This window comes from Leuresthes tenuis, unplaced genomic scaffold (assembly GCF_036924035.1).
Source record: "Leuresthes tenuis unplaced genomic scaffold, fLeuTen1.0.hap1 SCAF_15, whole genome shotgun sequence".
NCBI classification, from domain to species: Eukaryota; Metazoa; Chordata; class Actinopteri; order Atheriniformes; family Atherinopsidae; genus Leuresthes; species Leuresthes tenuis.
The window spans coordinates 5621455-5692210 of record NW_027325369.1 but is presented as its reverse complement, the minus strand read 5'-3'; the positions used below and the strand labels follow the sequence as shown (position 1 = coordinate 5692210).

Sequence of the window (70756 nt, the reverse complement as noted above, 5' to 3'; positions counted from 1 at the left end):
AATTTAATCAGAAACATATTTTCTGTGTGTACCTAGTCCGCTCTCACTCAAAAAACCTTATACAGTGACATCACTTGTCAGTGGTCTGGATTACTCTATGAGATAGTGTACTTTGAACTCAACCATGAGTACAACCATGAGTTCCTAAATTTAACCAAGTGTTCCTAAACCAAACCAGCAAATGATGTTGTCTAAACCTGACCAAGTTGTGATGCTTAAACCTTACCAAACAGCAAGTGGAACAGTAAATTAAAACAAAAATAGATAGTATATTAATCAAAACAAGGAAATGAAAGAAAAATACTGTCAAGATGGTTATGAGATGGTGAGTTGCCTATTTACAGGTTCTGTGGCTTTCTTCCACATCCTGCTGCTACTTTATGAAGACTTTGTCAATTGTAAGTGAACACTTCAGAGTGACATTTCCTGTTTTGAGCACCCACCCAAAGGACACCTTGTGTATATTTTAGAGAAACAAGGGGCTCTGACTGAACCCTTGTCTTTGTGGCAATGGTAATAACAAAGGTTTGGCATTTAGATGTGTGTGGATGTTTGTGGTTATTGATAGCTTTCTATCTGTCAGCAGCAGAACAGTGACTGTACCTTAACTAAGCAATACAATCCATTGATTATATATGTGCATATTTCCATGGTAGCAGCACTTAGTTTTAATACAGTGGCATGTGTCAGCACAATGTGATGTGTTGCTAAAGAGATTGTGGTTATCTAACATATTTCTGTGAATATGTGATCAGCTGGAACATTTCAGAGCAAGGTTTCCTAACATAAAAAGATTGTTGCTCCATATACATATTTTCCACACCTTATGTACCAAATGAGACTTTTCAATTGAAAGAATGAAATGAAAGGTCTCATGCTAATTAACATATGATTGAACAGAGATTTACTGTATTATCTCATATTCATATTCAAGCACACTACTATCCCACCATAAGCATTCAGTTTACTATTGGTGTACTGACAATTTTTTAAGCTTAGGTGAAAAACCAATGCAACCACCAGGCATGCTACATAAAAACACTACCACAAACTTGCAATGGCACTGGAAATGTTTGCTCTAAACTGCTGTGCCAGTTCAGGTAATGACGGCTATTTTTGGATAGGGATTCGATGTATTCAGCTTATGAGAATAAAAATAAGCATAATATATTTCTTCTTCTTTTCTTCTTCTTTTTATAATGGGAAAATCCTATTTTTGGAGTCGCTCTGCCAAAGGCTCCAAGTAAATGACACGTGCGGTTTGTCACTGCATATCTTGCTTATATCTTGGGTGTCTGTATTTTATCTACACATGACTTTTGTTGTTCTGATGGCCCTCTGCTGTGGCAGCGGATAGTGGTAGAAGAAACCACCACTTTCTTTTTGTGTTATCTCCTTCCCGTTATGCTGTGTGAGTGTGAATGAGCACATTACATTCTTTGATTAAAGATGAGGTTGCAGCATGACTAAACTACCTCACAAGTAAACAGAGACTCTCCTCTCTGTTGAATGTATTCTAGTCATAGTTTACATTTATTAACCAAACTGGGGCTGCAAGAAAAATGAACTACTAATTGACTATTACTGAAAAATATCTGCAGAATGAAGATTCAATTGAACTAATTTCATCTGCACACAAATCTTCCCCACAATAACATGTTGGTCTTTATAGTTTAACCGAAAGTTAAGACTAAGAACTCAGAAAAGGCTGAGAAAATGTGGCTGGAAATGTACATAATGAAGTTTAAGTCTAACTGTTGCAGTTGACATTTCTAAATAATTGACCTTTGCTTTTTAAGTAAAGAACTTAAAAAAAAGTTTAACTTAACTTGAAAAAGGAGGTGTGTCAAGGTGATTTCTCTTCTGTGTGATAGAAAATCTCCAAAACTGAGGATTCTCCCAGACTTGGTCATTTCTATAATATCTCATGCAAAATTATTGCTGTGAACTAAAGCATAAGGATATTTTCATGTCGGACGAACAACTCTTGTAGAGTTTCTGTTCTCACTTTTAACTGCCTGCTCTCATGCAATGACAGAAACACCAACATGCTGGAGTCTAATAAAGTCAGGCTTCCTGACTTGAAGTATGCCATTCAGTCTAAACATGTCAGTTTAAATTTTTTTGCCTCTTTTACAATGACTTTCATTTGGCCTTTATTTAGCTTTGATTTCTTGTTTTCTTTTTTCTTTTTTACCTTACACAACATCCTCAGTGGGAGGTGAGATGGGATGCGGGAGAGGCTTCACTCTCACCACCATCATTGCAGTCACAACCAGGTGCAACAAGTGTGTGCTTGACTGCATATTTGTGGAGGTGGGCATGTTTGTCTTGGCTAACACAAATATTTCTTAAGTACAGTAGGTGATACCCCACACTTGTTGAATTTACAGGAAATGGGCTCCTTTAAAAAAAAGGCTCTTCTGCAATGCAAAGGTTATCATCTGCATTATCTTTGAGATTATCTCTTTTTTACATGTCTTTCTTTTATCAACAGAAAAAGGGAGGGTTTCAGAAAGTTGGCGCCCTGACGGGGAACATGGAAAGTGCCAGTTGCAGTTCACTGTATTGTATTTAGTTGAAGAAAATAAATCAGGGCATCCTCATATCTAAAGATGATTTATTACATTGCCTGTCGACTCAGACTGCATTCAAAAAACAGCATTGGGTAAAAATACATATTGTTTCAGACCAGCATTGCTGTATATGTCTGCATTTACAACATAGTAGTAAATGATTGAGGTGTCCTTTCAAGGCAAAGCACACCATTGTTTCCCTAACAATCCACAATCTGACGCAGGAAGTGATACACAGGACATAAATACAATGACCAGCGCGACTGCGGCGGTGCGACAACAGAACCGCGGCTCCACAGAGCAGTGGGAAAATGTTCCTGTGTCCTCTACGGAGCACTGAGCACAAGCAAATACACAAACACTTACAATACAAATGCAGAAAAGTCATAGAAACAAGCACACATAGTGATTTATTGTAAAGACATAATTTACCATCAAACCTATAGATAAAAACTTCTGCAGGATGTAATTTCACTTTTGAGTTATAGCTTTTCTTGATACTGCTGACAGGTAACAGGTGGTCTTACAAGAAGCAATGATAATTTGAATATGTTGGGAAACTAAGACCTGATGCTGTAGAGCTGCTCAAAGCGATTCTTCACCGTCAAGCCTTCGGCCTCAACTATTTCCCTGCCAGCTATGCAGTCTTTTATCATTCCTTGCTTTTCTTGCTGTCTTATTCACACGAGAAGTGGAGGAAATTGGTTGGTGGTCTAGGACTTGCACTGCGTACCAGTTATCTGATGCACTGCATTAATGCAGGGTAGTTATTGGTTGTTTAAGGCATAAAAATGCCAGAGGAGGTAGGAGTAAGAGACAATATTACAATATTTAGAAAAGTTTAAATGGATCACAATAGTATAGTAGTACACTATAATTGTCTATTCAGAAAACTACATCATAAATATATTACAAAAAATTCAACATTGCTTCCAAGAGTTTTTGTGTTTGCTTGTATTTTTTTAATTTGTGTAGTGCATTGGGATCCAAAGCTACTAGAAACCTATGTATTTTAAACCTGTGTATTTCAACTTGTGCTATTTGTTTGCTAAAATGGGCTGCTAAATGCAAAACTTAAGCTCTTTTTAAAAAAAAGATATGATGGCAGTAAATGGAAGCAGCTGTAAATATACTAAAAATCAGTTCTGTGTGTGTGCCAGCAAGGGCTGGGAGACATTGAAAAGACGTCATGGTATGCGTCCAAACAATGTCTACATTTGGTTGAAAAGTGAAAGGTGAAAAGTTGTCATTTTCAGGCCGTTGAAAAAAAGACGTCTTTTCAATGACTTTTCAATTACTATTTTTGGACTAAATTTGGACAACATCGGACAGACCAAACACAGCCCAATTTTCAAAGACTATTTCTGAACTAAATCAAGACTATGACAGACCGACCAGATTTAGCCCAAAAACCAACGTCCAAATGACGTCTGGTGGGAACTGTTTTGCACTGGAAATTATTTATTGTTAATTTTTTTTGTAAGAGAACTGCTTGGATTGGAAAAATACTGAGCTGAAAAATAAAACTTAAGATTTGTACTGTTATGTGTGGTGTAATTTCCTTTTTGTTAGAATTGAGATTACAAAATTGGTATTGAAAAAAGTATCTCTCAGGAACCGGTATTGAAGTGAAGGTACCGGTATCGAAAAATTTGATTGATACCCACCCCTAGTGCTAGATCACTGAATTGTCAGCATTATGAAAAAACTTATGGGCATCTTACTTGTGCAGGCTTAAATGCATCGAACTGTATAGTTCCACCTTAGGCACATTAAGTGGTATAAAAGGGCAGGTCGTTTAGTTCATAATGCATTCCGTTGAATTCCTCTGAACAGCTGATTAAATGCCAAATCAACACACTGTTACTGTGTATACTAGTACATTGATTTGAATGTAGAAGTTCATACTAGTCTGGTGTTAAAGTGATACATATATGTTTCTAGTTTACATACAGTTGCGTATTAATGAAAATCAGTACATGTCTGAAAAGGGTGATAGTCACTTGATGCTAAAGGTATGTTTGTAAATTCAGCTGCTTAATGCTTAAACCACTATCTAAAACTGGGTTGATAAGTGGATAGTTGATGATCAAAGAGCAGTGACAAATTTGGCTCTGAAGCTCTTCAAGTCAAATCAAGCATCACAAGGTTAAAAACCATGAACTTAACGGCGCTCAAACTGACCTTCCATTGCTGTTCTTCTCTCACCAAACACTCTTTGTTCCCTGTTCCCTGTCAACACAGCTAAGACTCCTTTTTGAACCATGATTTTGTTTGTCTTTTTTTATCTTCTTTCAGTCTCAAGTAGTGAGGCAGCTTTCTCTTTGTTGTCTCTTTATTAGCGGCTTCCTGATCTAATTTCCCTATAACTCAGAGTATCAAGTACTCTCATGTTTTCGAGCATGTCTGACTGACAGACATTTAATCATCTAAGATACATTTTTGATGACACGCAAACCTTTTTATCATATTTGATTCTCAAAAATTCCTTATTGATTTAAAAAAAAATGCAGGTTCTTGTTAATCATACATCTGAAGCATACAGCTGACATAGCCTTGACACCACAGAGCTGCACTGAATATGCTTAAAGAAAAGACTGAGGAAAGCAATCTGATAGGAATGCCACTGGAATTCCCCGGAATACCCCCCCCCCCCCCCCCCCCCCCCTCCACTCCAATCCACTTTCCCCCATCACTGTTCACAAATCCATAAGGAGTTTTAACATGTAGTACAATAGACAAGGAGAGCTATTCTGCTACTATAATGCAAGGAAACGTTACCTCAGTGCAAAAAATGTCAGGACTACAGAGGCCCCCAGTGCTGGAAACAATCAGTGAGGAAACTGAGGCAGGTGCCCACCTCCTGTGAAAATATCCTACTGCGACGTGAGGAGGGAAGGGCTGGGCGTGTCGTTGTCAACAGCAGCAGCAGCAGCAGAGCAATTAAACCATAAAGTCAGAACTGCTCTACACCACAAATCACTGTACTTAATGTTACAAAAGACAGGCACCCACATGCAGAACATAAAGCATGTGCAGAAACAAATTTCATGCTTAAAGATGGTAATCGATACACAATGCACAGTGTCAGGGATAGTACATATAGATATACAGTAGACACCGGCAGCTAAACGTGGCAGTTCCATGTTAGTCCATTGCATGTTCTACATAGGGATTTTCTATCAGCATTTATGCCACGGCCATAACAGTTGAAAAGCTTTTTGATGAAATAATGATGTTATTCATAACATTTTTTATACAGAAAATGTTGTCAATAAATTACTTTAGAGAAATATTATATTTAAATAAGCTTGATTTGAACTTTAGCTGGCCATTCATTCTGCTTCCGCAAAAAACATTATTCAAGTCATGGAAAATTATACCATTGTCAGATGTCAGATGATACAATATTTTCACTGTTGTACTTGTGGATAATCCCTTTCTCTGTGCCATCATGAGATATCATCAGCTACGTTGTTGCCAAGCTACAAAAACAACAACCAGGTCCAGTCATGGCAATCTCTGAAGATTTCAACCATGCCTGTCTCTGCTACAATTCAACTTTCAAAAAGAGTTTCAATTTTATAAATACACATATATATTCATATATACACACCGATCAGCCATAGCAATATAACCCCGACAGGTAAAGTCAGCAACACTTCTCATCTTGATCCAATGCAATGTTCTGCTAGGAAAACCTGTATCCTGGGACTCACAGGATTTCACTTTGACCGCGACCTAAACACTTCTGTACAGCAATCATCCCCCCCACAGTCATACATTATGGCAACACCACTCCTCTAAAAAGCAGCTTTAAGAAGAGGGACAGCACTGAGCCTTCAAAAAACATCTTAGGAAGGGCTAAAAAGCATGTTAAAGAGTAAAGGTGTTCTACTGACCTCTAACTCTCCAGATATCAAACTGATGGGATCTGGTAGCATCCGTGGGAAGCAAGCCCAATGCACAAAGACCCTCCATACAACTCAGAGGGCCCAAAGGATCCTTTGCTAAGGTTCTGGTACAAGACAGTGCAGGACACCACGCCTCAGAGCTATTTTGGCAGGATCTATACTAAACAGGTGGTCATAATAATATGGCTGATCAGTGCTCCTCTGGACAAAGATCTTTGATCTCTTCCAGTTTGAGGGTCACGGCCCCGAGTGCCCCAGTTACCACTGTACCATTGTTGCCTTCACTTCCCGCATCTTTTCAACTTCAAAGTATTTTCGAGCATCTCATGTTTCTTCTCCTTTCATGACTGCCTTCCTTTGCAGTTTGTCGACCTCCGCAATGTCCAGTTGGTTGGTCATCACCAAGTTATCAGTCTGGATCTGGAAGTTTGGAAGGTTTTAAGAATGAGGGATTTGGACGTAGCTACAGACTTGGTGTGCCTGACTTCAGTGAGCAAACTTACATGATGTAAGTGCTCTAATGGAAAAGGTTGTGACAAACGGATTTGTGGATATCAGTGGTCGATAGGGAATATACCAGAACAATAAGTTTGAGATTTAAATTGGGGCAAGGCTATATAAGGCTTTGACGGTGAGCAGAAAGATTTAAAAATTAAGACAAAGTCTAACAGAGCGAATTGGCACACTGACATTTGTTTTGCATATTCCAGGGCACTTCTGGGCCCTGGACCAGAGAAACCGCAGTTCACAGTTTGGTTTCCAAGCAGGCAACTCTCAGGAGAAATTAGTTTTGCTTCATGGTCATAACTATAAAACACTAGATGATACTTTCACCACAACAGACACACAACATGGCATTAATGGCTAAAGGACCCAAGACAACATTATTGGAGGAAGTATTGAATTGAAGAAAGAAAATTGCCTAGCATGAGACAGGAGTACATTGGGCTGACTTTTACTCAATGTAGAGGTCAGATAAAAAAAAACAGCATTCTCTCTTATCTTTCAGTTGTACATTATGCTATGCTCAGCAATACATGACACCTTTCCTCTTATGGGAAACACACAATGTTACAACAGCAGCTTTTACATCCGTGTTAGCTTAACCAGAATTATAACATTATTGCTGTCATCCCTGCCTAACAGATGAAGCCACACTGAGCCACTTCAGTTCTGTGTCAGACTCAAGTGCAAATAATTTTTGCAGTCAGTTTTTGCAAATCTTATATTGAAGTCTTGGACGTTGGGCTTTTTTTCTTACATTAACAAGAGTACAGATGTAAAGGCAGCAAGTGTATGTGTGTGTATGTTACTGTGTCAGTTTGAAAATCATCCCACCACTGCTGGAACCCTCTTTCATCTTTAATCAGTGTGCTTTTCATTCACCATATGTTCACAAGAAACATTTTTGGTAAAAATGGAAATACTCAGCGATTAAGAAAAAAGAAGTTGTAAGTGAAGGTCAAAAAGCCAAGCACTGTGACCTTATGTCTTCGTGGCTATGAGTATGTGTGTTTATCATGAACCAGAATCTCAGGAGGGAGCAGCAGCATTGTTAATAAATGGGCAATTTGTGTTTAACTGAATGACAGACTGGACGTGGAAATGTATGTTCCTGTTCACTAAGGAAGGTGGCACCGGGGTGTGCTCTTGTAGGTTCAGTGTAAGGAAATGACACTTTCTCCTGCAAGATCTCAATCAGGCAGAGCACACTGCCAGCCACAACAAGGCAGTGTTGAAAATGGGAGTAGGCTATATTATCCTCCCCAGGGCGGCCCGGTTTCAAGCCGAAGGAGTAGTCCAACTGGTGGGTCTGATAAGCACCTGCCATGAGACCAACAAGGAGAAGGGAGTACAACAGTATGAACCGTTCTGATTAACACCCTAGTGGCCCTGTATGATGTCATTTACAAATAAATCCTTCAGTGAAAAATAGGGACTTCATAAGTTTAGAAGTCAGAGGTGAGTCATTCAGGGTGTAGTGTGTGTGAGCAGCTCCAAAACTACAGTCCACCTGAGGATTAGAAGTGCATCCACAAGGATAACAGATAGGAACAGGGCACAAGATGTGTAAAAGAAAAAGCTTTTCTGTCATAGAGTTAAACTTTTTCTAATTTACATTTTGGAAACATTTGAATGTGACGTTATGGAAATTCGTCTTGGGCTAAAGTGCTTGGTACAGCGCAATAAGGTTAATAACTTGCATTGCAATCTCTCGTAAATTACATGTCAGGGATAAACACACTGTAATGTCTATTTCCTATTCATAAATTATGAGAGCTAATCACTTATATTGGGCCATTACCAACAAGGCTTATTCTGCATCAGTCTCCTCTGAGCTCTCTCCAGCTGTAAATAGTAGTAATTGTCCCGTCTCTTGCACACACACTTTTTCCTCCCTTCATCAAACAGCATTGTCTTGTCTATTCTAGAATGGTGCTGTACTAATGGAAACCTGCTGTTGTAGTTCTGGACATGTTGCATTTCTTTGCATCTTCTTGCAAAGACATTTTTGTGCTGGTCTGGATGCTGTGCTGCTGAAATGACTTCTGCTGGTAACTCTGGCACTTTTACATCTGTTATGATGCATAACCATGGGAAAGTTGTCTGCATGTAGGAGAAGCTGACTGAGCTTTCTAAAGCCTATGTGATGCCTGGATGAGTTGAAGAGGAAGAACAAAATGGAGGATGTCAGCTGATGATGTCATACACACCAAGTGTTGTTGTTGCCAAGCTACTCCAATCCATTCATTGCAATCTCTGAAGATTTCAACCACACTTTTCTTCTTCTGCAATTAAACTTTCTAGGTATTTGTCAGTTGATTTTTCAAAAATGTATTCAGAAATTTTAACTCCTTAATGTTTTTACGTTGCGCCGGTGGGATGTTGCTTCAGGACAAATCTGGGGTTTTCCTCAGCCCCCCTTAATATGTACCTAAAGATGTACCTATGTTATATATCGTTGGAAAGCTAAGGGTCTTGTGATTCCAATGATGTATGCCAATCCATAAAATCAGAACTGTGGACACAGTAAACACTTGTGTCAAATCAGTCGCAATCACAAAAAAGTGTCAAAGTCTTAAAGCCTATGTCATAAAGACTCACAGTATTCTAAGAAACAAGTCTTACACCCACAAAGACACAAAGTCTAACCCTTTCAAAATTTCCATAAGATGCATATTTTTGTGCATATTCTTGATCATAACTTCAGTTAGCATGCATGTATTAGCCACACTGTGATACCGAACAGCGCTGGTCTTTAAACTTTTGATTGACATCTGACTTGTTCCAATAGATGACTGTTTACCCTGTCTGTTGGGGGACAATAGTCAATTACTCACTGATAGGCCAAAAGTATCTGCACCTATTGTGCTGCTGCGAATTTTACTTTGGAGTGCCACATGTGAATAGCTAATGAAATTCTGAAAACAACAGGCCTGGACAATTTCTTGCCAGTCATTACAAACCTGTGCACATATCAGGACACAGTACAGCTGAGTGCTTGAGGTGCAGACACTGCCAGACCAAGACTCCTGTGAAGTGTGCCACATGTGATGTGCCCCTATGCTTTGTGGCAGGCAGACTGCTACAATGATTGGCATGTTGCCAACAGCAAATAATGTCAATACAAATTGTGAATAGTGTTCAGTGTTGTTTGCTATGTCATTATTTATGTATATAAACTAACTACATTTAGACCATACTATTTGTTTGGACTTTTATCGTATGCACAATGCTCTGGTTAAAGACAAAATGTGTTTGTGCTTCTGTTACTCTTTTTCAGTAATACTGACAGGATCTGGATGTTGGATAAGACAGTCCCAAGTGTAACCTTTCATTAGAACCCAAGATCATGACTGTATGTTGAAGTGTTCAGGAATTACAGGCTTTTTCCCCAAGGCTCTCCAAATGGCACAGTTTTGGCATGCCTGGTCCTATCCTTAGAAAAACCTGTACAAAATGCTCATTCTTTGTTGTATTACAGTCAAATTTGAATTGGGACTAGGTCAGACTTCTGACTGTAGTCCCATTGTGTTTTTCAGTCCACAGCCTTATGCTAAATTCACTTTTAAGACACATATTTGGGAAGAAAAATTAGGCAGACATAAAAATCTCTTTCACTGTATTCAAGCTCAGAATCACAGATTCTGACTGTTGTGGGTGATGTTCTCTTTCAAAAGAGACCTCAACCAGCCCTGTACCCCAAGTGGTTCAAGAACAGCTTTCAATTTACTTTGGGTATACTTTTTTTTAGGAGTTTCAGGCAAGGGGTTAACCTTTGATGTTTTTATTTTTATCATGGCAAAAGAGTGTTGTTATCTAGACAGTTCAGAGTTGTTTCAGGTCTGGGAAAGTATACTTAAGAAATGAGTCAGAAGCACATACTTGTAAGGTTAATACACTTCTCTAGAATTACTTTTATAGGTCACCTTGTATAACCTTACAGACAAAGTTTGCCAGGAAGTACTGTATGCCATATAACCTTGTGTTCACAAGTCCCAATTTGCTATAGGAAAGTAAATTGGATTCAGGCTAGTTGTACTTATACTTTTACAATGACAGCATTTCTCATGGAATATAAAAAAACAAACTTTGGGGTTTAGGTTTGTTGCAAGTTTGAGTTAATTAACTGTTCAGTTCACAGCTACACTGTGTCTACTTTTATTGCTCTCATAGTCAGAGGTCGGAAGTACCGCTGTGCAAATGTCCAGGGATCTGCACTTTACTTGAGAACTAATTTTTTTATTGTCCTTTTACCTGCTTCGTTTTAAGACAAATTATTATAATTTATACTCTTTACAATTTCAAGAGGCTCATTACTTAAATTTTAATTAGAAGTGTAGAGATGAAGATTTCTACATCAAGAACAGCAATATAAGGAGCTGGATAAAACTTAACAACACTGAAGATGGCGCAGATTCAGAGCAGGAAGTTTGAATGTTTCTTAATAAATGGCACTCATAGAGGTTTTACACTGAAATATATATCCATCCATCTGTCCATCCCTCTGTTTAAATAAGCACAGTTGTTGGTTAAAATGTCAGACACAAAAATATCTCCACATGACCGATAATGTTGCTCCATATCTGCATTGATGTGAAAGCATCTATTTCATAAATAAATAAATAAAAATTTAAAATATATATATATGTGTGTGTGAAATGCTACATAAATATCAATGACTTGAACAAATTGAATCTGCTAAAAATAAAAAAAATCATTGGCAAAACCCCAACTGAGTAACTCACGCAATGAGCATGAGACTCATGCAATTTACCCTTTTGTCACGCTTTAACACCACAAATCCATTTTCTCACAGTGTAAAACCAATGACTGATAGCTGAAGACATCATGATGCAAAGAGAGGAGACTGATAGCGCATGTACAGACAGGAAAGAGCAGCACTTGGCAGCATGAGCAAGGTTTAGAGAACAACAAGGAAGGCAGTGAGAAATATCCACTGTAACAGAACTGGTGAATTCTGCACCAGTTATTGGAGCTGTGTGCTCCAAAACTGAGTAACTAACTTATCAGAGCTCTGTCTGTCACTTGTTGCACTGCATTATCTTTTCTCTGCCTGTGCAGAGGTAGGTTGGAATATGTGTGTAAGTTTCTAAGGTAAGGGTACATTGTGTCTCAACTGCACAGAAACTTTATCAGCTTTTCTACTTCATTCAAGAATACATGCCGCTGTTCTGGCATTCGTAAAACTCAGAAGATGACCAATTGAGTATTGATGAAAGATATCCTTGGGTTTAACACTATTCAAACTGATTTAATTGTCCAAATCATATTGTGATATGCTGTCAGGTATCATTAGAACTGGGCATCAGGGCCTGCAGCCCAGAATGTCACCTGAATAAACCTAGTTGTCACTGCAGAAGAAATATTAAAAGCAGATCTACTGGAGCTATGTATTAAACCCCAAGAAATAATAATACGATTATATGACATGTTTGCTCAAAGAGAAGGCTATGTTTGACTTCTCTTGATATCAGACAAGTACTGCTTCACATAATCTGGAACTATAGACAGTATTGGGCATGTGCACACCATGACACAGGGTACGAGCACCTGCTGATAATTGTTTACATGCAGTGACTGCCCTATTGGGATGAAAATATCAGAATTTCTTTTCTAGGAGGTGCAAATGAGGCTGAAGGAGTTAGAGCAGGGGTGGGCAAACTGCGGCCCGCGGGCCACATCCGGCCCGTTGGTCTTTTTAATCCGGCCCGCCGAAGATTGGTACAGAATTAAGGTTTAATGTGAATGATTGCATTTATTTCATTTTGACTTGTAATGACAGGCATTTCAACACCAGGGAGCCTCATGCCCATATAAGTAGAATCCGTGTTCATTTTTTCCCGGTACGCACCTGAAATTTTCAAGATGGCGCTGCCTAGATTCAATACTATTGGCTTCCGAGCAGCAGTCCACAAACCAATGGATGAAGTCACGGATGTTTTATGATTTCCAGTGATCGTTCTTCTACTGGTCAGATCAGAACCCATCTACAGCAATGTCAAAGAAAAGAAAAGTCGACAGTGAGTGCCGAGTTTTTAAGAAAGAATGGACGCCTAAATACTTCTTTACTGAAGTCCGGTCCAAGGCTGTGTGTCTTATTTGCCAAGAAACCGTAGCGGTTTTAAAAGAATACAACATCAGCCGTCACTTTTCCACCAAGCATGCTAATTACGCTAGCAACCTTTCACCACAAGAACGTACAGCTACCGCTGACAGGTTGGTAGCTAGCTTGCAGACTCAGCAAAACACATTTATTCGAGCAACTTCCATCCAAGAAGCAAGCACGAAGACAAGTTACTTACTGGCATTCAAACTAGCAAAGGCCAGCAAGCCTTTCTCCGAAGGGGAGTTTCTTAAAGAGTGCATGGTGGAGACAGCAAGTATTTTATGTCCTGAGAGCAAGAACAAATTTGAAAAAGTGAGCTTATCACGCAGGACAGTGACTCGCCGTATTGAAGTAATTGACGAACACTTAACTAGCAAGCTAAACAAAAAAGCGGAGTCATTTACATCATATTCTTTGGCACTGGACGAAAGCAATGATATAAAGGACACCGCTCAGCTTTTATTTTTTATCAGAGGGATTGATGAGAATTTCAAGATAACGGAGGAGTTTTTGGATATGGAATCCCTGAAAGGAAAAACACGTGGAGAGGATTTATTTAACAGCGTGTCAGCGGTCATACTGAAGCACAAGTTACCTTGGAGTACGCTCGCCAACGTTACCACAGATGGATCACCAAATCTGACAGGAAAAAACGTTGGGATGCTTAAGAGAATCCAGGACAGGGTGAAAGAGGAAAACCCTGAGCAGGAGGTAATTTTCCTACACTGCATAATTCACCAAGAGGCACTGTGTAAATCCGTGTTGCAGCTTGACCACGTAGTGAAGCCCGTTGTGAAACTCGTGAACTTTATTCGAGCAAGGGGACTTCACCATCGTCAGTTTATTCATTTTCTTGAAGAAACTGATGCTGATCACACAGACTTACTTTACCATTCTAATGTCCGCTGGTTAAGTTTGGGGAAAGTATGCCAACGTGTGTGGGAGCTCAAACAGGATATTATTTCATTTTTGGAGCTACTTGACAATATTGACAATTTTCCTGAGCTGAATGACACAGATTGGCTTTGTGATTTAGCTTTTACTGTGGACATACTGACACACATGAACGAGCTGAATGTGAAGCTACAAGGAAAAAACCAGTTTGTTCATGAAATGCAAGCAAACGTCAGAGCCTTCAAAACCAAGCTGGTTTTATTTTCGAAGCAAATGTCAGACAAGTCATTTGCTCATTTCCCCACACTAGCTACGTTAAAAGAGGCCCCGCACCATGTGAAAAAATTTGGGAAATCACTGGATGACCTGCATGAGGAATTCTGCCGTCGGTTTCGTGATTTTGGAAAAATTGACAGGGCACTTCAGCTGGTGTCATGTCCCTTCTCACACGACCCGGAAACGGTGCCTCAGGAGTTGCAGTTGGAACTGATTGATCTCCAATGTGACATGGTGTTAAAGGACAAGTTCAACGCCCTGAAACTGGATGAGTTTTATGCTTCATTAAGTGCAGCCAAATTTTCAAACATTAAGAAGATAGCACAGAGGATGCTGTTGTTTGGCTCTACATATGTGTGTGAACAAACTTTTAGTGTGATGAACACCAATAAAGCACCCCACCGATCCCAGATGAGTGATGAACACCTCAGATCTGTTCTGAGAATTGCCACAACAGAATCACCACCAGACTTCGATGCACTAGCTAAAATGTTTATGTTTGATGCAGTTTTTTTATATGTATTGTATCTTGTGCTGACCTGGCCCGTCTGTCAAATTTTAAAAGTCAATGTGGCCCCCAAGACAAAAAGTTTTCCCATCCCTGAGTTAGAGTATATCTTTTCTTTCTGTTATTGCGGAAGCAGAACTGCTTCATTTACAAGCTCTGATTGAAGTACACTTATTGTGTTCAAAGTCTGAGTACCTGAAAATAGATTAATAAATAACAAATGGGAAACAGCCTAATCATAATAAAAAAAGTCAGAAACAGATTTTGATTCCTCCTGGAGAGAGGAGGGAAAAAAACCATAACAGCATAACAACAGAAATATAAGTTAATGACAACAATAATGTCAAATGTACATAGAGAAAAAAGAGAACAGAGTGAGGAAAGGTGTGAAGTCCCCCAGGAATCTAGGCCTATAGCAGCATAACTATGGGATGTTTTAGGGTCACCTGAGCCACCTAACTATAAGCTTTGTCATAAAGGAAAGATTGAAGCCTAATCTTAAAGGTAGAGAGGGTGTCTGCTTCTCGGATGTAGGTATTAATTAATAAGTAGAGAACTGGATTTTGCAATGTTAAAAAGTTTTTCATTGATTTTCTTTTCAGGATTCTTACAGAATATCTAAAATGTCACTTCCATGATGCAGGGGGATTCTGTATATAATGTGAGAAAAAGGGACCTCACCCTTACAGTGGAACACTATAGATAGGCCTGCTATGATGCATTATCCTTGGACAACAGGTTAATTAGCTTACTGTTTTGCACAGAAATGTCTCGTCCCTGGATGCCAAAATTTGCAGAACTTGGGCTGGCTACTTAAATTACAGAGGAATAATGGGAACAAACTGTATTTATTCATTTTTTTAAACTGAAATGCAGCACTACTGCAGAACTGGCAACACACCAGCTTGGAAGCCAACTTCAGCCTCGTCTAGCACAGAGAACCACATTAGTGCTAGGTAGAGTTACCGGTCAGGTTAACCATCTCATACTGCAGTTGTTATGGACTGTATGTGTATGTAGTGAAGTTAAACACAGTGGATTAAAGAGCCATCACCACACTGGAGGTTTCAGGGCTGTGCACTTACTTGGAGCAAAAAACGAGTAGCAATGGTCAGTGGTTAATTATTTTCAGAGCCACAGTAAGGAGAGCTGATGCGCCTAATCTGGTGCTTTGACTAATTTACCGGAGATAGCTAGAACAGACCGAAACATCAATACATTGCTGAAACTCCTGGGACATAGCAGCCATGAGAATATACGCAAATTTAACTATTTCACAATGTTGACAGCTGAGAGGTGACGAAAATGTTCAGTACTGTTAGAGCCATATTGAATGATATGGTGCTTCATTTGAGTCCTTTTGTAGTTATAATTGATCTATTATTCACTTTTATCTTGTTGCATTTGGTCATATTTTGCATTGTTTTATATTTGTACTATTCATGTTTCTGATTGGAATAGTTATCTAGGCTTCTTTAGTTGTCCTGCTGTGTAAATTGTAGTTAATAGTGTTAAAAAGGCAGTTAAACCACCTTGAGGGCACATGCTCATGTTCTGTTCCTAATTGGATGTGCAGGACGAGGACCAGCAGTTTTCTGAACGTGACTGTAACTGTAATTGTTGGTGGACACGCCAGGAGTTTGTTTATCTTTGCAACTTTTATTTATTATTTCTACACTAGTCTCGACCCTTTTATAATGAGTCAAAAACTTCATGTCCAGCAAGAGTGGCAAGTAAAGTTTTGTTTTAAGTTCAAGGTTTATTTTCCCTGTAGTGTAACTAATTTGAGCTGATCTGAGACATGGCCTCCCGCATCTCTCAGACCATTGCTAATTTTTTTAAGACCTATGGTTTTTAAGCTTTATAAAGCTATATTTAGCTTGGTGGTTAACAGCATATTTATCTGTGATAAACTCAGAACATAGATCTATTTCTGCTTTACTTAGAAAGTTGTACAAAACTGTTTGGGCATTACCTTCCATTTTTGTCTCAATGTCGCCAAGAGCTAAACATAACGAGAAACTGAAGGCTACCACTTGTTAATCCTGAAGTTCTTATCATCACTTAATGGACCCTTGGGTTCAGCCTCTGGAGGCAGCTTTATCCCCATCATTATAGTTTTGGACCATCACCATTTACATAACCCTCCCAGATCCTAATTACAGGAGCAAACCGTGAGATACAGAGACAAGGAAACATGTCTGGACATGAGCTCATCCAACACTTGGACCCTGTGATAGAAACAAATACCTGTAATGAGCCTCAGTCCTCACAGTTAACACTTCACTCTTTCTTTTTATGAAGAAAAAATTTTTATGATTTATTTTCACTTTTTGAATTGATGCAGGGGTATTGTTCTCCTCATCAGAAAATGCTATTGGTGGTGAAGTGCTCAGTCAAAGGGAAATATTGTTTTGGTTTGTTCAGCTTACCTTCCTGTGACCGACAGCTTGCCTGTCAAACACTGAAATTTTAACAGCAGCTGTTAAAATGACCTGCAGTTGCTCTCAGTCTAGTCATTTTGCTGTTAATTGTGCAGATCCAGATGTCATCATGAGCATGGATATGTAAGGACCAAAGGGAAATTGTTTTAATTGTAATTCTAACAGTTGTGGTTGCAGGGTATGTGTACTGTTGGGCTTTGGTCCAAACTGGAATTGATGTGTAGTTGAGGACTCTGAATACAAACATGTTAGTAGGGTTATCTGAATTTTGTGTTCCGCTCAACAGTCACTCTATTCTGCTCTATCCGAACCATGCAAACTCTGCCACTTGATAGTTAGACTAGTCAGTTAGATAGTTTGAATGGTAACTGCAGAGGGGCAGAATAGGATAAGCATACCAAAGTCTGAATTACCAATCATGTAAAAGAAATGTCAAATGAAGTACAAGCTGCTAAAGCTGATTCTGAAACGTGTTTAAGATAATTACTTTGACATCGGTGTCACAGAGCTAGATGAAGGTGGTCTAAACAAATGGGGAGTATGAAGAATGCAGGATTACTGTAGATACATTGGGACTTTAAAAGATACTCAATGGTAAACATGCTGTGGAGTATTGTACCTTTAAGTGAGGCAATACATAATTATGATACATTCATAAACCCCTCAGGTTTTCAACTTGGAGTCCCAGGACTCTTCCTAAGACTTTACTCCAATGGATATTTATGCTTATACTGAGGTATAAGTAAAACTGAGGATCAAGTATAGTCATTGAAAGCCCCCATAAATACATTGCAAAGAAAACAAGTAACACAAGGTATGTGTTATGTCTGTCTGCTATATGCTTGTGTTGTGTGCGTCTCGCATGAGCCATGGAGGCCAGACACAGACGAGTGGCTTCTGACAGGCATTTCAAACCACTTCTGCCCTCTCTACTGTGTGGCCTCGCTGATAATGGGAACCTGATCGCAAGGGAACGCAGAGCAAGTGGTGGAGGTGGTGGTGGAGGTGGTGGTGGTGGTGGGGGGGGGATTTGCGTCTTTTGTGAGAAAGTCTTCAAAGCACGGCCCTCCTATTTGTCCAGTGGAGCTCTTTGTAACGGTATCCTCCACTGTCATTTTGTCCCTTTTATTTTTAGGCAGGGCTATTATTGCTTCCCCTCACATACCCATGGGCTTTGTGTGCAAGGACAGGGTCAGGTTTGAACTTTTTTCTTCACCCTGCTCAGATCTGTCTCCTCTCCCCTTCCTCCACATCATACATAAACATTAATGGAACACAATGGCCAGTGAGTGCTCTCCTAATTCCAAGCCTTACTGGATCTACTTATTGGACCTCGTGCTGAAATCACACATTGGACTGCTAATTGTTGTGATGATAACTGTAGTGTCCTTCTCTAAAATAGTTTGTATCTGTTGTGGGAACACACCTGTTAAATCTGTGTTGGTTTACAGAAAAATTTAACTAACATATTAAATTACATGAAATATAATTTCATGTAATTTTTCCTATGACTTAGAGTGAGGAGCTTCTCTACCGGAAAACATAGGCCCATGTGTTACTCTCATTGTTCGAAATAATGTGGGGAATGCATCCAAAGGCTGATTGTTCATATCTGAAGAGAGATGGGAATCTGACTTTCACTAAAAGAACAACTTTGTTTAAACATTGCATCAATAGTTTAGCCTAATATTAGATAACCTGTTATAAGATAAACTTACTCATTGTGATTATCCCAACTAGCTTTTGGTTGCACCACAAAGAATAAAGGTGTTTTTTAATTTTTTTATGTGGTATTGAGAAAGCTTCCTACTATAATGGAAAAAAAAAAACATTTACAAAAGCCTAGCCTTGTGGCTAGTTTGGTGAGCAGCCCTCTTGAACTATGATATACATATCTATGTATATATATGTATATATATGTATATATATATATATATATATATATATATATATATATATATATATATATATTGTACAATCAACTGACTCCTTAGAGCAGACTGGACCATTCAAGAAGGGGATCTTGAAAATACAGAAACAATAACTGTTTCAGACAGAACTATAAATGAGAGAAATCTATCTTTATTGTGTGTAGTAACCGATAACACAAGTGAATGTTATCCCTCAAGCAAAGTTCCCTACTGGTGATGCTGACGTTATAGTATTCAGTTCGTTATTGGCTGCAATACAAGTTAAGTAGGAAGAAATCTCTCAATACTTTGAATCTGTAGCTTTAGTTCTCACCAGTGTACAGCCAGCCATCAACATTAGAGGCAAGCCAAGCACAAAAGCAAGTCTAAGACTGGCAGCAGCCAAGAACAGCAGCAGCTTCCCTGACAAGACTGTTACTGGAAGTGCCAAGCCTAGCGGCTGTAACTTAGAGCCACTGGCTACTGTCATAACGTGTGACACGAATGGCTATGTTCAGTCAAAAACAACAAAGCATGACTTTTAAGCAAATCAACAGAAGTGTTCCACTTACTTCAACAATTTTTTTTTTAATATTTTCAGAAACTACTGCTTCCAACTTTAATGTATCTTAACTGTAGCTTAAAGCTGATTACTTGTCACCAAATCTGCAGTGACGAGGAGGAAAAGTGATTCAACAGCGTACCTCTGATTCTCATGGGTCCTTATTTCAACTTTTGAGACACTGAACCCAGTTACCAAAATTTAACCTGGACCCATTTAGAGACTTTGTGGCTCATTATGAGTAGTTGAACCACATCTGCTGAGATACATTCCTCAACTCCATCCAACTTCCTAAAACAGCTATGCATCATCATAACATCATCACAGAGATGTATATGCAGGAGGCAATACTCATCCCAGTTTAATTGTAAGATCCAAGCTCTGAATGATGCAGACTGTTCAATATTCCAAGGCCTTTTGCCAGGAGCAAAGAAAGATTGTGAATCAAGGCCAATATAAGGGTATATTGTGGTCTCACGTGTCCCAAAAGTAGCAACATTTTATACAGTGCTGACTTTGTCTAAAAATGTAAAATTCTGATTCTGTATCATTGACATGGCAACTTTTCCTTAAAAGAAAAAACAACTTAAGCAAAACAACAACTGTTTGACCCAATGTTTTACCTAATAATTTACTTTAACCTAAAATAAACCTTTCAAAGATTTTGTCATAGGTCTATAAAAAAAAATCCATCCATCCATATTCTATAGTTAATTCTATTATCAATCCAATTTAGTGGTCGGGGGTTTCCAGTTGACATTAGTTATAGATATAGCAATTATAAGTAACAACAACATAAAGAAAAAGGAATACAAAAAATACCAAGGGCTGAGAGAGCAAGTTGAAAAGATGTGGAAAGTAAAGTCAGCAGTGGTGTCAGTGGTAATGGGAGCAGTTGATCCCAAGCACAACATCAGAGATCTTTGTCCAGAAGAGTGCAGTAGTAGAAACAGCTAAGATACTGCATAGAACTCTTAAGCTCTTAAGCTCCCAGGCCTCTAGTAGAAGCCCTAAGTGACCATCTACATAGGGGCAAGTTTTGAGTTTTCAGATAGACAGATTTATTTTGACTTTATGAACTAACTCTTCATGTGTCCTCTTTAAACATGGAGACTCCTGAAGTCTGGCTTGAAGGCAACTGCGTGACAACAGGTGGAACATTTGTAGAAGAGTGGAAACACTTTGACAGGATAGTGTAGTGGTATGATTGCCACGTGTGTGTGGGAGACCTGTGTTCAAATCCCCTGCATGAAAGGTACTACCTCCAGTAGGGGTCCTTAGGTAAGACCCCCTTCCCCTACCTGTAAGTTGCTTTTGATAAAAGTGTCTGCCAAATGCATAAACATAACAGATCCATCCTAATGGACAGATCACTACAGTAACTGCCTGCTGGCTGTTTGTCTTCCTTGTTACCTGCCAGTTTGCGCCCTGTGCCCTTCCTGACCCTGTGGTACAGCAGTGCATGCCACCCCCTCCCCATTTTACCTTGTTCCCCTGTAATATCTGACATGAGTAAATTAATAATAGATCAGAAGCTTTAGCTGCCCTGTAACTCTACCCTTTACGCCAGGACAGGAGGTAGGCCAGCAGCCTCAGCCAACTGAGGGCACATGACCACAACAGAGTAGCCATTCAGTGTGACCGTTGATGAGTAAAAGCTGTGTTATTAGTGCCAATGAAACACCATGTGGTTGATATGAATGCTTAACTGGCTGGTGTCTACAATTGTAGCTTCAGCGTGTGCTCAGCTGCTGTGGTGCACACAGCTGTGGAGTGAGAGCAATATGTGATATCTAGAATCTGCTCTAACTATTAATCTGCAGCTTTGGGCTATGAGGTTCTATTGGAGTTTAACACACTGTATATAATTTACCTGTTGACACCATGCAGCCACTGTCTTTCCACAATATGAAAGCTGAACTCATGCATCATATTGGATAGAGCCGTCACTCATGACTTTAGAAGTAGTCAGACCAATAAGAGTGCTGCCTGGATGGTCTGACTAGTAGGAAGCCTGAGACTGAGTCAATGCCTTACATGTGGTTTTTTGTTTTACACTATACAAGGCAAAAAATTAAGAATGTCTTTCAGACTGGATCACTATAACTGCTTGATGGCAAAGAGAGTAAAGATGATCAGGATTTCAGAAGCTGCCAGAAGGCAGGATAGCAGATATATGGGACATCTGCAAGTACCTGGATTTCCAGGCCAGAGGGAGTCATGATGAGGATGAACAGATCTGACAAAGCTCAATACTTCTAGAGTGTTGGACAGGTGCCAAGAAGCTTCCTTAATGACTGGAATAGGATACAAGTTACACACTACAAATCAAAAGATATCTGAGTGAAATACTATACTGGCCAAAGGAGAGGATAGATGCCACTGATTCCAAGATATGTGCAGCATAGTTCAATCAAACTCAAATCAGTTTAATTTGTCTAGCACCAAAGCACAACAAATGCAATCTCAAGGCACTTCAAAGATACAGCCCAATTCAAGCCAATTGCAATCCAATTCACTGTAATAGAATTAATTCCAATTCATCCATCCATTTTCTTTACCCACTTAAGGTTTGTGGGGGGACTAGAGCCCATCTCAGCTCCCAGCAGGGTACACCCTGAAAAGGTCGCCACACAGGGCCACACAGAGACAAACAACCAAGCACTCCCTCTTAGGGTCAATTTAGAGTCACCAATTAATCTAACATGCATGTTTTGGGTGGTGGGGGGAAGCCGGAGTACCTGGAGAGAACTAACACATACACAGGGAGAACATGCAAATTCCATACAGAAAGGCCCCAGTCAGGATTCGAGTGCTTGGCTGTGAGGCAACTGCACTAACCACAACACCATTGTGTAACCCAATTCCAATTCATTGAATACCAAATTAGCTGTCCCCCAGTCTGAGCATACACAAAGTGACAGTGGAAAGAAAAATGGACACAAAGGATTCTATTGTCTAGGCCTAAAGCAGCATAACTATGGGATGCTTCAGGATCACCTGAGCCATCCCTAACAATAAGCTTTATCAAAAGGGAAAGTCTTATGTCTAATCTTAAAGGTAGAGAGTGTGTCTGCTTCCTGAACTCAGACTGGTAACTGGTTCCACAAGAGAGGGGCCTGATAACTGAAGGCTCTGGCTGCCGGTCTACTTTTAGCAACTCTGGAACCACAAGTAAACCTGCAGTCTGAGAGCTAAGTGCTCTGTTGGAAAAATATATACTTTTAGATCTTTAAGATATGATGAAGATTGGTCATTATGTCAGTAGAAAATCTTTTTAATGATATTCTGAATTTAACAGGGAGCGAATTGAAGCTAAAACTGGAGAAACATGATATCTCCTGCTAGTTCTCATCAGAACTCCGGCTGCAGCATTTTGGAGAATTTGAGACTTTTTGGGACAGCCCAATAATAAAGAATTACAATAGTCCAACCTTGATGTAACAAATGGTAAATGGACTTGTACTTGTATAGCGCTTTTCTAGTCTAACTGACCACTCAAAGCGCTTGACTACATGCCGCATTCACCCCACTCACACAGCACGTCTTAAGATACAAATAACTATGTGCTTTCTAATCATTCACACACATTCATACCCCCAATGATACAGTGGGGGGGCAACATGTCTTGCCCAAGGGAAGCCAGAGTCGGACCACCGACCTTCCGATTGGTGGGCGACTGCTCTTCCTCCTGAGCTACAGCTGCCCCAAATGCATGCACTAATTTCTCTGAATCTCTTTGAAAGGGTGTGCCTAATTTTTGCAATATTATGAAGATGATAGAAGGCAGTCCAAGAAACTTTTTTATATATGTGAGTCAAAGGACAGATCCTGGTAAGATGCAACTCCACGGTTCCTCCTCCTAATACCAACATAAGTAAGCATGTTTCATAATAACAACCAAGGCAATTCAGTCAGCTGATAAAGACCAATCAGCTGTTACCATGGTCCAGACTTACCCCTGATTTTATAGATTACTGTAGCTAAGAAACAAATATTTTCTTCTAATCTACTCACATGAATATTAAATAGCCTTGGCAACAGCTTGCAAATCATCGGCTGTTATTTGTTATTTGTGTGGTGTAACGATATACGATATACATTAAATTGCACAAAATCATAGCAAGAGCCATTATGTGCTCATCATGACAAATTAGTAATGACTATAGTTTGATTATTTCATGCTACAACAATATAATTTCCTGTTCGAGATTAAGTCTCTTTTGGTTTCAATCCATTCAGTGTACCTTTGAAAACACACAGAAGCCTGAGAAGTACTAGACAAAACCAATATAAAAATTTTACTGTACTGAAGAGCAAGATGGTATGCTATTAAGCCACTGAGCTAAATCTAAAGAGGGCTAAGTCTGAGAAATTTGAAGCCTTGATAGCAGTCACCTTTAAGGCAACCACATAAAAGGAGTTGAAGAAGAATCCAGAGGAGTGGATAAGATTCATTTGGGAAAGATAACAATTATCTGATGACTTCAAATATGATGCAAATGTGTTGGAGTGAATAAGATAGAACAAAAGCCATTTCATGAGGTATAAAGTAAAAGCTGCACCCTGGCTGTGATTAATGGGGAAACAATGAACATGATGAGTCAAACCTGCAGCTGCTGTCATTTTTACTTTCCTCCCAAGGGGAAACTGTCAGCTCAAATCACTCAATTCCTGTTTTTCTCCTTCTTTAAAGAGCTACAGTGTTGTGAAATTAGATCAAATCCATAAGGAAATCTGTGAGTACTGACAGAAATGTTACAATTCTGAAAAACAGTTTGCATCACAGTAACATTAAAAGCAGACCATCGTTACGACAATGCATTTTAGCTATTGCATATAAAATCATCACTTCAAAGTTGTGATAAGCAGGTTTAGCACAATAGAGAACAGAAACTAACAGGCACATAGAATAGAGTAGAAAAATATTCAAAAATTCAATTCAGCGTGTAATTGTGTAATTCAAAAATACACACATAGGTACATATTTACAGTGATACTAAGATTAATTTCTTATTCATCAAACATGAGTATGTGCACAACTTTTGTCTGCCCTGTCTCCATCAGCTCTGCAACACTGATTCTGTTGTGCAATACAATGAATATATTTCATCTATACATGCTTAGCCAAAAGGGTGACTCTAAAAAAAAGGGAAAAAAAGCTAAATTATACAAGGTCAAATGCGAACAAAACTATCAGAATGTTAATGTATTCTCTCACTGTCCCTTTCAATAATATTATAAACGTTAACAGTAATGTTCTCAGTTCTAGGCGATTTGATAGCTCCTACAACTGATAATGATTAGGGGTGCATATTTTCACATTAAAAGTGGCACCTGTTTGTGCATTTTCAGCAAAACCATGCAGTAGATGCCAGGAAGGTGGGTGTGGGTCACTGCTCACTGGGGTAGCAAAAGACTCATAGCTTGAGAGCTGGAATTGCAAACAAGCATAGAACAAAAAGAAAACAAAAGAAGACTTACATTTTGACAAACATGCCTGCTCATACATATGATGTTTACATATGATGTACATAGAGGTGACCATTGTGCATTTTTGTCTTAGTCAAACTATGTGGATGTTCAATAAACCTGGCTCAGATCAGCTCAGACGTCAGGCCATCTGCAGAAGCCCTCTGATCAGTCCAAAAATATTATGTTGCATTAACATCATATATTAATGAGTTTTTTACATACGTTATTGCTAGGAGTAGGGCGATTATATCTTCAGGAAAATAAAAACAACTAACAAAAATAAGATAAAAGCAGTCAAGCAATTAAATGCAGATAAAATACTGCTCATTGCTGATTTCAAAGAAAGTAAAAAGCACCTCAATGTCAAAAAGTGGGCTTTTTTTCTCAGACATTAGGCTTTAAAGGGAAATACTAGCTGCTGACTAAATTGAAACTTGAATAAAAAGTCAGTTACAAATGAGCCCGATTAACACAGTGTATCTGATTCACACATTGACCACAAGTACAATGCTGCACACTTGGATACTTGCATAACAAATGCACACAGAGGGAACCGACACAAATGCACAAGCACAAAACACACACACACGCCACTCTCTCTGGAGAGGTTCAGGTTTCCCCTCTGTGACCAGTGGCTTATTAAACATTAAGCCCAACAGTTTCCCTACTGCAGTAGAAAAAGGTCTCCCCCACCTCCCCTTCTCAACCTCTCCTCTCTCATTACAGCTGTTGAGGTATGAGACAACAGAAGTATGACCACACTAATGGAGCCAGAGGCCAAAGGCCAATCAGTATGTTTGCTGTAGTGTTTGCCCCACGACAGCAGGTAGGCCTGAGTGGGTGAGATTTACTCTGTTTCACACAGTAACAGAAAAGCTTTTCATGTTGTAACAAACTGTATAGTTGTGAGTAACACCACAGAAATAACTGTAATTAGTTACCATTAAGAAGTCATACGCTGATGCTGTTGTGTATATTCAATAATGGCTCAAAAATGTTTGTAGCTTTGAAAATAAACAGTAAACTGAAGTGCACACACAAATTTATGTATAAATTACTTAAATTCTAATATAAAAGGATACAATGCCATTAGGTTGAATTCAGCTTTCAAATTAAATGTGTTGAATTCAGATAAATCTGATCCTACTCTGATCATACTCACTTGCTGCAAACTGTCCATTACTACATGGTATATTACACGTCTTTTTTTTAAGTAAATGGTAAATGGACTTGTACTTGTATAGCGCTTTTCTAGTCTAGCTGACCACTCAAAGCGCTTGACTACATGCCGCATTCACCCCACTCACACAGCACGTCTTAGGATATAACTACGTGCTTTCTAAGCATTCACACACATCCATACCCCCAATGATACACTAACAACGTGGGGTTCAGTGTCTTGCCCAAGGACGCTTCGACATGTATCCTGGGGAAGCCAGAGTCGTACCACCGACCTTCCGATTGGTGGGCGACTGCTCTTCCTCCTGAGCTACAGCCGCCCCATCGTTGTATAAGTGACTTATAAGTGAATCAGTAAACGATCAAAAGAAATCATTTTAAGCAAAAATGTATGCCTCAAGAAATAATTATTATCTGCTGGGGTTTTTTTCTGTGTGAGTTCTATTGTAATGATGTGAATTCGTTTTTTGTTCTTGATTTTTGTTGCACAATACAACTAATGTAATTTATTTTCACATAAATCAATTACTCTACCAGTAATTACTCTAAAAGTCCAAACTGTGGGTTCTAGTGATATCTAGTGGCTTAAATTGCAGATTGCAACCAAATTAGATTGCCTTCCATCACATCCTATGTATAAATTGTGTGGTTTACCTGGGTGTACCCAACCTCTCAATAAACAGGTTTGATATATTTTCATTGACTATTTATTAGAGATATCTATTACATCCATGGTTGGCCATTATTATTTAACAATAATGATTTTTACTCAGAAATCTAACATAGTGGACACAAAGTATTAACTCCAAATCCATGTTTGAGCCTGAATTCCAGTTGTCTCTGTGAATGGCAGAAATCCATTTACTTTGTTTCTTTTTGTAAAAAGAAAAAGAAAAGCCGACTTCTATCTGAATCTGTTTGTGCATTTAATTGCACACTTTTTCACCATTTTAGATGGGTTTTTGAGGCAGTCCAACAGTCGTGGCCATTGAGCCAGCTGCCTTTTGCCACTGGGTGGCTAATAGTGGGTGTAATCTGAGTACTGTCACAGTCTGGTGACATCACATGCCTACTATAAGAAGACCTGTGCTCTCCATCCATCCATTCTCTTTACCTGCTTAATTCAATTCAGGTTGTCAGGGTGCTGGAACCAGCTGTCGGAGCACACCCTGGACGGGTTTCCAGTCCATCACAGGGCCAACAGGAGAAACAACTATGAACGCTCACACCTAGGGTCAATTTAGAATCCCCAATTATCCTACCATGCAGTTCTTTGGAGTGTGGGAGTCGGAGTAAGTCAGAGTACCCGGAGAGAAAGGACACATGCTCAACACATAGGGCCCAAGCCAAGATTCGAACCAGGAACCTTCTTGTTGTGAGGAGACAGTGTTAACCACCCCACCCCCAGCTGGCCTCTCTTTTAATAGAAATAGTTTATAGCTTATCATTGTTGCATGATTCCACATTAATGTCAGCTGAGCTTTAATAAACTTTCCTCTAAACTGTTGCATCCCACAGAAATAAAATATATACTCACAAACACACACAAAAGTCATACAGATAGCCCACATTGTTTTACAGACATATTTCTGTCTCTTGAAAGCAAGGAAAATAACTCATTAAAGTCTATGTCTGTATGAGAAAATTCATTATCCTCACTACATTGTCTTCTTTGAGCTCTTCAGGGTTTCTCAGCCTCTCAGGTGTTGTGTTGACACTCCCTCATGTGTGTATGGTCGGTAGCTTGACACCTGATACCTGACAACAAGCATGCAGTGTGTCTGTGTGCGTGTGTGTCCGAGTCCAAAGCTGAATACTAAAGTAAAACAGTAATTTATCGCATGTGACCTAAAAGCTTCACCTGGACAGCAGCACCTCCTGCTGGAGGAATGACTGTGACTTGCACATTCAATAAATCCAGTAAATCCAATACTATAAGAAGAATAAATAATTCAATACGCACTCCTCAGCTAGTTTTGATCTATCTATCATTTCACTTTCATCATTTTTCGTCATTAGAACTGTCAGTGATTTGACTGATTTAAATTTCCAGGTTACTCTATAAAAACTGTTTAAAAATCAAACACTCACTCAATCAAAACCACTTCCTACTGAGAAATAAGAAACGACAGACAAAACAGAGCTCTGAATCAACTTTTTCATACAGACATGAAACCTCAGATCTACCATCAGCCTCTGATGCATACAGGCCCCCCAACCCCCCACAGATTCACATTCCGATAATCGTAATAATGCAGCAGATCTCCCTCTTTCCTTTCAAACACACAACCAACACGTGACTCAGATCTTCCTCCTTGCAACTAGTAATTCCAAGAAGCTTCTTCTTCCTCCCCCTCTTCTGCAGCTCCTGAAATTTTACAAAGACCATCTCTCCCACTTCCTGCTTTGTCACAGAAGTTCTCCTTCATCCCAGCATTAAAAGCGACTATTGATAATGCATTAGCAGGCCGCAGACACAGTGGCAGACACTTGAATGACTTAATTAGCAGCCATATTGGATTAGTCTGAAGGGGGAAATGGCCATACAAACCTCCTTAAAAGCCTTAATATTCTCTTGAGTCATATTTTTGAGACTCGGGAGTATTTAAATACTATATATTATACTTATATAATACACATAATATTTTGAGTCTTCGCAGGCCATTCAGGATTAACTGACAAGTTGAAGCTTAACACTTTATCTGTATAGTTTTACTATTGTACACTTATGTGATATTTGCTCTCCTCCTTAAAGTCATCTGCATGATAGAACTTTAAAATAAACAAAAAATGTCAAATCATATTCAGTCTTTGCTCATTTTCTCTAGCCAGTGTTACATAACCAACACTGGCCAGGAGCAGAGGAGCCCCAGACTCTCAGTGGACCAATGGAATCCAAACTATGAGACAAGTTTGTTTGGAAATACGTACCACAATATTGAGAAGATTTGGAACATTCACAAACTAACGAGATGGTCACATCAAAAATCATCTACATATGATTTTGATTAAGACACTTTTTTGTATGAATGTGTTATCAGGATGTCCACTTTAGCTGTAAACGGGATGACATCTAGTGGGGATAAGAGCCTCTGCTTAAACTCCTTGTCTATGGTCAAACTTTTCCAACATTTGATATGTTTACAATGTCTTATTGTTAATAAAATATTGGTTAGCAAATTATTGCATTATTCATACTACTTCCTAATTCACTATCAGCTGGTCACCACATAATGAGCGACCAATATCACCACCACATGTCTGATCAAAATAGCACTTGTTAATGGAACGCTCACACACTTGTACACAGACACACTACCTGAGGATGATCACGCAGAGCTCCATTAATCATGTATGAGGAGGAGGCGGAGAGGATGAGAAGGAGGTGGAAGGGAATGAATGTATGAAGGAAGAGAAGAGAAGAACGAGAAGCTGTAAACGTCATATCAACAAGGCAAAAGGAAGATGTGAGAAGGAGGGACGGGTGCAAAGAACGGAGCTGGTTAAGATAAGCAAAAAAAAGACGGTTAGTTTATTAACTGTAAAAAATGATATCTCCCTTCGGGAAGGTGGTGTTCAGTTATTACAGCAACCAAGCAATAGTCTACATACGTATATTAAAACAATGGCAATGGTGTTTGTTGTGGAAAGCAAACTTATGCTGCATTTCTACACTGAAATGATACTCAAAAATCTAGAATATTCATGTTTTTCTTTTCTTTTTCTTTTTTTTTTTTGTTAATTAAAACTATGTTGAACAGTTCAAATTTCCATCCATCCATTCACTTTCTATCCCCGCTTAATACGTCAGTCGGGTCGCAGGGGGCCTGGAGCCTATCCCAGCGGTCAGTTCAAATTTGTTTTTGAAAATTTGCTTGAGTTTGGGAAAAAATTGAGGTTAGTTTTCATTTAAACTGAACTGACCAACACAAATTAAAGTCATAAAAGGAGAATCTTAACACAGAGATGGCAGCATGTTGTCAGATGTAGTGTTGCCATTTTACCACTTGATGGCACTCACAGACCATCTCTGTTCTTTTTACTGAGCGGCTGTGCCTGCTTCCCCTCACAAAGAAGCAACAGTAGAACTAATATTTATAAATAATCTTTTAGATTTCAGTGGTGCTGAAATCATAACGTGCTGCATTATGGCCAAAACGTCCCTGCAGAATGCATGACAATGCGAACTTTGGTTTGATACAACCATGTCTCAGTATGTCAGTCTGGGCTGTAAGGACTGATGAGGCTGTATATGAAATGTCATTTGAAGTAAATGTTCTATTTACCTGACACAAATCAGTTTATAACTGTTATTACAGCCGATTTTGGTGCTGCAGGATTTCGTAGACAAAATTGACCTTCTAAATCTTAAATTCAAACATCTCAAAGAAGAAATACCTCCTAAAAAATTAGAAAACTTTGAGGATATAGGTGATGCGTTTCTTGCTCGTCGCTGATGTTGAAAAATTTGTATTTTAAAATTTCAAAAGATTCACCTCTTCTAAAATCCTTTTTCGAAGATAATTTTTGCATCTATATAAGTCTTCTATACTGTATCTACATACATTTTGACTAAGACACACTTTTTTTATATGAACCTATAATCAGGATTTACACTTAAGCTATAAACAGGATGATGTCTAGTGGGGATATGAGCCTCTGTTTAAACTCCTTGTGTATGGTCTGTCTATGGTCTAATTTTTTCAATGTTTGATATGTTTACCATGTACTGTTGCAGAAAAACTAGTCCATGCATTTTTTTACTTCAAGATGGGACCACTGTAATTCTTTTTTATTGGGCTGTCTCACAAATTCTCTGAATAGCCTCCAGCTGATCCAAAATGCTGCAGCCAGAGTTCTGATGAAAACTAACAGGAAGGATTATATTTCTTCAGTTTTAGCTTCTCTTCATTGGCTCACTGTTAAATTCAGAATAGAATCTAAGATTCTTCTCCTCACATATAAAGCTCTTAATGACCAAGCTCCAATCATATCTTATAGATCTCATTGTAAGATATTTTTTACAATATGGCACATAGAATAGAGTAGAATAAAAAAATTTTTCCCCCGTTTAATTTCTCATATGACACAATATACATTTGTCATTATTGTTGTCATTAACTTGTGTTTCTCTGTCTCAGCAGGTATCATCCAAATGGTGTTATGGTGTTTGTTGTCCCCTCTTTTCTGTCCTCTCAACCCCCAACCCCGCAGATGGCCACCGTTCTTGACTCTGGTTCTGCCAGAGGTTTCTTCCTGTTAAAAAGGAGTCGCTCCTTTCCACAGTTGCCTCATGCGTGCTCAGGATGGGGGATTGGACTGAAGTGAAGTTTCAGTTCAATCTGTTGGTTTCCTTAGCTAGGAAATTGCTTTTGAATTGGCTCTGTATGTATGAATTGGACTCATTTTGAATTTAATTAATTGGATTTGATTGAATTATGATTACAATGAATTGGACTCTAATTGGCTTGAATTGGACTGTATTATTGAAGTCCCTTGAGATGACATTTGTTGTGATTTGGCACTATATACATAAATAAACTAAACTGAACTGAACTATCCAAGCTATCCAAGGTGAAAAAATTTGAAAAATAAATCTGTGACTTAGTCTCCTGTGGTCAAGCTTCCATAGTAACAAACCAAAAGTTGAAATGTCTGACTGTAATTGTCACTAAAAAAATCTTGACCTGTGAGATCGCACCCAGTCCTGACTTCACAACAATGAATTGACTTTTCTCTCAGTTGTTGCTGCCTCAGATAGGAGACACTCATTCATGGTTCATTCTCCAGGATATAAAGAAAGTCTAATGTAGCCTTTCACACTCCCACCTCCTCCTCCAACTTCTACATAACACTTCACTCTCATGTTCCAGGTTAACTCAATTACACAGAATAATGTGCGCCTCCCTGGCTCCTCACAGCTGTGGGCGTTTCTCAAATTATTGCCATTATTGTTTAAAAAGAAAGGAAAAAAGATAGAAGTCCAAGCACTAACCAGCTATGCAACTGAGGGGTGAAGTGGTCCTTTAAAATTAATTTATAACTTGTGGACTAATGAAATTAATGTAATTCCAAAGGGCTCCACAAGCAGTTTTAGTATCACAAACTCAGCTGAGTGGAGCAGTTTCAGATTTGTGCAGAAATTTGAATGATGATGTGCAGGTGAGACATTAATACAAAGTTGAATTTAGGGGGGAAATATTTCATCACTAAACATAAAAGCTGTTATGTGTATTGCTAAGGAAAAAAATGAAGGATTACATTCAAGAAAAAAACAATCTGGAGCTTAAAACAAGTTTAATAATCTGGATCAATTACTGTGAAGTTGACTTTCACTGCTGTTAATTTCCTGATGGAAGTGATATAACTTATAACTATTAAGCAATCTTACTTTGAATATGAATGTAATATTGTTATTTAGCTCATGAACTCATAAAAAAGAAAGAAAGCAGTAGTTATGGTTTGTGGGAAGCCAGTATTTTTTATTAGCTAGACAGATATCACAGCTTGTTAATGCATTTGTTGGTCAGTTTGTTCTTTATTTGGGAGTTTTCAACCATTCTTCCTTACAGGCAAACAGTCCTCCATTGATGTTCTTGTCAGTGAACCACAAGGACCTCACGAAAACCCTCATATTTTGTTTTCTGAAGCAGTTCAAAAGTCTACTGTGTAACATTGTTGGTGAAGTAACCTCTATTCCGTTTCACTTTTAACACACCTGCATACAGAATATGTTGGCATTCAAAGGATTTTAGTCCTCCTCTGTGAAGCATATGCTGTGCAACTGTCAGCCCAAAAGCAGGATTTTGTTTCATCTTGCATGGTGTTATCAAGTGCTACTTTTTTCCCCCAAAACATTTGTAGTCGAACAGCTTTTTTTCTACTCTTTCCCCCAAATCTTCAAAATGACTTCAGATGCTGACTTATTTGATAACACTGCAGGCAACTTTTCCTTCTGATGACTTTTTCATGTAAACCCTGTCAGAACACCATCCTGGCAAAGCTTAACTGTGCTTTGGCAGCTCAACATTCCCCCAGCTCCTTTAATCTGAAAGCTCTCTTGGTCTTGCCTGGACTTTCACGTATCCCATTAACTACCATTTCTTAAGTGTGGAAACAGTGAAAAGTGAGAGCGAAAAGTGCTTTGTTAGCTTCACTTTAAGATCCACAGTTGGTTAGATGAGACATGGCCTGTGAGTGTCTTTATATGATTTGAAGAATTAGAGATTTCGAATCACCATCAGCTCATAATTTTTAATTACATATTTTAAACTGCAAGTCCAAATGAGTCAGTTAGGACGTAATTACTTAAGCGCTGAGAGTAGACAGAAACGGAAAAAATTATAGCAAGTTCTACAATTCGTGGCTTATCATAACCTTAACAAATGGTTCTATTCAATTTCAATTCAATTCAATTTATTTTATTTATATAGCGCCAAATTACAACAATTGTCATCTCAAGGCACTTAAGTAATATTGTCCAATTCAAGCCAATTGGAATTCAATTCATTGTAACCGTAATCCAATTAATTCATATAGAGCCAATTCAAAAATTAATATCCTAGCTAAGGAAACCAACAGATTGCATCAAAACTTGTCTCCAGTCCAATCTCCCGTCCTGAGCGTGCCTGTGGCACCTGTGGAAAGGAACGACTCCCTTTTAACAGGAAGAAACCTCTGGCAGAACCAGACTCAGGAAGGGTGGCCATCCGCCTCAACCAACTGGGGTTTGAGAAGACAGAAAAGAGGGAAAAGAGGGGGGAAAAACACCATAACGCCATTCAAAGGATATCTGTTGGAACAGGGAAACACAAGTTAATAACCACAATAATGTCATATGTACATAAAATCAATTGAGAATGAGAGAGTATTTTGTGAGAGTATACACAGAGCCATGATAGTGGCAACTGAACATGTCATTGTCCTGTGTAAATGACCCCACTGGTGGTTTTTTGTTACATTTTGAGACAAAAAAACTAACTAAGTCAGACGTTGTAACATACATATATCAGTTTCAACTTGGCACAAATGTGGACTGCAGCAGTCATATTACCAGACGGATTTGAGTTAAACTCACATACGATCAGCTGTTATGGGGGAATCAGACAGGTGAATATTGAATACTGTATATGTTCAAACTTTCCGCTGACATGGTTTTACCTTCAGTTATGAGGTGGAGCATCATTTCTAATTTCTCAGCATCTGAGCAAAAATACTCAAGAGAAACTGTTTTAAAGTAAGCTGTAGCTTAAGCTCCTGCTCTGTCTGACCATATAGTAATGTCAAAAGGCAAAGTCAAAGTCAAATTTATTTGTACAGCACATTTCATGTACAAAGCAATTCAAAGTGTTTTGCATAAAATAAAAGCATTGCAGCGGGAAGAGGAAGAAACATTAAAAATATGTAAAATAACATAAAGAGAAAGAAATAAAATAATTCAAATGAATGAAAACAAGCAACAGTCTAGATAAGTTAAAAGATATTGTGCAAATTTAATGCATAGACACATGAGAAAAAAAAGTTTTTCACCTGGATTTAAAAATGTCTACATTTGGTGACAGTTTAATCTCCACTGGCAGTTTGTTCCACTTGTTTGCAGCATAACAGCTAAATGCTGCTTCTCATTTGCTGTCTGAACTCTGGACTGGACCAGCTGACCTGAGTCCTTGGATCTAAGAGTTCTGCTGGGTTTATATTCTCTGAACATATCACAAATGTATTTTTTGGGCTAAACGGTTCTGGGATTTGTAAACCATCAGCAGGCTTTTAAAATCTATTCTGTGACTGATTGGAAGCCAGAGTAAAGATTTTAAAACTGGTATGATGTGTTCAGATCTCTTAGTGCTGGTAAAACTCTAGCGTTCTGGATGAGCTGCAGATGTTTAATGCTCTTTTTTTGGAAGTCCAGTTAAAAGACAATTACAGTAATCAAGTCTACTGGAGATGAATGCATGGATGAGTTTCTCCTGGTCTTTTTGGGAGAGAAAACCTTTTTTTTTCCCCCTTGTCCTGTCCAGCATTATAGCAGCAGAATCTCAATACCATTTATGCCAAACAGATTTGCTTTGCCAAGGGAAGCTTTATGAGTGTAAAGCTCCCCTTGATGCCCATCAACTGCTTATTTATTTAATTTTGTTACAATATTTAACATGTAAAAGTGTCAAACCGGACCAGGAACAGGGAAGGAGGAACAGCAAAGAAGAAGAAACAGAACAGAAATAGAAAGAAAATCCAGACAACCAGCTGCTACACCTGTAAAAACAAAACAGAAGACAATATACGGCCTCTGTGGAGAATCCAGCCTTAGTGTCACCAGGAGCACCTGTAAGCAGATAAGCAGAGAAAAAACAAAAAAACAAACAAACAAAAACAAGAGGAGTCAAGACGTGTCCACAGGTGGGTGAAGCTGCGAGTAGCGGGGAGAGGCAACGTTCCAATATTTTCTTGCAGAACTGGGAGCGCAGCCCTCTGGGCAGCCTACATACCCAAAGAGCCCCGTCCACCAGATACCACTCAGTGCTATCACCCTGGGAGAGAAAACCTTTAACTCTGTTGATGTTTCTGAGTTGGTAAAAAGCAGCCTTGGTGACAGCTTTCAGGTGCTTTCAGTTGCTGAAAGTCAGATCTGAGTCTATCTACACTCCAAGGTTATGAACTTGGTCAGTGATTGTAAGGGCCCGAGTCTCCAGATATTTACCAATGCTGACCCTCTTCTCTTTGGTACCAAACAGAATGATCTCAGTTATGTCTTCATTTAATTGTAGAAAATTCTCTCTCATCCAGGTGTTTATTTCCTCCAGACACTGACACTTAACGTGTGCTGGGCTGCAGTCGTCTGGTGACAGAGACACATAAAGTTGTGTATCGTCTGCATAACTCTGATAATTGATGTTAAAGTTCTGTAATATCTGACCCAAAGGGAGCATATACAAGTTAAACAGAAGAGGTCCAAGAAATGACCCCTGGGGCATTCCACAAGTCATGGCCACTCGCTCAGATTCATAGCTGCCAATTGTAACAAATTAATTCCAGCCTTCTAAATAGGACCTGAAGGACCACTCCAGAAGGTCCAACCCAGTTTTCCAGCCTGTGCAACAGGATTCTGTGATCTACAGTATCAAACGCAGCACTGAGATCCAACAGAAACAAGACTGAAACATAACCAGAATCAGTATTCAACCTGATGTCGTTTAACACTTTAAACAGAGCTGTTTCAGTGCTGTGATGATATCAGAAGCCTGATTGAAAGTTATCGAGACTTCCACTTTTATTCAGAAAGTCATTGACCTGGTTAAATACAACTTTCTTAATAATCTTTCTCAATATAAAAGAGAGGTTAGAGATAGGTCTGTAGTTGTTCATCATAGAGTTGTCTAGAGTTCTCTTCTTTAGGAGTGGCTTAATGGCAGCTGTCTTTAGTGACTTGGGAAAAATGCCTGATGCCAGTGAGCTGTTAACTATTTGTATGATATCACTTTCTACTGAGGAAAAAAACAGTTTTTAAAAAGTCGGATGGTATTATGTCAAGAGTGCAAGTTGTTGATTTCAGATGCCGAACTGTTTCCTCTTGTATTTTTAAATCAATAATATTAAATAGTGACATAACGTCAGAGTTATTTCTAGGTTTTAGACACAGATTAGTTTCCTTGTTTGTCTGTGTGGCGTGTTCTGTCTAATTGTTTTGATTTTTTGGCTAAAAAAGTTGGCAAATTTGTTGCATTTCTCAGTGGAGAGGAGGTCTGGGTTTAACTGTTTAGGAGGATTTGTGAGTTTTTCAACCCTAGCAAACAGAGTTCAAGAATTGTTGACATTTTTATTAATCATTTCAGATAAATGCAGCTGTCTGGCCTTGCACAGCTCATTGTTATAACTACGCAGGCTTTGTTTGTACAGCTCATAGTGAATCTGGAGCTTTGTTTTCCTCCACTTACATTCAGCTTTCCTGCATTCTGTTTTCATGTTTTTGATCGTTGTGGTGTTTCTCCATAATGTTTTCTGTTTGCTCAAGGTGCTTTTCATTCTTATCAGTGCAACAGCTTCCATGACATTCAAAATTCTTAAGTTGAAATTATCCAGCAGTCCATTAACCAACTGTGCGCTCATTGTTGGTAACATAGCTATGGCCTCCCTAAACTGAGCACTTGTTTTCTCATTAATGTACCTCTTCTTAACCGAGAAGCTGGTTGTTTGAACATTCTGAGTGATCAATAAATCAAATAAGATACCACAAACCAAACATGTCCAGGACAGAAGAAAATTCTTTGGCATTACCATCCGTCATATTATCTATGTGAATGTTAAAATCCCCTGTCAAGAAAAAATATTAAAATAAATAAAATGGTTAAAATCAGTCGAAATAACAGAAAATAATTCAGAAAATTCATCAATAAAACTTGCACAGTATCCTGGAGATATGTAAATTATTATGAACAGAATTTTAGGAACACCCTTTAAAATAAAACTAAGACATTCAAAAGAAGTGAAATCACCGAACGTGATCTCTTTACACTGGAATGTATCTTTAAATAAGGCAGCTTCTCCCCCACCTTTCCTTCCATTTTGGCATTTATCCATAAAACTAAAATTTGGAGGTGCCGTTTCATTAAGAACAGTAGCACTTGTGACAGTGACATAGATCTAATATTAAGTAAAGCGAGCTTTGTGGAGTTTACACAGGTCTCTGTTGTATTCTGAGTTTTACCGGGTACCGTTAACAGATTAGATAGATTCACCCAGCAAGTTGACTGTTTTCGGTTCCTTCTTTTACAAACTAATACAGGAATCCTACTGGGTCTCAGCTTGTCCTCAGAACAGCTGTCAGTAGTAAGACTACTATAGCAGGGACCCTGAATGCATCATGGCATGTTATCTTTGTTTTTAACTCTGCTGCTGCTCCTTGAACATCCTGTACATCCCCTTGTGCCATGCTTTGCCAGGATAGATGATGTAAGAGGAGGGGGTGCCCTGCGTTTCTTGGTAGATGTTTCCAAAGGCTCTCATCCACTGACTTTTTGTTTAGTCATTCTCCGTGTTTGTTAGTTTAATATGAATTGTTATGTCAAAATGACCACAATACTTACAGAGTACCGTGTGGTGGTCCAGCTTCCCTTTTGACAAACAGCAAGGACGATGTAGAGAGGGTATTTTCAAAGATGTTTTTTCCCTCATAAATGCCATCTTTGTGTAGCATTCACTTTTCCTTTTGTCATTTGACACTTTTGTGCCTGGTGCAGTTTTAACTCATCAAGTTAAGCCTTGTTTGTCTTCAGCAATGGAAGACACATGGCTAAAGACATTTTTTAAATAGAAATTAAATTAAAATCTGATCTGACTTTTAAAAAAAAACTGACAGCTGAGTCAGCATGCACAACACCATTACTTTGTTTTAGTATTTACAGTAATGTCATTTTTAATCTTGGCAATGGCAAAAGGTCTACTTGTGACCTTTAAGTCTCATCACAAGTATCAATTTGGTGTCTGATCTCAGTATCCTAAACTGCATCATGCAATGAATCTGTATGTATCAGAGCTGTGACAGTTTGCTTCACTTGGGCTTTTTCAACAGCTCTCTGTCACACGTAGGCAGATTGTCTCATCCTTTTACTTCCTGTGAAGGGAACTCCATTAGACTGGGAAAGGAAAACACTAAGCATTTCCATAAGAGAGCATCATCTCTTATTTTGTTAGTATAATGAAACACGTGAGGGATAAGCGTGTCTATACATGACACCATGTTACTAACAAGGTGCCCCTACTTCCTCCTCCTGGTCCATGGCACTGCTGAAAGTGCTGTGAAGTGACGGATGAAATATTAATCTTCCTGAATTTATGATGGAGGACTGTAGGTGGAGGAGGGGGGCAGAAGCAGAAAAGTAAGTTCTCTTTTGCATACTTACTGATGAAATTCCCATCTTATCAAGTATCAACTATTCTACACAACTAACATATTTGGATTCATATCTCACGGCTCTCTGGAATTTATTAACATATCACAAGTCAGAGTCAGTTCAAGTTTTCTGTACATCTTTCACTTCCGTTTGGTTTTCACCACCTTAGGTATGTATAGTGGGGTTTGAAAATTAGTATCATTCCTGTAAAAGCCTTCCTGCTGCATTCTTACTGTGAGAGAAAAAATTATTAATTAGCAGCTGTCAGCACGGTGTTAACTGCTATGACAGAATAAAGGAAGCCAAATTTTTTTTCTAATGCATGTGGATTTTCTAAATATATTCAGCTCATATCATTGTTTTTTTGTTTTGTTAAACAAGAAGTTTTGTATTCCCTATGGTAAACTTCTGAATTTAAAGGCATACAATGTAGCATATTAGCCCTCGCTGTTTGTAAACGCAGCAATTCTGACTTGATCCGTATTCCCCCTTTGCTGCCAAGTAATACTTCATGCAGTGTATCTCAGAAGTTAGAACTCGAAGTCACAAAATCATCATCAAGGACATTGTTGTTTGTCAGTTTAATAGTTTTATTCATTTATTATTTTTAATTGTGAAGTGAAAACCAATCTTAATGTTTAAAGAAATTCAAAAGTCAATTTAAAAATTCTAAATTAACCTAAAACGGAGTGAAAAATGTCTGTAAGCAGTTATATATAGAGAGAAAGAAAGAAATAATCCTCAAAGACTGTCTGTTTATTATTCACTCAGGTTGTGAGTTCAGCCACAGCCGGCATGTGTCTTCTTCGTGTCTGTGTCAGCTCATTAGAGTCATTCATGCCCTCACACATCTACATGTGGGATCTGTCTAGTACAGCCAAAGTTGTGTTCCATTGACCACTGAGCAGATGCACTGCAACAGCAGGGGGCTAGGCATCTTCCTCAAGGGCACCTTCATGGCAGTGGAGGGGAGAACAAGTTCACTGAAGGAATCAGTCAGCAAGCAGACTAATTCAAATTCTGCTTCTTACTTCTGAATTAGGAATTAAATAAAGGTTGTTTTAGGGATAAAATGTTGTACCATTGCAGTGCAGAAAATCAAGCAACAACTAATGAAGTCAATGAAGGATGGAGAAACTGATAACAAGGAGAGCATACACCAGCTTGTGCCTGAAAACAGCCTGATTTAAAAGAAGCATTAGTCCAGAGGGGTGTGATAACAGATTTAGCAAAATCAAACTTGTCCAGCTGGAAACTTAATCATGACTTCACATTTATTGCGGCGTATTTGTTGCTGCCTCAAGAAAAAGAAGATAAATCACAGTGTAACCTGAAACAAGTTTCTGATAATCTCTCCAGTTTTCTGTCATGTACAGACCAGGTATTTAGTTTTGTTCATCTTTCCAGAGTGAGATTTGGAGAGACGTAAGTCTCCTCTCACTGAAAGTAGTATCTTTCATGCAAGGGATTTGAACCCAGGCCACCCGCATGAAAGGTGGCAGTCTACCACTACACTATCCAGTCCCATTTTGTGAGTGCTACCTATAGCTTTCTCTCTCTGTATTGGAACCCTTGGATTTCAAACCCTATTGATAATTTGGACCTGAAAAGGTTGGAGCATTCTGATACAAACTTGTACAATTAAGATATTTTTAACTGTCCAGGTTTAAGATTTCTGAATTCACTTTTAATGCAATGTTTACTTGACAGTGTATAAATAACATTCCTAAATTATTTGATTTGTTCAGTTAGCTAACCAGTCCATTGTCACCTGAACTTAAAAGAAGATTAATATGAATTTAATTTTTTTTTAAATTAAAATTAAACAAAATAGAAATAAGTCAGACTTAATAACTTAATAAACGAGTGACCCCTGTGCCCCTATTTTCTAGTATGCAATTCTAGCTGAAAACACATCCAGACTGGACACCTCCCACTGTTCAATAGTTAAATACGACAAATGTTAAAAATGTAAATCATTTTATAATGCAGATGCTGCTCCCTGTGGGTCCATTCTTTAGCCTCTCACTCCCACACGCCTTGCCTTCTGGGTCACTACTACAACATGGGTCACCAGAAATTGATTTGCTCTGTATCCCCCATGAATGAATGTCAAATGAGTCATTCATTCATCACGTCACGTGGCGAAAGCTTACATCTGGCAAACATCAATTCCTTAAAGAAAAAAAGAAAGAAAAGAAAAAAGACCATTCACTTTGATGCACACACTTCATAGTTGGTAGTTTAATACTGCTGTCCGGCTCCATGGGGTGGCCTGCTTTAAAGCTATTGTTAGAATAAGCTCAATTACACATCAGTCGTCATCCTGTCAGAGAAAATCATGAGGGACGGTGGTGGATGAGGGCTGGCATGGATGTGTGGCTGAAAGGCAGGTGGTGTTTTGACAGACGTATCCAGTACTGATATTGTGAAAATGACAGACTTTGCCTGAACACTAAGCCCAATGATGCCGCAATGCCAGGGAATATACCGTCGTGGTTAAGTGATTAAAATTCTGTTCTTGTTTCACAAGAAAATAACTGCTGTATGCATGTGCTTTCAGTTAAAGGGTGTGAAGCTCACTTTGGCTGTAAAAAACAACTGTTTAATTTTCACCCATGAAAGTAACTGATGTCTTTATTGGATCTGTTTAATAAATCTTTGGTATGTCAGTTTTTTTATCCAAATTGTTAGATGACAATCTAGTACAGAAAGTACAGTATACTTTAATGGTTAGCATTTAAATAATCAATCAGTGAGAAAAATATCACATGAACATATTATCAACTGACTGTAACTAGGTCCTGAAGTACTTATAGATTGAAAAAGTTTACATTAGAAAGCTAAACCTTCTTTAAATGTAGCAACAGTAAAATTATAATCTGAGGTGAGACTTTAACTGTCAACATCAACAAACTCAGCTTGTTTGCTGACTGTTTTTAGCCACCATAGCCCATGCCTCTATGGATGTTAATATGTCGTTTCAGACTAAAATACCTCAAGACTTTGTGGTTGCAAGGACTAGCACAAAATGTTTACCTGTTTGAGATTCATATTGTAAGCAAAGTTATAGTGAGTATGTTAGCATAATGTTTTAAGCATTTAGCCCAAAGCAACAATATGCTTTTGGACAGCTAAGGTCAAAATGGCAACTAGCTAGCCTTGGTTCTATCAGCACTGGTTGCTAGCAACTTAATATCGCACTTATATTTCTTTTTTGCAGTGTTTGTGGGGGAAAAAAGTAAGTTGAATTATTTTTTTCTTTTTTGAGGAACCTTAATGATATTAACAAAGTTAAACATTTGATGAGCATCTGTAAAGCCAAATCTAGCAAGAAGAAACAACAACCATACATCTCACCTTGGTCATATCCACATCCTAATATCACCATCATTCCCCTCAAACATCACCTTGCATAGTAATTTATCAATTTTGAGCTGTGATATAAGTAGTTTGTCTTTTTCTAAAAATCGGAATATAATTAGTAAATTGTAAACTTTTGGAGCCAAAATATTAACACGTATTGTTGGTTTGATGATCAGTAGTAGCTCACATCTAATCCCACAAAAAAAGGTCTAAAATTGTGTCTTTTAATCCAAAAAGTTCATGAAAGTGCTTTACTAGAACAACCCCATTCCCACTGAGATATGATTTTGCCTTGTTGATTGTCTATTCAATATATAAAGAATTCCAGTCAAAGCTGTTTCTCTACCCTTAGCTTTTAAAGTCAGGGTGCAGGATTGAGGCCAGGGGCTGCCAGCATGGGGAGGCTGAACAGGGACAACACAGTTCATAGTGCCATTCCTCCAATGCCAATATGGTCAGCAAACTAGAGGGCAAATGGAAGCATCTGGGCTCTGGAAGAAGACAAAGGGCAGACATTTGGCTTAACAGAGCTTCATCTGCATTTAGAGCATACCCCTCCCCTATTTAAAAAAATTAGAAGGGTGAAGTAATACAGAGAAGGAACAATTATTGAGAAGGAAGAGGTGCCATTCAAGCAAGACCCATGAATATTTTCACACTTATTGTTTACTTACTGTAACAAATCTAAACAGAATTATGACCATCTTTTCATTATTTTAGCCTTTATCTATAGCCATACAATTCTGTCACCGTTCTTTCATCCAACCACTATTATAAAAACTTTACATCCTGAGCTACAGCATACACTCACGGTATTATGAAAAGAAGACATATATGGCTTCTATCTTTTTGCAAGCGGGGAAATAGTTTTGTCACAAACATTCTGATACACATCAACCAAAAATATTTCATCACAGTGAGTGATTTTATGTATATCTATGTGATAACACACAAACACACAACAAGGTTTGGAATACATGCATGCAAGTTAAATAACTAAATTATACAAAAGTAGCAAAAAGTAACCAAAAGGTGGGTGATGGTGAAATGCTTCCAGTAACAGTAAAAAACAAAGCAAGCATATATTTTTGTACTCATCAAATTGTCGGGGACCCTTTTTAAGTTTGACATTAGTTTGTGATAATTGAAATACATTATTTTCTTATTTATTAGCCACGGTAAGTTGCAGATAAATAGCATATAGAAAATAGATAAATAGGTATATTTTGTTGTGGTAATACATGATGTAAGTCATAAACAGAAATGAGCTTGTGATTAAATGAGAAAGTACATGAAAAAAGAAGAAAACTCAAGAACAATATGAGTGTGAAAAAAATTATAAATTATTCCAATTGGACAGACCAGAATACCACCAAAGGAGCTGAGGGCAAAACAATGGCACCTCAGCCTCTTAAGTGCCTGTTAAGACAAAATGCCTAACAATAAAAAACACATTCAGCCCTGCATGCCAACACACACAATGGAGGGGGTGCGAGACATAACAGCTGTCCTTTTTAAAGAAACCACAATGGAGAGGCTCTGCAGGAAGGGGGAGAAAGCACCTGTCACTGCCTGCTCTCACCCCACCCCAGCTTCTCTCCATCCTCACACACAGGACACAACTAGGAGATGAAGGCATGAGGCGAGGAGGGTGAAGGCGTGTGTGCCTCCAGTCGCGAGTTGTCTATTCACCCAACTCAGCTGCCTCATCTGCATACTGTTTGACTTACTGCTTCTAATTTGGACGCTTTCTTCTTTGAAGGCAGATGTATGTAAACAATGTCTCTTTTCATCTCGAGGACAATTAGAAGATGACGGATTCTAGGTCATTAACCCCCGGAGGACTGACAACTAACAAAGGCAAACCTGCCGGGGGTTCGAAACACGGCCGCATAATCACCCATAACAGTTGAGCCTGGTTGTCCAAAGAGTGTTGAATAATGCAAGGAAGCATTGTAACCAGGCCAATGAATGCTGCATGGGTGCATGATTTGAATGATTACAGTTTTAATTTCATTATCAGTTGTCATAATTGTACAGAAGCTTTAAAACGGAGATTCAAGATACTGGGGTTATCTTGTGCTCGTGCTCATTGTGCTTGAGGATGGAATCCCAATCCTCGCAGAAGTTATTTTCAGAAATAGTTGCCTGATAATAATAATGGCTGATAATAATTCTTGTCACGATTACTATTAATATTATAATGATAAAAATACATTTTATCTATCTATCTATTTCCTGGTTTGAATTCCAGCTGGGGCCTCTCTGTGTTCTCCTCATGTATGCGTGGGTCCTCTCTAGCTACTCCGGCTTCCTCCCACCATCCAAAAACATGCATGTTGGGTTGATTGGTGACTATAAATTGTCCCTAGAAGTGAGTGTGAATGTGCATGGTTGTGTGTCTTGTCTGTCTCTGTGTGGCCCTGTGATGGCCTGGCGCCCATCCAGGGTGTACCCCGCCTCTCGCCCAGCTGGATAAGGCTCCAGCCTTACAACCTATCAGGCGTGCCCTGTGCCCACGCTCAGGACAGGGGGCTGAATTAAAGTAAGGAACTGATGCAACATATTGGTTTTCTTAGCTGTGTCACTTATTATGAATTGGCATAATATGAATACACTTTGAATATATTGGGCAGAATTTGAAAAACAAGTAATTGGATTGGAGAGGAAGCTTTCTACTTGGACTATAGTGACTTATATATTGAAATTATCCTACATTCAGATTCGGATCAATGTCAAAAAGTGTAATGCACATACAACACTGCATTTGTGAGACAGTATGTTTTCTTTGTGAAAATTCATGTATTCATGTTGCTCTCGATGAAGATTTGAGTAAAATGCTTATGGCTGTGAGCAACATTATGTACAATATGTTGTTTCTAGTTTGTCGTGTGTCTCACAACTCAAAGGTTTATGTTGAATTATGATGCATTATGATGAATGCATCACGTATACACACACTATCTGTCTCACAACATAATTTTACTTGCACTGTGACCCTGTGTATTCCCCCACAGCAATGTTCTGCATATTTATAAGCAACACGTGTAGTGGGTATTTTTGATTAAGTATTTATGAGCATTCTGCAGAGTGGCATGAATTCATTTTGCATGTGTGAAAGAAAATGACAGGATGAGAAAAAGCAAACTTGTATACAGTATACTTTACATCTTTACACAGGTATATATCCACAACAAACACAATAAATGAATAAATAAATGCTTTGTCTGAATATTTTAAATGTTTTCCTACAGCGAGTAATCCTGAGGCCAGAATTTTAAATTAAGTTTCATAACAGTAAATGTTATATGTTATATGTGGTCTGGGGAGACCAAAATTAAAACCACCAAACTGTAACTGGTAGACGACTGCTCTTCCTCCTGAGTTACAGCCACCCCCACCAGCAGCTGAATGTGGGCTCCTTAAAGGTCATGCACAGGTTTATGGTTTCCAAGGGTGCATGGGTCCAAAGAGGACCTCTTTGGTCATTAAGATTGCTTTTCACACATCGGTCACACTACACTTGTGCAACAAAAAGATGCTCTCTTTAAGCCACAGCTGTTCCACATAGCTCTTTGATATACACAAAAAAAAAAAAAGGCGCAGAAATGGTCCCAAAAAGGTACATATACTATGTTTTTTCTGTACCTTAATAGAGTACAGGCACAATTACTGGAAAATATAATTTTGTACCATCTTGTCAGTATGTTGAAAAGCTCTGTTCTACAATTCTAATGATAAAAATGTATCTTTATCTTCTGGAAAATAAATGGAAGCATTGGAAGCTGCTGTCATACCTACAGTCAATTTAGAATCAACAGTTAATCTGACATGCATGTTTGGAGGAATCCAGAGTACCCACATAAAACCCAAGCACAGGGTAACGAAGCAAACTCTCGACAGCAGCAGCCAATACTGGAACCAAAAACTTTCTTGGAAGTCAACATGTGCACATGTGCACAAGGACAAAACACCACACGACTGTGCAGCCCACACATATGGACCAAGACTTTAGCCTATATATATATACCTATACCTTAAGGTTATAAAAGGTACAATTTTGTACCCTGAGTTGTCAGTAAAATACCACATGTGACATGTACATCTCCAGAATCATTATTCGTGTACCAAAACATAAAAACTTCTTTGTTCCTGATGATCAATGTAAAAAAATCAGCCATGACAATTAACTGTAAATTTTACCAGGCTACATACACATCCATGAAAAATGCTACTTGTTGTCATGTACCGTCTATGCCTGCTTCACTTATGTACTGAATAAAAAAATAACTAATTTGTCAAAACAAAACATTTAACCATTCAATTGTTAAGATCAATTGACCCAAACAATAAGCCAAAAAAAGCACCTAGTCTTTTCTGCTTTACAGGCTGGTGAGTGTGGGTGTGTGCGCACATGCGTGTGTGTGTGAGTGTGTGTCTGTCATGTGTATACTGGTGTCAGAGGGCAGCACATACAGACACTTTCAACACCTCCTACAGACATCTGCAGCCTGGGTTCTGTCTACGTGTGTGTGCGTGTGTGTGTGCACAAGGACATGTGCATGGCAGGGCTCGTGTGTTAGTGCACTTGTATTAGACATGTTGTGGGAACATACAGATGTTTTCACAGTCACACTGTAGGAGTTTTACTTCCTTTTGGGGGCAAAAGCAAGCTAAGAGAACATAGATTAATAAATCGTTGGCTGAAGAGCTCGTTTGAGGTTATGTTAAGGTTAACTTAAGACCAATGGTGGTTATCGGTTATGGGGGTGGCTACGAGGAAGAGCAGTCGCCCATCAATTGGAAGGTTGGTGGTTTGACTCCGGCTTCCCTGGGCTATATGTCGAAGTGTCCTTGGGAAAGACATTGAACCCCACATTGCCTACTGATGGCTTATTGTTTGCCTACTGATGTATCCATTGGTGTATGAATGTGTGTTAGACAGCACGTAGTTATGTGTAGACTTAAGTGCTGTATGAGTGTGTTCTTACCATTTATTACTGGGGTAAGTCTCTCAGAAGAAATAATGTAAGTCAGTGTAATGGCTCTGGAATGATGGAAAACATGACTATGTCAGCGACTGCATGTGGGAACAGATTGTAAGTGATTCACACAATAAGTAATAAATTCAGGACACATCCCAACACACCTTGCTTCTGATGTCACAGATGGTACCAGTATGCTCACACAAATACCCACTAGTATCTCAGATCCACCCAACACGCCTACAACTGTCTGAATCTGCAGTTGCTATGGAAGCGGATCAAACGTCAAATGCCTCCACTGTGCGTGTCCTGACAGGTCAGATCCAGGGCTCAATACTGACCTGAGGGGGCTGTCTGCCACAGCTTTTAATAATCACTCAGTCTTTATTTGTGCTGCAGGTTTAGCACAGAGGGTCTGCACTGTGATCTGCTGTGTGACACACAGAAACATTAAAACAAAAAAATCCCATTTGATTGAGCATTAAAGCTCCACAAAAAGAAGAACATCTGCTCTTTTAATGAAGCTCACTAACCAGGGGAATCCCACTGAATGCTGTGATCTCCATGTGATTTCAGGAGTTAAACCCACCAGGGACAAAGAAGCTTCCTGTACTTTGATCCACTATAGAGATAGATTGTAAAGGTAAGCAAATCTGTGAGCTTCACATCACACAAACAAAGTTTAAAGCTGCAAGAGGGAACTTAAGCTTTGGAGATTGCATAAATCCTGTGCTTGCTGTCTCATTCCATAAATCCGTGGATAAGAATAAAATAACAATTATTTCGTTCCAGATGGATCAAGTTATCCTGATCTTACAGATGTCTCAGACTATCCTGAACTGTTTAGCGTGGCTTGTATGAAGACCATTAATATAGTGTTACTTTCAGTGGTTCTGTTTATACTGGTGTAAACCACAGAAACTAAATCTCTAAGTTAGAGCAGATTTTGTATTAGAAAAAAGCTATTTAAGGTTTTTAAGTTTGGTCTTCGTTTCCAAAAGAATTAAAACAGACATTGTAAGGCAGATCATATGTGATGCAAATTTGAGTCTCTGCAAAAATGTTAAGGGATAACATTATTTTCGAAGTGGTCCATGATCTTGTTAACTCCAGAACTGGTGGGAAAGAGTATAAAACTCAGGAAATTACTAATTTCCTACATTTAAACAGAAAAAAAAGGTTTGAATACCAAGGCGTAAGATGTTTAAATAAAAAAAAGAAAAGATTATGGTAACACATCTGCCAGAAAGTTGGTATATAAGATGAAATAAGAGAGATGGGTTTTCTTCTGAGCACGTGTTGGATAACTATACATTTTTAAAGAATTCATCCAGTTAATACATTGCTTCATATTTTGCAGAAATAGATTAAACAGCATGCTCACATTTATTATTGATTGTATAAGTTCATCACACGATGACATGGAGAGGGGAGTGTTCTTTTTACTTGACAATGAAGAAGTTTATTACAGACACTGAAATTAAGACCAGGCACTACCATCAGCCATAGCAAACACATGACAAAATATTGTGAATAAGTATGTATAAAGCAACAAAAGCCTAATTTAAGCAACCTCCACAAAATATAAATTATGCCTAATATGCAGTTGCATTTGAAATATGTATGATTACAATGCTAAACAAATATTGCATGATATGTAATCTATGATGGCTTCCATATTATGCATTTGTTCCCAGAAGCCCTAAACCTCTGAGCCTCTGGGCCAAATCCTCTGAGGTGTCACCAGCCTGGATGAGACAGCTGGGATGTGATGAATAAAAATACATTGGAGGAGTAGAAAGCTTTCTATGCTTTAAACACTTGGATGATGCAGTTAACGTAGACCAATTAGGGACTCAGAGTGTTGCTTCAAAGCCTTTTGAAAGTAAATTGAGCTGTTGACGGATACAAATGCATGCATGTCCCTTTATAATTTAAAACATAATGTATGATTCACTTTCAAGCAGAGTAAGGAAAGGATTAAAAGAAAAGTGAAGCATTGTCAAATATATACCATCATACATATACTGATCATGATGCCACGAGGAGCGGTGGACAAGAGTGCAGCACCAGTTCAGCCAGCTCCAGCAGGAGGTCCAATCAGAACACCGGGAACACCAACAAGTCTGGTTCAGGAACACTCCAGAGACTTACTGCAGAGCGGCCAGCATCTCAAACTGTTCAACAGGGAATCCAGCCTTTTGAGACCTTTGGGGCAGAGCAGTCAACCAGTTTTGTGAGAGGCCCTGGCTGGAAAGGCCCAAAGATACAGCTTAATCATGGATGAAGATATTTAACTTTTTGTTATGATGTAATGTATTATAACTGATGTTTTTTTTCAAGCTGTTTGGTTAGTATGTGTAGTTGGTTTAGTTTATTAAAGTTGGATTTGGATGAAATGGGGTTACTGGGTAAATTGACCTTTTAGGAATGGAATAGTCTAAAGCAGAACACGTGTGCCTTCAATTGTGTATAGGCAGTTAGAGTTTGGGCTCTGGGGGATTTAAGAGGTGATCAAATTTGAATGTGTTTGGCCGCTACTACCAATTGCTATGCTGGGGGAGTTGGTAGTACTGGAGAGAACTGGAAATAAATTGCTCCCTCGAAAGAAGTTTAAAGGTCTGCTGACTCTGCCTACCTTCTATCTCTATTGACCCTTGAGCTAGAATATTTCACATGAGCACAAATTGAGGGTTCTTTTTAATCACAAATAATCAGATGATAGTGAATTGTGATTAATCATAAATTAATGGCAAAGTTTTTTATCAAAAGATATTTTGATTTTCAAATCAACATGTGCACACAAAGCCTTACCCTTTATAGAAGTCTTGTGGGTAATCTGGATATGATGAAGTTATGGGAAGAAGTAGGACTTCATAGAGCACAACCTGTCTGACGCACACACAGTGTGCTGAGTAAAATAGAAAAGGACGAGATATATCAACAAAGCAGAGGTCAAGTGCAGGAAATCAGGGCTTGACAATATTATCAGAGAACTGTATAGGCAAAAGAAATTAATTAGTAATCTTTTTTTTTAAAAAACTCAGAATGCTTGTCAAAGAGGGACTACAGCAAGACAATGAGGCAACTGACACAAAAGGCTCAGTTACACCCAAATATGCCTGCTATCTGGGCTGTGTCTGAAGGGCATTGCACTGCTGCCACATAGTTATATGACTAGATAATTGCACGAAAAACCATGTACACATATGCTGGTGATGAATAAATTACTATGGTTTTAGTGTAACATACCATGACTCAAGTAGTTTAGAAATTTTCTCAAAAATGTAATATCCAGTTTCAGGTTTCTCAATCAGATCTAAACATGTAAGTTGTGAACTTTGAAGATAAAATGTGATACTACAGGAGTGATGCTGTAGTGGGAGTGATGCTGTAGTGTCGCGAGATTGTGTGAGACTATCGGCAGATTCAAACAAGGCGCGCCTCAAATAGAGCAAACAATATAGTAAGATTATAATTACGCCAATAACTACTGTTTAAATAAATATATTATCGGGTGAAACAAAAACAAAACACTGGAGTACAGTGAAGAAAGCCTGGAGAGCCTCACGGATTTCATCGACGAGTGTTTTGACAGGATCGTCATGGGGAAAACTAACCAAACCCCATCTGCTAGCAGCAAGGCTTCAACCTCAAAGAGAAGTCGTAATGAAGAGTCACCCGGAGCGACGTCTCCAGCTGGTAATGATTCGACGGACATTTTAACATCGATTGATAACAAATTATCCAGCTTCGACGCCCGTATGTCTCTGTTAGAAATTCTACACAGAGAGTTCCAGGCATTACGGGAGTCGTTGGAGTTCAGCCAGCAACAGGTGCAGACGCTGGCTGCAGAAAACGCAGCCCTCAGAGGATCGGTGAAAACACTCACCGAGGGAATGAGCCGGATCTCTGACGAGAACAAGAGGATGAAAGAATCAATTATTGATCTCCAGGCTCGTAGTATGAGGACCAATCTGGTGTTTTCTGGAATCCCGGAGCAGGCAGACGAGGATCCTGAACTCGCAGTAAAAAACTTCATTCAAAATCAGCTGAAACTTCCAGGAGATGTAGTGAAAAACATTACTTTTCACCGAGTCCACCGCCTGGGAGGGAAGAGACCTGATGCTCGCCGACCGAGACCGATTGTGACCAAGTTCGAGCATTTCCAACAGAAGGTCCAGGTGAGGGGATGCGGCAGGGAGCTGAGAGGAACGGACTTCAGCGTCAACGACCAGTTCCCCAAAGAAATCCTGGAAAGACGCAGGGTTCTGTTCCCCATCCGGAGAAAGTTCATGGAAGGAGGCTCCCGAGCTGTCATCGCGGTGGATAAGTTATTCAAAGGAATCAAACATCTGGAACATATAATCCAAAATGGAAATTTTATTTCATTTGATGAGCTCATATCACAACATGAGATAGGCAGCAATAAATTCCTAGAATATCAACAACTTAAGTCTATAATAACAAAGAAATATATCCTCCACCAACCAGACTCACAACTCCCGATTAGGGTAGCAGAATTTCTAAGCATCTGCACCCCAAAACTACTATCAAAAATATATAAATTATTGTCTAAAATAGATGACACAATGTCTCTTCCATCCTCAAAATGGGAGGCAGATTTATCCATCAGTTCTAGTCATAGCTTCTGGCCACAAATATGTTTGAACACCTTCAGAATGACTCAGAATTCTAATTTACAGCTCATACAATACAAAATCCTTCATAGAACACACTATACAGGACAAAGGATGTTCAGGATGGGTCTAACACACTCAAACATCTGCTCACATTGCACAGATAACACACCTGATGATTATGCACACGCTTTGTGGTTCTGTGCGCCTGTCCAGAAGTTCTGGCTTGAAGTCTGTGCGGACCTATCAACATGGCTAAAGTGTAGCATCCCTGCATGCCCCACACTGTGCATACTGGGTGACTTAGACAACATCAACATGGAAATTAACTCAGCACACATGGGTTCTCACAGTGTTATGTATCGCAAAGAAAACTATTCTCATGAACTGGAAAGCGAAGAACAATCTGTGTATTAACCAGTTTAGAAATTTTCTTTTAGATTATATTAGCATGGAAACAATGTCTGCCTCCTCAAAACATCAATTGGCTGAATTTAATTCTCTCTGGTCCCCTCTGATTAGCTTTATCACATAGTGGTGGTGGTGGGTTGCTGTCCCGTCGCTCTGGGCGGTTGGGTGTGTGCTGGGGGGGGCTGTGTGGCTTTGGGCGTCTGGTGGTCTCTAGGGTCGTGGGGACCGGGCTGGTCATTGCTGGAGGGGACTGTGTGTCGGGCTTGGAGGGCAGTTTTGGGGGCTTGCGGGTGGGACTGTCTTGCGGTGTGGGGCGGGGTCCCTTAGAGGCCTTGGGGTGGTGGCTGCTGGCTCTATGCCGGGTGGCTGGGCCGCTCCGGCATGGGTGGTGGTGCTGGGCCTGGGCCCTGGTGGCTGGGCGCTGCCTTGCGCCCGGGGGGGGGGCCCTGCCTGTGCCTGGGGGGGCTGGGTTGTCCTGGAAGCGCCACAGTATGGGTGGGTTGGTGCAGGTCCTGGTGCCGGGCTTGTTGCTCTGGGACCTCCAAGGTGTCCGCAGATGGTTGTTTTTTTTTTCAGGGTGTTGGGGCGTGCGGTGGGGGGGGGCGGCGGTGCTTTTCCCCTGTTGGGGGGGTGGGTGGGGGGGCCTGGGTGATGGTGGGTCTCAGGCCCGGGCTGCTGCGACTGGTGTGACCGGGTGGTTTGTTTGTTTGGTTTTTTGTTGTTGTTTGTTTGTTTTTTGTAGAGGTCCTCCAGGGTGGGGTTGGGTTGAGTGGGGTGGGGCGGGATGGGTACCTTCTGGGGGTACAGTAGCTCCCGGAATATGGTCGCTGCAGGCCCCGAGCCTGGTGGACATCAGCCCCTCCTGCCCTGTGTTGGCTCCCAGGTAGCGGGGATGCCTATTGCAGCCAGTCCCTGGCTGCCCTCTCCGGGGGAGAGTAGCTCCCCCGGTGTATATCCCCATACCCCTCTCCCTTCTGGCTCCTGTACACAGCACACACTCACACATGAAGGGTTTTGGGGGCGTATGTGTTCGGTGGGGTGTAGTGGATGGGGCCACGTAGGTGGTCCCCTTTGGTTGCACTCTGCAATTCCCCACCCCTGTTTTAATTACATCTTAGACATTACTACTTATCAAACACACTCACACACATTAGGTCTTGGGGGGTGGTTACACTGAGTGGCATCTGGTGGGCGGGGCTCTTTGGGTATGTAGGCTGCCCAGAGGGCCGCGCTCCCAGTTCTACAAGTTTGGCTGCCCCTCAATTTTAATCGCTCACTATTAGAAAATATTGAAGAGCCAGAAGGGTGAGGGGAGGGGTCTTCTTCCCACACCCCTGCTTCCTGGTTGCTGCTCGGGGCGGGAGGGGCCAAGAGGATTAATTAATTGTTCTGCTGGTTAGGGGTCTGTGGTGGCTGGGGGGCTGCTGGCCCCCTGGTGTGCCCGCTGCACTACACCCCAGCGGAGTCGAGGGAGGGAGGACGTGTGGATGTATGGGACGTGAAAGTGTGTGTGGTAATGATTGGGCCTGGACTTGCTGTCGCCTGGCCTGCCTGTGCTTCTCCCGATAGGGGGGCGGCGTTGCCTCTCCCCGCTGCTCGCGACTTCACTCACCTGTGGGCACGTCTTGACTCCCAGGGCACTTGGCCAGGGGCGCTGGGGCAGGCGCTGACCCACTGTGTGGCTGTCTGGGGTGCTTGGCCCTCCTGGGTATTGGGTGGGGCCTCTGCCGGGGGGTTTGGGGGCGCTCGGGCTCCTGGGGCCCGGGTACAGTGCACAGCCCGTGTCTGGGCGGCTGGGGCCTGGCGGGGTTGGTGGGCTGTTGCCCCTGGCTCCCGGAGGGCCTCTGCCCTATGCTTATGGGGGCTCTGTCCAGGGGCTTCCTCTGCAGTCTTCTGGGTGGATGCGTGGTTGTCCCTGTGGTGGGCTTCCTGGGTTCTGTGCTCTGTGGGGGCTGCTGGTGGCCTGGGTCTTGTGGCCCTCTCTGCCTGCTTCTGATTGCTGGGGGGGGGGGGCTGTGGATTGTGGCTCTGTACACTTATACACTCATAACTAAGCACGGTTATCATGTAGGTCCTGTGCCATGGGTGTTGCATGTTCTCTCTCACACACACACACACACACATTCATTAGTCCAGTAGCTTGGTCGCTAAGCAGTTGATGAATTATCATGTCGTCTCAGGTCATCTATATCCACAGCTGTGTTGTATGCGATTGCCGCTTCTTGTGCTTGTTTTTGTTTGTTTGTGTGTTTGTTGTTTCTCTGCTTTCAGGTGCTCCTGGAGGCTGGATTCCCCTCAGAGGCCGTGGATTGTTGTCTGTTTTGTTTTTTACAGGTGTAGCAGCTGGTTGTCTGGTTTTTGTTTCTATTTTTGTTCTGTTTCCTCTTCTTTCCTCTTCTTCTTTCCTTGTCCCCCGGTCCGGTTCAATTCTATTACATGTTATATATTGTCAACAGAAATAAATAAATGGGCATCAAGGGGAGCTTTACATTTATAAAACTTCCCTTGGCAAAGCAAATCTGTTTGGCATCAAAGGTATTCAGACTACAATTACTACAATACAAAGGGAAAAAAAAAAGAAGATAACAATTTGAATTCAATTTATACATGATCTGTGAGTCCAGTCTCAGTCCAGTTTGCATGTTTATTAAAGTCTGATCTGTCCCGAAATGAGCACTGAACAGACGAAAAGGTTTCCACATATATATTTATGCATTTGGAAGATGCTTTTATCCAAAGCGACTTACAGGTAGGCATGAAGGGTAAGGGGGTCTTGCCTAAACGACCCCTACTGGAGGTAGTACCTTTTATGCAGGGGGTTTGAACCCAGGTCTCCTACACAAAAGGTGGCAATACCACTATACTATAGGCAACAATGTAATGTTCTGTTCTCTTCACAGTCACTCTAGAACAGATCGTACTGCAATACTACGCCATATAAAGCCTTTTTGTCTTACTGACGTCAATCTGTCAGAGTTGAAACAATTTAGTTACTGGCCTGTGACAACTTAATGCAACAGAATTAAACATTTTCCCAGATTGACTCTCAATTTTCACTTTTTATGGAAATAGACGAAATACAGAAATGGATGTGTTTTCAGTACCTCTTATCCTGTCCGAATTTCACTATAGGTCAACATGTATTATTAAGATCTGCATCTCTGTAAAGTACCCTAGCTTTTTAGAATAAATAACTTGTGATGGCAATTAGGATGTGAGTGAGAACTGGGTCAGAAAGATTCAGTACAGTGTGACTCAGCATTATCGCTCATCTCTTCGTTTTCCTCTCTCCTCACTGAGCTCCCTCTCACATAGAAACACTCCATGAAAACTTCCTGGAGCTTTCATTTCCTACATGTAGATGCTCAGCATGTAACCGCTGTGCTTTCACCCTGTTCCAGCTCTCCAAATGATCGGCTTGCAAATATGCAAATAAAGGAGAACTGAAAGTGGCTGTAATCTGGGTAAAGTCTTTGACTAGATAGTAAACGTCTGCTGGATGAGATGATAAATGTCCTAGTGCTCTCTTCTCCCAAGAGGATATCATGTGTCCGTATTCTGTCATTGTAGACTTCAAGTTCATTGGCTTCTTATAAAGCAAGTGGAGCAATCTGTATTTTGTCAACTGAGCATCAAGTGGGTATCATGCACAGTAGTTTAATCTCAGTTGAAGTTTAAGTAATTTTGGTTTAGTGAGGTGTAAGGTGCTGCATGGCCTGTGAGCGCCATAATAAGTCAAAATGCATAAACAAGAGCCCTGATGACATGGAAAATGAATTAGTCAATATATGGTCCACTTTTTCTCACATGGAAATTATGAATGACAGTGGTGACCTTGTGACCCTGGGTCCATCACATATATGTATACCTACACAACGATATTGTACTATAGAATTTTTAAAGACGTACTGAGTTAATTTTACCTTTAAGAGTTCAGTGTAACGAGTTAAACACTGTTGTCCACCCATGTTATCACCATAAGCAGTTAAAATGAAAAGTGGTAGCAGTCGCACCAATATCTCCCTGTTTGTTCACCAAATAATTAATTTCAGAAGAGTACGTCCATACTTTTATATTTTGGACTTATATTTGATTCATACTCTCACATAGTTTCTTTGTCCAAAACAAAGCCAGAAACCAAAGTGAAACCCAAACTGGAGCCTCTCTAGCTACCCGCAGAGCATAATATCTGGGAAAGAACAGTGTGATATGGACACTTGTCTTATCCCTCTCTTACACTTAGATGCACTAACATGACCGGACCAGCTGCCACAACACAAAACTCCTGAGCAGGAAATAGAAGACACACGCAAGGAGAGATAGTATGAAGCTGCAGCTGCCGACAGCAGGCCTTTGAAACTACAACAAGCTGAAAAACAAACAGTTTTAATAATAAATGGATGGGAATGGACCTGAAAACTTTAGATGCCACATGAAAATCGCTGTTGAGAATGTAGAGGAGACTCAAAGAGATTTCAGATCCCTGCCTGAAACCAAAAACCCGGAAAAAACTATTTATTTTTTATTTTTTCCACAGTTTTTTAATTCAGTAGTGAAGGGGGGACGTGTGTGCACATATGCCTTATAGTTCACAGGAATGTGAAGGAAAAGTGTGTGGCCACAATAAGAGGCCCTGGCTTTGCATAGTGACCTCTTATGGTTTCTAATAATGCGTGGGATCTGGGGGAGGCAACAAAGTGAATAGGGTAGGTGATGGTGTTTTGGCATAAGGCGGAGGGGCAGGGGGAGCTGTCTGAATCACTTTAATTGCTTTTCTTTGCTGAGTGGGAGGAAATTATTGACTTATGAGGTATGAAAAGGACAGACCTGCTGCCACAAAGTGTTTGTTCATGTATGCATGTGCATGTGTGGAACTGCACATTTCAGTGTATGTTCAGGATATATGACTGTATCATCTCTTTATTTTTACAGTGTAACTGTGGGCTGACTATTATTTAGCCAATACTGGTAAACATGTATGTGTTGTGGATGTGTGCATGCATCTATGTGTTTGTGTGTCTGTGACAGGAACATCTGTTAAGGCACGGGCCAGATGGAGTGTGTATGATGGCAGTGTGAAGGCACGAGCTCCATTCTTTCTCCTCCTCTCCCTCTCCAGCCTTCTGCTCCACTGCTCCAATAGAAAGGAGGCTCAGCCGGAGGCCTGACAGATGTGTCGGTCTAACACCAGAGGCCCCTGAAAGAGACTAAAGGAGGTGGGGGAATGCAGTGTGGCTGTCTGACCAGGCTGACTGACCTCTGAACTCAACCATAGATAAACACACTTCATATGTAGGCAGGGATTTTCAACAGTGGCTCGATGGACAATAGAGACACATTTACAGCCTCCATTTCTAAATTCAGTCTGAGGGTTGTTGAGGGATTGAGGTTCATCTTCAAACTATCAATTGAGATTTACTAAAAAACCTAAGGTAATGTAGGTAATTACATTATCTGTTGCCTTAATGTTTCACAATGCTTCCGTTTGGATTAATCTCAGATACTTTTTCTCAAGAGAATGTTTTTTTTGAACAACCAAATGAAAAGACATTTGAAATAAAGATGTGGACATGAGTTTTATAGTGAAGGGATTTACAGGATTCATGGGAAAATTTTATATTGTCTATCCAAGGCTGTTGCTATGTGCCGGCCTTATCGGCAGCAAATCTGTGTAGCTCTCAATTTTGTTCGTCGTTAATATAATTATATGTAAATTTTAGTTTTTATTTAAACTTTTTAAGGGATTTTTAGTGATCTGCTTTTTACATACATTTCGTTTTATTTATTTATTTATTTTATTTTTTTTGACAATGTTCACTACTACCAGTACTAGAGCAGTGCACACAAGAGAAAAACTGTTGGCACAGTCAAGGATTGGACGCGGAATTAAACATCCAATTCCGACCGAGCAAAAAAGCTGTACCGTGGATGCAGAGCTGGAGCAAAACGAAAGGCAAAGAGGGACAACAGGAGGTGGAGTTACAAGCCTTTTCTACCCTCCGTGATTATGAAAAATGCTAACTCGCTACCAAACAAGTGTGATGAGTTATAAGCACTTGTGCAGCACCAACGGCTGTATAAGGAGAGCAGTTTGATCTGTCTGTCTGAGTCCTGGCTGAATAACAACACACCAGACTCATGCGTGGACATACCCAGCTTCACAGCCGTACAAGCAGATCGTGACCGGAGTACGAACAGTAAATGGAAAGGCGGGGGTATTATCCTGTTTTTTAATCAAAGATGGGTTAACCCCCGCAATGTGACTGTTAAGGAGAGGATATGTTGTCCAGACAGTGAACTGCTGTCAGTTGGTTTCCGTGCATTCTATGCGCCGAGAGAGTTCCCATATACAGTTGTCATCGTTGTTTACATTCCAACGAGGGCAGCACCGACAACGGCATGTGACGTCATCCATGACGCCGTTGCTAGAATTCAGACCCAGCATCCTGAGGTATTCATTGCATCACAGGGGATTTCAACCATGTCTCTTTATCCTCCTGCCTGACTGGCTTTGTACAGTATGTGAACTGTCCAACACGTGGAGAAAAGACATTCGATTTGTTTTATGCTAATGTGAAGGAGGCTTACAGGGCAGTGTCTCTTCCACCAATGGGTAGTTCTGATCACAGCATGGTCTATCTACAACCCACATACAGACCTTGTGTACAAAGACTTCCTGTTACTACCAGCTCTTTCAGGAAGCGGTCACCAGAGGCGCGTGATGCATTGAGAGACTGCTTTGATGTCACAGACTGGGCTGTACTGCTGGAGGAAGAAGAAATTAACATTGACATGGACAGGAGGGTCAGCACCATCACTGACAACATTAACTTCTGTGGGACACTGTGATTCCAGTGAGGACTGTAAGGTGCTATCCAAATAATTAACCATGGATCATCAGTGACATCAAAAACCTCCTGAACTAGAAAAAGATGACTGGAATGTACAACGGGAGCTTAAAAAGACACTACGTTGAGCTAAGGTGGAGTACAAGAAAAGGGAGAGACAGCTGGAGAACAATAACACCAAGGAGGTGTGGAGGGGCATGATACAGACTGAAAAACTCTCAGTTCGTGGAAGGTGATGATGACAGAGCCAATACTTTTAATCAATATTTCAACAGGTTTGATAGTGTGGCTTTTTCCACATCTGCTGCTGCTCCCTCCACCCCCATCACTACAGCTGCTTCCTCTATACTGCTTCCACTTCCCACTTCCACCTCAATGGCAACTCGCATCACCAAGCCTTCTCCTACGCCTGACTGCACCTCCACCTCTGCAGTAACTCTCACCAGCAGGCTTCTTCTGTCCAGCTGTACCTCCACCTCTTTGGCAGCTTCCACCACCAGGTCTCCTGAGTCAAGCTACACCTACACCTCTGCGGCAGCTTCCACCACCAGACATCCTGAGCCCAGCCACACCTCCCCCTCTGCGGCAGCTTCCACCACTAGACCTCCTAAGCCCAGCAGCACATCCACCTCTGCGGCAGCTTCCAGCACCAGGCATCCTGAGCACAGCTGCTCCTCCACATCTGTGGTAGCTACCACATCCAGGCCTCCTGAGCCCAGCTGCACCTTCACATCTGTGGCTGCTCCCACCGCCTGGCCTCCTCAGTTCAGTTGCACCTCCAGCTCTGCAACAACTCCCACCACTTACCCTCCTCTGTCAAGCTGCACCCCCACCCCCAATCTCTAAAATTGATAGTAACATCACTCCTGTCGTCAACCCTCCGCTACAAGCTCTTTGTCTAACTATAGAGGAGGTTGGAGCTGAGCTTAGGAGACTTCAGTCAGGGAGGGCTTCAGGCCCATATGGAGTCTGTCCAAGGCTTCTGAGGGACTGTGCTGGTCAAAGAGCAGTCCATCTTCATAGGCTCTTCAATATGAGCCTTCAGATGGAAAAACTCCCGGTGCTCTGGAAAACTTCTTGTCTCATACCGGCGCCCAAATTAGGGCAACCGGTGGAGCTAAATGACTACAGACCGGTGGCTTTTACATTTCATATCTCGAAGACCTTGGAGAGACTCCTGGTTTGTTGCATGAGATTGCAGGTTGCTGAGGACCCCCTTGCTGAGGACCCCCTCCAGTTTGCCTACCAGAAACACAAAGGGGTGGGAGACGCAATTCTGTACATGCTGCATCGGGCATATGCTTATCTGGATGTGCCTGGTTCATATGTGAGAATCATGTTCTTTGACTTCTCCATTGCCTTCAACACCATACGGCCTTTTCTTTTCACCTTGTACACATCAGACTTCAGGTACAACTCAGAGTCCTGTCACATACAGAAGTATTCTGATAACACGGCTGTTGTGGCATGTGTGTGCAGTGGACAGGAGAAGGACCTTGTGGAGTCCTTCTATGGCTGGACCAAAAATAACTTTTTGCTCCTGAACACTACCAAAACCAAAGAACTGGTAGTGGACTTCATGAGATCTAAAACTACATACCAGTTAGTCTGCATTGATGGAGGGGAGATAGAGACTGTTCAGGCCTGCAAATACTGGATAATAAACTGGAGTGGTCTGCCAACATAGAAGCGGTGTACAGGAGGGGCCAGAGCAGTCTCTTCTTCCTGAGACGGCTCAGATCCTTCAATGTCTGTAGAGATATGTTATGTATGTTTTATCACACTATCATTGAGAGTGCACTGTTCTATGCTGTTGTCTGCTGGGGGAGTTGCACTACAGATAAAAACTGTAGGCGCCTGGACAAACGGGTAAAGAAGGCCAGTTCTGTTGTAGACAGAAGACTAGACCCTCTCAGTGCTGTGGTGGAGCAACAGATAAACAGGAAATTGTATTCTGTTTTGGATAATAATAGACATCCTCTCCACAGAATCCTGGCAGGACAGAGCTGGACCAGCTGCATTGAGAGGCTCATCTCACTGCGCTGCAGGACTGAGAGATTCAGGAGGTCCTTTGTCCCAACAACCATAAGGTTTTTGTTTTTTTTGTGAGCAACTTTTTTATTGAAAACATGATTTCATATAACAATGTTGAGCATCGCACATATTATTAACATACCCCTCCCTCGCCATGGCGGCATCTCCACTCCTTCCCCTCTTGGCCTAATGTCTGATATTCCCACTATTTGCCTTTATTCTGAACTGAGCAGGTCCGTTATAGCCAAAGCGGCTCTCTTCCATGAGTCCAGTGTCGAACTTTGGGCTTTGTTCACCCGTGCTGTAGATAGTTCCAACATAACCACATCCTGATGTGGCTGTAGCTCAGGAGGAAGAGCAGTCGCCCACCAATCGGAAGGTCGGTGGTTCGACTCTGGCTTCCCCAGGATACATGTCGAAGCGTCCTTGGGCAAGACACTGAACCCCATGTTGCTCCCCCAGTGTATCATTGGGGGTGTGAATGCTTAGAAAGCACGTAGTTATATCCTAAGACGTGGTGTATGAATGTGTAGTGAAGCGCTTTGAGTGGTCAGCTAGACTAGAAAAGCGCTATACAAGTACAAGTCCATTTACCATGAATGTATTCCAGCCATTTCCTAGTGTACAGTTTGTGAAGGGGTAGCCAATGTTGCACTACCAGTTTTTTGGCAGCTGTCAAGCTTGACAGGCGTTGGCCAAGCGTTGTTTGGCCAAGCGTTGTTTCTCATTCACCCCCAAATGTGAGTCATCATTGAGCAAAAGGAGAGTCAGCTCCTTTTGCTCAATGACCTGAGGTATAGGTTTATCAATCATATTAGATAAAGTCACCGTTACCTTCCTCCAAAAGCCATAAACCTCTGGGCAGTCCCATATCATGTGTTTAAATGTTCCCAGTGTGTTTAGGGAGGACAAGTTACAGTTCGGGCTGGTCGACAGTTTCATATGAAATCTCAGGAGTGGTGTCAAATAAGCCTTCTGACAAAGCTTATAGTGAATCAGCTGGTGGTTGGGGTTCTTGGACGCATGCAATGTGTTCTCCCAGACACTCTTCCAGTTTATGTCCTCCTCTGCAACAGCCAAGTCTCTAGACCACACCCTGGCCAGGGGTAGCTCTTTTTGTGTGCATGTTTGAAGTTGTGAACACACAGCTGATACGAGTCCTGTAGTGTTCGTTGTGGATAGCCAGGCTACGATAGGATGTGTCTGCAGCTTAGAGTTCGTCTACACATCATAGGCACGAAGAGTCGACCGTAGTTGAAGGTACAGAAAGTGAGATGTTGTTGGCAGATTAAAAAGAGAACACAATGTCTGGAAGCTAAGTATACCCCCTGGGTCAACTACATCTCTGAGATTGTACACTCCCTTCGAGGACCATGATGCTGACTCAAATGTCTTATTCCCTGAAATAATATTCTTGTTCCCCCACAGTGGAATATTCAGATGCCATTTCAAATTCCCCCCCAGACTCTTCTCAACCATCTTGAAATTTCTTATTGAATTTGTGATAACAGGCCCGAACTGTAATATGCATTGGTTGATCATTAGTACAGGAAAAAAAAACCTTCGAGTTTGTATGGAAGCACTAGCGCATCCTCTATATCTCTCCAGGCTACCCGAAGCTGGCAATTTAGTCCATATAGCTATGCCACGTTCCATCTCTTTAAAGATGTTCTCATAATTTGCTTTTACTATATTATGCAGTGAAGGCTGAATCTGTATGCCCAAGTACGTGATTTTTGTATTAATGGGAATATCATAGGGCAAAACTACTGCTTTTGCGGGTTCTTTCAGGGGCATCAGAATTGACTTCGTCTAGTTGATCTTATAGCCGGACAACATCCTGAACTCTTCAAATGTGGCTAACAGAGAGGGTATTGACTTTTCAATATCTGATAAGTAGAAAAGTACACCATCGGTGAAGGCCGATGCAACAAGGTCTTAACCCAAATTCAATTCAATTCAATTCAATTTTATTTACATAGCACCAGATTACAACAATTGTCATCTCAAGACACTTAAATAATATAGTCCAATTCAAGCCAATTGGAATTCAATTCATTGTAATCATAATCCAATTAATTCATGTAGAGCCAATTTAAAAAATAATATCCTAGCTAAGGAAACCAACAGATTGCACCGAAGCGTGTCTTCAGTCCAATCTCCCGTCCTGAGCATGCCTGTGGCAACTGTGGAAAGGAACGACTCCCTTTTAACAGGAAGAAACCTCTGGCAGAACCAGAATCAGGAAGGGTGGCCATCCGCCTCGACCAGCTGGGGTTTGAGAAGACAGAAAAAAGGGGGAAAAAACACCATAACACCATTGAAAGGATAACTGTTGAAACAGGGAAACACAAGTTAATAACCACAATAATGTCACATGTACATAAAATCATTTGAGAAATTAAACAGGGGGAAAAGAGAGCAAAGTGAGGAAAGGTGTGACAGATGAGGTCCCCCAACAGTGAAACATCCCTGAAACATCCCATATGCCTATAGCATATGGGATGTTTCAGAATTACCTGAGCCATCCCTAACTATAAGCTTTATCAAAAAGGAAAGTTTTAAGCCTTCCCGGACATTTACTGGCAGCTTATTCCACAAGAGAGGGGCCTGATAACTAAAGGCTCTACCTCCCATTCTACTTTCAGAAACTCTGGGAACAACAAGTAAACCTGCAGTTTGGGAGCGAAGTGCTCTGTTAGGAAAATATCTTACAATTAAATCTTTAAGATATGATGGAGCTCGGTCATTAAGAACTTTATATGTGAGAAGAAGAATCTTAAATTCTATTCTGAATTTAACAGGGAGCCAATGAAGAGAAGCTACAACTGGAGAAACATGATCTCTCCTGTTAGTTCTCATCAGAACTCTGGCTGCAGCATTTTGGATCAGCTGGAGGCTTTTCAGAGAATATGTGGGACAGCCCAATAATAAGGAATTACAGTAGTCCAATCTTGAAGTAACAAATGCATGAACTAGTTTCTCTGCATCACCTTGAGACAGGATGTTCCTGATTTTGGCAATATTACGAAGGTGAAAGAAGGCAGTCCTAGAAACCAGTTTTATATGTGCGTCAAATGATAAATTCTGGTCAAAAATAACTCCAAGGTTCCTCACTGTAGAACTAGAAGCCAAGGAAATACCATCTAGAGTAACTATATAACTAGACAATTTCTCCCTGAAGCGCTCAGGTCCAAAGAGAACAACTTCAGTTTTGTCTGAATTTAAAAGCAGACAGTTCTGAGTCATCCAGGTCTTTATGTCTTTAAGACAGGCTTGTAGCCTGACCAACCTGTAGGTTTCATCTGGTTTCATAGATAAGTACAGCTGAGTATCATCAGCATAACAATGGAAATTTATGCCATGCTGTCTGATAATGTTACCTAATGGAAGTATGTATAAAGTAAAAAGAATCGGTCCAAGCACAGAACCCTGAGGAACTCCATGACTTACTCCAACGTGTGAGGAAGATTCCTCATTTACAAGAACAAACTGGAATCTATCAGATAAATATGACTTAAACCAGCCTAATGCAGTTCCTTTAATCCCAATAACATGTTCAAGTCTCTGTAACAGAATGCTGTGATCGATCGTATCAAATGCAGCACTGAGATCCAACAGGACAAGCACAGAAACAAGTCCGCTATCAGAAGCTAACAGGAGATCATTGGTAACTTTCACCAGTGCCGTTTCTGTGCTATGATGCACTCTGAATCCTGACTGAAACTCTTCAAACAGATTATTTCTATGTAAATGATCACAAAGTTGAGCTGCAACTATTTTTTCAAGATGATGAAAAGGATGATGAAATCCATCCATCCATCCATCATCTGCCGCTTATCCGAGGGTCGGGTCGCAGGGGCAGCAGCTAAATCAGAGAAAACCAGACGTCCCTGTCCCCGGCCACTTCCTCCAGCTCTCACGGGGGGAACCCGAGGCGTTCCCAGGCCAGCCGAGAGACATAGTCTCTCCAAAATGTCCTGGGTCTTCCCCGGGGTCTCCTCCCAGTGGGACGTGCCCGGAACACCTCACCAGGGAGACGTCCAGGTGGCATCCTAACCAGATGCCCGAGCCACCTCATCTGACTCCTCTCAATGCGGAGGAGCAGCAGTTCTACTACGAGCCCCTCCCGGATGACTGAGCTTCTCACCCTATCTCTAAGGGAGAGCCCAGACACCCTACGGAGGAAACCCATTTCGGCCGCTTGTATTCGCGATCTTGTTCTTTCGGTCACTACCCACAACTCGTGACCATAGGTGAGGATGGGAACGTAGATTGACCAGTAAATAGAGAGCTTTGCCTTCTGGCTCAGCTCCTTCTTCACAACGAAGGGTCGGTGCAGAGCCCGCAATACTGCAGACGCTGCACCGATCCACCCGTCAATCTCACGTTCCATTCGTCCCTCACTCGTGAACAAGACCCTGAGATACTTGAACTCCTCCACTTGGGGAAGGATCTCATTCCCGACCCGGAGAGAGCATTCCACCCTCTTCCGGCTGAGAACCATAGTCTCGGATTTGGAGGCGCTGATTCTCATCCCAGCCACTTCACACTCGGCTGCGAATCGCTCTAGTGAGAGCTGAAGGTCACGGCCTGACGACGCTAACAGAACAACATCATCCGCAAAAAGCAGAGACCCGATTCTGAGGTCGCCAAATCGGACACCCTCAACGCCCTGGCTCCGCCTAGAAATTCTGTCCATAAAAGTTAGGAACAGAATCGGTGACAAAGGGCAGCCCTGACGGAGTCCAACTCTCACCGGAAACGTATCCGACTTACTGCCGGCAATGCGGACCAAACTCTGACACCGATCATACAGAGACCGAACGGCCCCTATCAAGGGGTCCGGCACTCCATATTCCCGGAGCACCCCCCACAGGACTCCACGAGGGACACGGTCGAACGCTTTCTCCAAGTCCACAAAACACATGTAGACTGGTTGGGCGAACTCCCAGGCACCCTACAGGATCCTGCCGAGGGTATAGAGCTGGTCCACTGTTCCACGGCCAGGACGAAAGCCACACTGCACCTCCTGAATCCGAGGCTCGATTATCCGACGGATCCTCCTCTCCAGTACCCCCGAATAGACCTTACCAGGGAGGGTGAGGAGTGTGATACCCCTATAGTTGGAACACACCCTCCGGTCCCCCTTTTTAAAGAGGGGGACCACCACCCCGATCTGCCAGTCCAGAGGCACTGTCCCCGATGTCCACGCGATGCTGCAGAGGCGTGTCAGCCAAGACAGCCCTACAACATCCAGAGCCTTGAGAAACTCAGGACGGACCTCATCCACCCCCGGGGCCTTGCCACCGAGGAGCCTTTTGACCACCTCGGCAACCTCAGCCCCAGAAATTGGAGGCCCCCTCTCCGAGCTCTCCGACTCTGCCTCCTCCGAGCACGTGTTGGTAGGATTGAGGAGTTCCTCGAAGTATTCCCCCCACCGACTCACAACATCCCTAGTTGAGGTCAGCAAAGCCCAATCCCCACCATACACAGTGTGTATGAGACGCTGGATGGTGGACCAGAATCTCTTCAAGGCCGTCCGGAAATCGTTCTCCACGGTCTCACCGAACTCCTCCCAGGCCCGAGTTTTTGCCTCAGCAACCGCTGAAGCCGCAGCCCGTTTGGCCTGCCGGTACCTATCAGCTGCTTCCAGGGTCCCACTGGCCAAAAAGGCCCAATAGGACTCCTTCTTCAGCTTGACGGCTACCCTCACCATTGGTGTCCACCAGCGGGTTCGGGGGTTGCCGCCACGACAGGCACCGACCACCTTACGGCCACAGCTTCGATCAGCCGCCTCGACAATGGAGTCACGGAACATGGCCCATTTGGGCTCAATGTCCCCCACCTCCCCCGGGATATGGTTGAAGCTCTGCCGGAGGTGAGAGTTAAAGCTCCTCCTGACGGGGGATTCCGACAAACACTCCCAGCAGACCCTCACAATACGTTTGGGCCTGCCAGGTCTGATCGGCATCCTCCCCCACCAGCGGAGCCAACTCACCACCAGGTGGTGATCAGTTGACAGCTCTGCCCCTCTCTTCACCCGAGTGTCCAGGACATACGGCCGCAAGTCTGATGATACAACCACAAAGTTGATCATCGAACTGCGGCCAAGAGTGTCGTGGTGCCAAGTGCACGTATGGACACCCTAATGCCTGAACGTTATGTTCATTATGGACAGTCCATGACTGGTACAGAAGTCCAACAACATAACACCACTCTGATTCAGATCGGGGGGGCCAATCACACCCCTCCATGTCTCACTGTCATTGCCCACGTGAGCATTGAAGTCCCCCAGCAGAACGAGGGAGTCTCCGGTAGGAGCATTCTCCAGTGCCTCCCCCAGGGACTCCAAAAAGGGTGGGTACTCTGAACTGTTGTTTGGCGCATAGGCACAAACAACAGTCAGGACCCGTCCCCCCACCCAAAGGTGGAGGGAGGCTACCCTCTCGTTCACTGGGGTAAACGATGAAATCAACTCTTTAAATCTGGTTACAGTATTCTCTGATAGACACCTTCTATCTTCTCAGAAACCGTGTAGTCAAATAATGTCAATTCAAAAGTTATTTTAAAAAATGGTCAGACAAGACAGAGTTATGAGGGAACACTGTTAACTGTTCACTCTCAATGCCAGAAGTCAGCACAAGGTCAAGGGTATGATTAAGGCAGTGAGTAGGTCTGTGAACACTTTGAGAAAATCCAATAGAGTCTAATATAGAATTAAAGTTAATATTTAAGCTGTCATTTTCAATATTAAAATCACCCACTACAACGACTTTATCTGTACTCAGCACTAACTGTGATAAAAACTCTGAGAATTCAGACAGAAACTCAGAATAAGGGCCAGGTGGACGATACACAACAACTCCTTGTAAAAAGAGTGGAATGCAACATTTATCTCTTTCGGGTTGGATGTGAATTTATTATTAGCCGTCTTTATGGTGTTGAATGATGCTTAAGCTTCAACCAATCTGATTGGTTTGCTTCCATTAAAATAATAGCTCTGTCTGACTCTGTGCATGATGAACTCCGCCTGCCTCCTCAACAGATCATTGAGCTCCACCCTGACTCCCCTCAGATCTTTTTCCACCAATTTAGCATATTTACCCTTTAACCGCTTCTCAAGTATGTGACACTTTCTCTCTAACTCGCAGATCCTGTTGCTCCTCTCTTTTTTGTGGCGAGATGCATAAGAGGATGTAAAATCCCTCATACAACCCTTGGTGGCCATCCATATATACGAGGCATCATCTACTGTGCCTATATTATTGGCCATGAATTCCATAATCCTTTCCCTGAACTGTGCTACAAATACCTCATTCTGCAGAAGCATCGTATTAAAGTGCCACCTAGGTGATTTATTGAATCTGTGACTAAGGTCTATTGTCATCAACAGCGGGTTATGGTCAGATAGTGTCGCCGGCAGCACCCGTATCAAATCTACGCCCGTCTTTGGACTCGAAGAGAGCAAAAAGCAGTCAATTCTGGAATGCGATTTATGATACGCAGAAAAGCATGTATAGTCTCTAATGCCCTGATTTTGAATGCGCGACACATGTCAACCAGGTTAATATTCTCTATCGCATTAAACACAGCTGATGCTGCCCGCTGGGTGTGGATCTATCTAAGTTGAGGTCGCACACTGCATTCATATCCCCTCCCTCAATCAGCTCATAATCCAATAAGGACAGCAGCTCCTTGGTAAGGATATGGATGTATATAAATAAGCTATGCGACCTGTTGTCCCTTTATTAATCTTTTCCACCTCCAGGGCCAAGCTCCTTTTAGTCAAGATGACCATCCCCCCAGAGTTAGAACTCCCACAATCTGAAGCTACAACTTTATATTGCTTATTTTGAAAGCGTGATACATCCCCCTCCCTCAGGTGTGTTTCTTGAACAAATGCTTTAGCCACATTCTTGCAACGGAGTAGGTCTAAACATTTTACTTTTTTAACTTTTGCATTCAGACCCCGGACATTATAGCTCAATATAGATAGCTTAACTATTATCAAAGTTGATACCTACTACTCCAAGTGTAACAATAAAAGGTCTAACCTTGATGTAAGAGTCATAACCGAGATACCCACCGTCCTCCGTCTCCCTCTGCCACCCTTCCTGACCCCCCCCCACCACCCCTGAACCATGGTTCTGACCCGTGTGACTTCTGCATAACGCAGCTCGGCAAGACTTCCTAAACTCCTATTTATTCCTCTCTTGAAACAGTTAACAACTTCCTGTCAGGTTAACTATCCATAGTAAAACATACACCTGCTGGAAATCCCTTTTCCATCCAAAACAATAATACAGTCAAAGTAAAGTGGAGATGGAAACAAAATCAGGCATATAAAAGTGCATATTGTGACCTCCTTCATCAATTCCGGTCATAAATCAAAATAATATTAAGTAAACATAACTATCCCCTGCAAGGTTGCTCATCTGACAACCATCCTAGAATAGCAAAATAACAGTACAGTGAGATGGGGGCATCTTATAAGTACCATGGCTGTGAGGTCCTATGACTATCATCAGTCTCCAACAAGTGCTCTCCATATGATCCTCACCGGCCGATCCGTGTCGGACTGCTCCATGTCGTCCTCCTCCGGTCGTGACACATTCCCCGATCCGACGGAGAACAGCTGGCAGCGCGATGACGGTCTCTCACCAGCCTTCTTCTTCAGGAACTGTGCAGCCTCATGCGCTGAGGTGAAGGTGCGTTGTTCACCGTCGATCGTCATCCTCAGGGTGGCCGGGTAAATTAGAAAAGCCGGGATACCTCTCTCGTACAGCTCCTTCATCACCTCTCCATACACCTTCCTCCTCTCACTCGTATTCACGATTACGACTACGCGCTATAGTCCGCATAAAACCATATTGTCTTCCCGGCGTCCTGTATGGGAGCATTTTTCCTCAACTCGCAAGCCTGTAGCTTGTAGGATGGTGTTGCAGTCCTGGTACCTGAGCACTTTGAATATCATGGTAGCCTGGCCATTGTTCTTATTACTGCGGATCCTATGGGCGCGCTCTATTTCAATCTTGACATTACCGAGCGAGAATATCCATTTCGGCAACATGTCTTGTAGGAAAGTGATGGCATCCCCTCCCTCTCTGCCCCGTAATTCTCACGTTGTTCCGCCGGTCTTGGTCCTCCAGCGAAACAACTTTCAGTTGCATCTTTTCCAGATCGGAGGTGTTGTTACTCACTTCCATTTTCATG

General features: G+C 41.0%; 1 protein-coding gene across 1 annotated transcript; it reads left to right on the top strand.

Annotated features, from left to right (window-relative positions):
* Positions 1 to 13637: 13637 nt before the first annotated feature.
* Positions 13638 to 57826, top strand: LOC140270636 (general transcription factor II-I repeat domain-containing protein 2B-like). The gene is made up of 2 exons (XM_072365840.1): positions 13638 to 14580; positions 57687 to 57826. Exons 1-2 carry the CDS (start codon positions 13638 to 13640, stop codon positions 57824 to 57826), a joined length of 1083 nt encoding a protein of 360 aa, XP_072221941.1.
* Positions 57827 to 70756: the final 12930 nt, after the last annotated feature.

What these genes read in the sequence shown, in the direction of transcription:
- LOC140270636 (XM_072365840.1), top strand. Translation starts at nt 13,638, where the DNA reads ATGGAATCCCTGAAAGGAAAAACACGTGGAGAGGATTTATTTAACAGC. An exon ending in TGAGTTTTATGCTTCATTAA is followed by an intron (nt 14,581 to 57,686) that starts GTGCAGCCAAAT and finishes TGTCTGTGACAG; the next exon opens with GAACATCTGTTAAGGCACGG.